Here is a 72,089-nt window from a genome sequence, read left to right on the forward strand (position 1 = left end):
TTAGTTCTGAAGAAGAGTCATACTGACTCGAAACTTTAACTCTGTCTTTCTCTCCACAGATGCTGAGTTTTTCCAGCAATTTTTGTTTTTGTTTCAGATTTCCAGCATCCGCAGTATTTTGCTTTCACCTTGGTTCTGATGTGTTCTCTGAACATGGAGTGCTCCTGTGGAACCAGAATCCAAAGGTACAACTGCAAGCCCAGGACAGGAGATGAGCCGACTGTTCGTTCAAAATTAAGCCACGAAAATAATGTTGTGTTGCATCCTGAGGCATCAGCTGCTCATATATTCACTCATGAAAAAGCCAATGCTCTAATATTCTACAAATGTGTATGAATGTTGTATCCAGTCAATTCATGTTGCCAAAACGATACTTTACACAGAGGTGTCACTTCCTCCTTGAGTGGCTCTAAGAGTGCTAATGTAATACTCGTTGCCACTCAGTGATACTGAGAAAAAATTAAAAGTGGGGCATGGACAGAAAAATATTAAAGTTATCTGCTACTCACAGTACTGCAGTTAACATCAGGTAGAAAACATTGAGAAGAAAGGAGAGAGGGATCGACTGACTTGTTTGACCCCAGTGAAGGCTGGCGTCAAACAAGTCTATGTTATTGAACCAACTCCTTTCTCCATTTTGGTCGTTGCAATACTGCACCTCACCTCCAACAAATGAACAACAGGTCTGGAGATAATCCACAGAAAGAATAGGAAACTTTGCAACCTACGTCACTTGCAAACCTGGAACAAAACCACCCCAGTTTAAGTATGCAGATGACTCTTGTGTCTGTACTGTTTCATAAACAGAGCGCCAGGTTATTGTGGGTTCCTGCTCTGGAGCATGGACCAAACGAGCCTCTCAAATAACACTCAGAAAACTAAGATCATCCCCCAACCAGCTTCCGCAGAAGAATGCCTGTTCCCATCTATTGAGATCAGCAGAGAATCCTGGAATAAATGGGCAATTTTCCGTATAATGGGCACCTCCCCCGGACGAAGGCAGAAATCAGCAAAAAAAATTATCATCGCCTCTGATGTGCCAGATCAGCTTTCGGCCAATGAAGTAAACAGTACCTGAGGACTGTTGGAGCTGCACGCATCCAGGCAAGTGGAGAATAATCCACCTTCTTCCTGGCGTGTGCCTTGTAGATGTTGGACAGAAGGTAAGATACTCACCACTGGATTCAAACTCTCTGGCATGCTCCTGCTGCCACAGGATCTTCATGGCTAGTCCAGTTCAGCCTCTGGTCAATGATAACGCTCCCCTTCCTCCCCAGATGTCAATAGTGAGGGACTCAGTGATGGCATTGGCATTGAATTCCAAGGGGCGATGTTTGCATCAGGTCCTGTTGGAGATGGTCATTGCCAGGCACTTGTGTGGCGCAAATTTTACTTGCCACTAGTCAGGCTAAGCCTGGATATTGTCCAGGTCTTGTTGCATTTGGGCATGGGCTGCTTCAGTATCTGATGAGTCGTGAATGGTGATAAACATTGCGAAATCATCAGCGAACATCCCCACTTCTGGGCTTACGATGGAAAGAAAGTCATTGATGAAGCAGCTGAAGATGGCTGGGCTGAGGAGACTACCTTGAGGAACTTCTACAGTGATGCCCTGGAGCTGAGATAATTGACCACCAATAACTACAACCATCTTCATTTGTGATAGGTATGACTCCAACTAACGGATACTTTCCCCCCTAATTCCCATTCACTCCAATTCTGCTAGGGTTCCTCGATGCCACGCTCAGTCAAATGCTGCCTTGATGTCAAGGGCAGTCACTCTCGCCCCACCTTTGGAGTCCAGTCTTTTTTCCATGTTTGAACCAAGGCTGTACTGATGTTAGGAGCTGAGTGGCCTTGGCAGAACCAAAAGTGAGCATCAGTGAGCAGGTTATTGATAAGGAAATGCCACTTGCTATGATCAGAAGGGGAGTATCGACAGGGTGGTTGTAGTTTCATGGGGAGAGATGAATTTCCAATTGGCAGATGAAGGGGTCCAGGATATTGGACGGAGGGTCAAGTGTTTGGATGGAAGCCGGGTAGTGATAATGGGAGGATTAAGGGTGATAAAGACATGTTTGAATGTGTGGAGACTTATGGGTTCTGACATGAACGTGGTGAAGACAGTGTTCTCAGTGTCTCGAAAAAGGTGTCCTGGGGCAGGATTGGAGATCAAAGTGGGAGGAACATTGTCTGCTAAGTGGAAATTGTGTTCTCGAGAATGCAATGAGTTGAAATTCTCACTGCTCATCAGTCCCATGGCTGAAAACCCTGGCCACAAATTCTGCCCTCTTGACACCATTAAATTGTTGAAATACGTATGGATTTCATGCACCCAAAGTTCTTGCAACCTCAGGAACAAGCGAGGATGCGTGGGATTTGGCCAGTCAACAGAGGCCACATCGCCTGTGGCAGGCAGCGCCAGAGGGGAAAGTGTTCAGCAAGCAGCGATCCAGTAAAAGTACCATAGAAGACGGGCACTGCCGTGTCACTGCACCCTCGGGACAAAAATTAACTACCTGCAGATGTCTGAGTGGCAATTCCTGCTAACACTGTCCAGGAGAATGTGCAATGTGGGATCGTTCATCAGACAAATGGACCTGATGGGTATCCCATGCAAGTAGGCCTCAAGGTGAAAGTAACTCTGACTTTCTTTATCAGCGGTGGATTATGAAGCTCAATGGGTGATCTATGTGGTAGGTCACGGGCTGCCAGACACAGGTGCATAAATGAGGAGACCATTCTTTTCTCCACAGTTGATGACTACGAGGCAGCAAAGTCAGTGGCTTTGGGAACATCGGTCGTTTTCCTTGAAAGGAAGTGCTCATCGACTGCACTCAGGGAAATTATATATGCATTTGTGAATCACAAAGGTTTGCATTTGTTTTGGATCTGGGGCTTATTTTCCATCCAAAATTGCCCTTCAGAAACAGAATGGCTTACCAGGCCATTTGGGAATCATTTCAGAGTCAATTACATATTACATTGCTGTGGGCCCGGAATCACATGTAGGTCAGACCAGGTGAGGACGATAGATTTCCTTCCCTAAGGGAAATTGGTGAACACCATTGCTTTTTCAGCAATCCTGTTATGGTCATCAATTTTAATTTTTTAAGTTTATTGGATTCAAATTCCACAATCTACCGTGGTAGGATTCGAACTTGGGTCCCTAGATCATTACACTGGGTCTCTAGATTATTAGTCCAGTGACAAAGCCACTAAACCATCACTTCCATTACCCTCATCAATGTTCAGAAGTGGATACCAATTTGAGAGCGAGATGTACTCATTTCTCAGGGAGCTGCCACAAGGCATATGTTTTGCACAGCTCCCAGCTTCCAAAGCTTTTTGAATGCCAAGCTCAAATTGATGGCTGAATCCTAGGTGACAAGGGCCAATGTGGTTGTTGACACCAGTGAGGCATCCAAAGAGACGAGCAGGAAAGTGACAAACTCAAACTTACGCATCCACCAGAGCAATCACTCACTGCACCATTGTCTTGCTGTAAAACATTGCTCTGCTCCCTTGACCATTCTGAAACGGCTGTGTAATACACGCCATATAGGGTATCATGAATATGCTGTGATATTATGTGCACTGCAAAACCTGACCATGCCGCAAGAGGATGAACTGGAGTAACATAACTCCTCCTCAGAAGTGGGTGAATTGCATGAGCCTGAGAGGGAGACCATCAATGTGACTGGCACTTTACTGGGTGTCAGTGCCATGGAGAGCAGTACTCGGATAACAGGGACCACTTAATCAGCCAAGAGTGAAGCACATACATCACTACTGTCCCATCTCACTAGAGCTCAGTTGTCTTCCAGTGATGTAAACCTGGTCCTGTCACGTTCTCTTCTGAAGCAACATTTAAACCGTGTCCTCCACCGCTCATAAAAGCACAGAGAGCTGAGCTTTGACATTCGATAGTGAACACTGATGTAGATGACAACTGCACACTGCTTGGACATATGCATCTCAGCCAACCCTGACCAATAAATTTGAATGCTTTGAGCACAATCACCCCAGAACAATTTTGCCTGTTGGGAGCAATCTTTGACAAACTACCCTACCGTGTATTAAAGAGAGGCAAGATGAGACTGCATGTTAAGGCACGCCCCATAGCCTGCCGAAAATAAACTGGAAAGGGACATGTACATTCTAAAAGTTTTGAACACAAACAGAAAACATCTCCCCCCACCCCGCCCCCAACCCCCCACCTCCCGACGCCCCCCCACATACCACGAACACCACCCCCCCCACCCACAGTAAAGGCACTGGCCTAAGTCCTCTGTAACCATCAATCTGTGCATTTACATCTCAGTATGAGCTCGCCCGCAAAAAAAAACCACTAGGCTCACATGAATCTGGCCAAAAGCAACGTATTTTGTACTTTCTTACATGTAACATCAGAGAGAGTTACAAACCATCCATGCCATTTTTGGCGCTCAATGCCATAATTTTCGTTTCCTACCACTTCGTCTAAATGCAACTCAGAGATTAGCAGCTGAGGCTGAGGAACCATGTTGCCTTGAAGCAGTGTGGCGTCCTCTTAAAGTACTGAGACTTCTTGGGGAAACCGGAATAGCTTCAGGCTGTCGCCTTTGGCCTCACCTGCTGGAGCAAATGGGGCCATTGTTGGAGGGGATGAGGAGACGCAGCTCAACCTTGAGGTGAACTCAGAGGAATGCCCGAGGTAGCAGGCATGCTATCTTTTCCCATATATGAGTGTGTACTGGCAGTTCCCTGTCTCTCTGTGGAGAAGGAACACGTGGAGGAAGGTATAAGTGCCTCGCCCCTCCCTAGATTAGTCACTGCTGCCTCTAGCCCATGGGCAGAGCAATGGAATGCAGCTGAGAGCAGATATCGATCGAATGCTTGACCTGGCTGAAAAGTGCGGTCACCATCTCGCCATGAAGGGAAGCCTTGTGCTCACATTCATCGGGCATGACTTGAATGGGTGCTCCCATCGCACTCACAAAGCTGCACATGGTCTCTAGCATCCCCAGAATATTTTCCATTAAGTTTTGCTACGTGCCCATCAGTCTTCTACAGGACATGACCAGAGGCTGGCCATCAGCCTGGGTTGAGCAGGGGCCCGATTCCCTTCGCGTGTCGGGGACCCGGCTGTCACATTGCCCCTCAGCTGCTGAAATGTCTGTGCAATGTGCTCACCAGAATGTGATCCCCCAATGCAAAATGCAACCATGCACTGATGGTGTGGGTAACAGCGCTGTCAGAGGTAGTTAAAAAGGCAGTGCAGTATATCCTCTATGGCATTGGTCCAATCGTCCTAAGAGGTGGAGTTTTCTGGCTCCTGCCTTGGCTTCTGCCTCGTCCTTGGATGGGCATGGCCTGGTGTGGAGACCAAAGAGAATCACATTTAAGCATCATCAGAGCATGAACACTTCTCATTTTCTCTCATGCATCCTTCGTTACCCATCTACCCCCAGCAGGATGATTGCTTTATCTTTATCATGCCTGGTCATTCCAAACTCGCCATCTGAGATGGCTCGGCCTCCACCCTATCCAGTGAACTGGATAGCCTTCTGCTCTTCTGTTTTGAGTATCTTCATACCGACCATTCCACAAACTTTCTTGTCTAGCCATTTGGCATTACGCATCTGTTTGTCCAGTGTGCAGAGTTAGTGACATCAAGTGACACAAAAACCCCTTGCCTGCATGCTTCCCCATGCATCCCCCATCACCCTATCATTTGCACATTACTTCCCCACACACACACACACACACACACACACAGACATGGTGCAGTCAACTGACATGTGGCACTTGAATAAGCACTCTGATAAACCAAGTTGAACTGAGCCTGAAGTTAATCGCTCCAGAATTTCTTGATATTGTCTTTCGTTGTGTGAGATATAGGGGGAGTAAGAAATGGAGAGGAGGAGATAGAAAGGTGTGCATGTGCACCAGAGAGTGAGAGAGAAAGAGGAGTGAGAGGGTGAGGTAAATAAACTGAAGGAATGAGACAGGAAATGTGGCCTAGAGACAGACAGACAATGAGAAACCGATAGAGTGAATGAAACAGGGGGAGCAGACGAAATAACCAGAGTAGGTGAAACAGAGTCACAGTCAGACACAATGGCATAGAGAGAGCCAGAGAAAGAATGAGACATGCAGGAGCAGAGACAGAAGGACACAAAGAGAAACAGAGTGAAAGTGAGGCAAGAGAGCCAGAAGGAGGCAGAGAGATAATGAGGCAAAGAGAGACAGGCAGAGAGAATGAGGTATAGGGAGACACAATGGGACATGAAGTTAAAAAGAAAGAACATTATTTATTATTGAATCTATAATCATAGGTGTCCATTATTTAATTATAACTGGGCAACCAGGCAGCTTCAATTAAAGCGTCTTAACAACGTTCAGCCTCAACTGTTCACAAAGGATGGCAATTCCTTTTTATTTACTGGGCAGGAGGGGACATGGCTTTTATTGCTCAGCAGCAGGTGTGACACGCCCTGCCAGACACCTTCACGTTAACTGTGTGACCCACTTCAGAATTAGTGCGAGGGAACTTTGAGCAGCATCTATGTTTTTCTTGCCCTGGAAGTCTTTGATTTGGCGAGTGTGGAGTGTGTGTGTATAACGGATGCTATAACACCACCCAGTGGTTACCTCAGAGATTGCCTCCCCTTTCCCATGCCATTGAACAATACAAACTCTCAGTCAATCTTTCGCCTTTGCCTGCTGTGCAGTGTACATTTACAGCAGCTGACACTCACGCACACATTGACCAGACAAACAGGAACTGCGACTCTGCAATCTGCGCATCTTGAAATGGAATTGTCACTTGAAATATCATTAGCCCTTGCAGTGCAATAGCCCCTTTCAATTCAATAGTCCCATGGTGTGCAATAGCTTAACACTGTTTAATTTACTTTTGCAGTTCGACTTCACTTTTCTGTGCTACTCTTGTCTGCAGTTCAGTTTCTAGGTTTTCCTAATGTCACTTAATGCTGTCTCTAGCTACAGCTCCAGTGTTGTTTTAAAAGGGCCCGTGAACTCCCCTCCAATACCATAGGATTTGCTTTCCACATGTCCTATGACACACACAGAAATAGATGCACATGGAACTGCTGCTGCTGTCGTGACCCTAGGAAGCTTCCTTTTCTGTCAGTCAGTCAGTTTGTCCAAGTGCCTGAATGTCTGTGTGCCGGTTTGTCAGTACGTGAATGAGTTTAAGTGTACGAGAGGCTGTGTTGCTGGGTTTGCGAGTTTTTGAGTGAGTGTGTGGCTATGTGCATTTTTACTGTGACGACATTAGGCTCGGAAGCAGCACAATAAGGAAATTTGCTATATATTTAAAATGTCTGTGGAAACTGTAATTCACTTTGATGATTTTAGAAGCAGACATTTGAAAGTCAATTTGCGTGAAATGTACAGGAATCAATTGTAATTTTCTTGAATAGGAAGGCATTAATAATCGAGACATTGAAAGAAGACATTAGATAAATCAGAGAGAATCTTAGCTTGGATAATCAAGGTCTAGAATCAATTTGGGTGGAGTTAAGAAACATCAATAGGCAGCAAATATTAGTGGGGCATAATAATTACCCACTAAACAGTAGTGGGAATGTATGGCACTGTGCAAATTAGGAAATTAGAGGTGCACATAACATGGGTCATATAGTAAAATATAGACCATAATATGATATAGTTCTACGTTATATTTGAACGTGAAACAGTCCATTCCGAATCTGGGGTCTTAAATCTAAACGAAGAAAGCTACTTAGGTCCGATGAGCAAGTTGGCTGTGGTAGATTGGGGAACTGCATTAAAGAATATGATGATAAACCGGCAATGGCTAACATATAAACAATTAATGCAAGGTTTAAAAACAAATATACATTCCTTTGAGACACAGAAACCCAAGGAAAAAATTGATTGAGCCGCGGCTAACAATAAAAGTTAAAGATGGTATAGCATCAAAGGGAAAGTCTTCTAATGTTACCCAAAAGAATAGTAATCCTGAGAAATTGAACATTTTTTAATAATTCAGCAAAGTATGAGCAAGAAGTTGATGAAGGAAAACAAAAATGAGAGTAAACTCAGGAGAAACATTTTAAAAATGCAGTGTAATAGTTTCTATAGGTATGAAAAAAGAAAGAAAAGGTAATCAAATATCATTGTTGACACGTCACGGGCAGAGACAGAATAATTTATAACGGAATTAAAGAGATAGCAGAGAAATTAAACAAATACTTTGTGCGTCTTCACAGAGGAAGATGCAAAAAACCTTGCAAAAATACTTGCAAAGCAAGGTGCTAGCGGGAAAGAGGAAATGAAAGAAATTAGTATCAAGGGGAAAAAAGGACTGCAGAAATTAATGGAGCTGAAAGTGGATAAAACCCTTGGACCAGAATTTTGAAAAAGGTGGCTGCAGAGATAATGGATGCATTGGTGTCCATCCTCCAAAATGTTATAGATAATGGAATGGTTATTGAGGATTGGAAGGTAGAATATGTAACCTCACTGTTTCTCACAAAGCTTGCCATGAATTCACATACAAGATGTTGGTAAACAACATTAGAATGCATGTGATTGGGACTAATATACTGCCATGCATTGAGAATTGGTTAACCAACAGAAAACAGGGAGGAGGAATAAACAGAACTTTCGCAGGTTTGCAGGCGGTGACTACTGTGATACCACAAGGATCAGTGCTTGCGCCCCAGATATTCACAATCTATATCAATGAATAGGATATTGGGGCCAAATGTAACATTTCCAAGTTTGCTGAAGACAGAAAACTAGGTCAGAATTTGAGCTCAGAGGAGGATTCAGAGGTTTCAAGGAGATTGAATGAGATTAAGTGAGTGGGCAAGAAGTTTGAAAATCGACCATAATTTGAAAATAATACAAAAGTATCCAATTTGGTAGAAAAAATGGAAATGTAGGTTTGTTCTAGAATGATGAGAAATTGGTAAGATTTAATGTGCCAACGGACCTGTCTGTCCTTGTTCATAAGTTACTGAAAGCTAGCATGCAGTTGCTGCAAGCAATTAGGAATGCAAATGGTAGGTTTGCTTGTATTGCAAGATGATTTTAGTGCAGAAATAAAGATGTCTTGTTGTAATTGTACAGAGCCTTGGTGGACAGCACCAGGAGTATTGTGTACAATTTTGGCCCCTTGCCCAAGGAACTTGTCATCGAGGGAGTCAACAATGCTCACTAGATTGTTCCCTGAGATGATGGGATTGTCCTATGAGGAGACAATGTATAGACAGGGTCTGTATTTGCTACAGTTTAGAATAATGAGAGGTTATGTTATTGAAGCATACAAATCCTTACAGACCTCAATATGTTAGATGCAAGGATTATGTTTCCCTGCCTAAGAGCTCCAGGGCAAGGGAGCAGTCTCAGAATTAACAGCTAGGCCATTCAGGGCAGAAGTGAGAAGAAATTTCAATTCTTCTTCAATTTAGCATTTCAAGACCAAAATTGATAGGTCTCTCGATAGCAAAGACATCAAGGGGTTTGGGGACGGTACTAGAAAATGGCATCGAGGTAGAAATCAGTCACAACCTAATTGAATGGTTGAGCCAGCTCCAGGGGCCGAATGGCCTATTCCTGAACCTATTTCCCATGTCCCTATGTCCCTACGTATTGTTCCTTGTAACCTGGCGACACTTGACCTGGAAGCAGTACCAACAGGAAGGACGTTAACATTTGAAAATCATGTGGTAGACACACAGGAAAGCTGAAAACGAAGAACAGCTGCAGCAGACGGTACAACAGAGAAAGCACAATTACAAGTTCAAAACAGGACATTGAGAGAGGACAGAAAGCTGAATGCATGGTTAGAACAGGGTTTGTGAATTGGAATAAGGCCGGGAGGTCATACAAAATCAATTTGCTACCTTCCTCCTAAGCCTCTCCACTTGTCCAGATTGTTTTCCCTTTCTTAAGGTGCTCCTTAAAGCCTAGTAATTTGAATTTATTTTCAATTAGCCCTTTTCGCTAATACTCGCTTCTGTGACTCGGTGTAAAGGTTCACTTCATAGCGTCCACGTAAAAAGAGTTGTCACGGTTTCTGATGCTGAAAACGATGTATACATACAAATTGTTGTTGCTGAGGTGGACCTAAATTGCTGTCGCTTCATCATCACTGTGAAAGAATCCTATAACTTCTTACCTTGAAGAAGTAGTTTCAGCATTACCCCTCAAGGGGCACCTGAGAACTGACGCCCGGTTGAGATGTGAAATTAAAACAAAACAGAGAATGCAGGAAATACTCAACAGGTCAGCTAGCAGTAGTGGAAAGAGAAACAGACTGAACGTTTTGGGTAGCTGAACTTAGATCAGCCACCAGAAATACACTTACCCGCAGCCACTGACTAATGGTAGCCGGATTTCCCCCAATTCTCTGCGCCGAGAAGTCGCTCTATACAACGCACCCGTGGCCCCATGCACTCACAGTGCGCATGCTCAACTGGTCTGGCCGCGGGACATTATGAGCGGCTACTTTGTCGCGATTCGGAGTTGGTGAAAACCGGAGTAGAAACCTGAAAGCGGTGGGTAGGATCGGGCAGTCGCTATGGCATTTAATCTCTCCCACAAGAGGGTCTCGGCGCAAGTCCTCCAGGGCCGGCGGCTCACTGAGACCTGCTGTGACTAAATGTGCGCTCACCTCCAGCTTCCTGGAGCCGCAACGCGCATGCTCCGCGCAGGCGGGGCTTCCCACGCCTGCGCATAACTGCAGCCTGAGGCTGATAGGTTATATGCACCCTCGCGGAGCGTTGTGGGTATTGTTATCCACCATTGCCCAGTAAAGATCGACGTTGAACACTGGCTACAAGGCGTTCCATATCTATATTATTCCCGCTGACATGCAGATTTTTAGAACATTTCAACTATTCATACGATTCAATTTTGATATTTGAAAGACTGTTTGGGGTCAGTCAATCTATAATTTACGAGTCGTGGGACTTTTCAAAACATTAAGGCACTATTTAAATGTCAGTTATTGATAGATGCCAACTAGATAAGATGCACATCAGCCGTGGTGTAACTAAGCAGAATCAAAGAATCAATTCAGTTTATGATTTCACTCAACCCATTGTTTTATTAGTGATTCTATTGACTTCAAACCGTCTAGGTTGAATGGATCAGTCTCGGATGCTGGGGGGGGCGGGGGGTTGACTGGGGTGGGTGGGTGTGGTGTTGCCTGAATAGCCTCATCCTGTTCTGATGTTCTCAGTTAAAGTGATGATTATTGTAATAAAAACAAAACATTGCGTATTCTGGGGATCTGAAGTAATAAAAAAAAACCGAGAAAATGCTGGACAAAAGACTGATAAGATGTGGAAGCATTCCTGGAGTGAGAAACATCCTTAACTTTTCGGGTCCTTTGGGACTTTCCTATTCCGAAGAAGAGACATATTGAACTCGAACTGTTAACAATGATTCTTATGAGCAGCTTTTACAGGGATTCAGAAGGACTGCATGTTATCGAAGGTGGTGTAGTGGTAGTAGCTCCCGGGCCAGCGAGCTAGACGGGTTCAAATCCCGCCACGGAAATTAATACTTAGATAATATAGTTATTTAGTGATATCATAATTAGTTAATTAAAATAATTTAATTATGGCTACCTAATTAGTCCATGTTTCTTCCCTCTGACATGCAGTTTTTAAAAACCTGTTATGGGAAGAGGTGAGTGCCATCCTTACATGGCCTGACCTGCATATCACTGACAGACCCAGCATTGCAATGTGGTTGACTATCAAAAGCCCTCTTAAATTGCCAAGTAAACCACTCAATCGTATTAAACGATGATGTAGCCTAGAATAAATGAGGCCAGGTGGAACACGCAGAAGCTCCCTCGGCAGTGGAATTAACAATGGTACACCCAGCGCTAACAACCCTGCAAAGGCATCCTTACTAACATCTGGGCGTTGATGACAAAATTATTGAGCTGCCCCACAGTGTATTCAAGCAAAAGCCTGGCATAGTCAAACTCACCGAATCATCAGGTGCTGGCAATTTTTGAAACACCAACAGCCACCAGATATGGCTCCACGGTAGTATTTACTCGGGAGTGTGTTGGCCTGAGAGTCCTCAACATGGAGGCTGGACCCCATGAAATCCCATGGTAGCAGGATAAAAATGGGCAAGGAAACCTCCTGCTGGGTAGCACCTGCCATTCCCCGTCAGCTGATGAATCAGTGCTCCTCCATGTTCAACACCAATTTCAAAGGGACAAGTTACCCTGAGCGGGGACTTCCATGATCATCAGGGGAGTGGCTCAGTAGCACCCTTGCTGGACCAGTCCCAAAGGACATCGTTGCTATCCTAGGTCAGCAGCAAGGTGTGAGGGAGCCAACACGTGAGAAAAACCTATTTGACATGTATCCATCAACCTACCTATTGAAGATGCATCGACTTATGTCATTATTGGTAGGAATGATCTCTGTACAGTCCTTGGGCAGACGATTTCAGTCTTCGCTTTGAGGATACACTCTATTGTGCTGTGTGGCACTGCCACCATGCGAAATGGGGATGGATTTAGAACAGATCTAGCAACCCAAAAGTGGGCACCCATGAGATGCAGTGAGACATCAGCAGCAGCAGAATTGCATACAACCACAATATGCCCCAGAATATCCCCCTTCCTAACAGTACCATTACACCTGGGGATTAATACTGGTTCACTGATGAGTGCAGGATGGAAAGAAAGGAGAAGCACAAGACATACCTAAAAATGAATTACCAACGTGGTGAAGCTGTAACACAGCACTTTATTGTTAATATTATTCATTCACGAGATGTGGGCACCACTGGCTGGGCCAGCATTTATTGCCAAACCTTAGTTACCTTGAGAAGGTGGTGGCGAGCTGCCTTCTTGAATCGCTGCAGTCCATGTGGTGTAGGAAAACGCACACTGCTGTTAGGTAAGAAGTTCCAGGATTTTCACCTAACGACGGTGAAGTAGCGGCGACATATTTCTAAGTCAGGATGGTGAGTGACTTAGAGGGAAATTTCAGGTGGTGGTGTTCCCATCTATCTGCTGCCCTTGTCCTCCTACATGGTCGTGGTCATGGGTTTGGAAGGTGCTGTCGAAGGAGCCTTTGTGAATTCCTGAAGTGCATCTTTTAGATGGTACACAGTGCTGCTACTGTGTGTTGGTGGGGGAGGGAGTGAACGTTTCTGAATGTGGCGTCAATAAAGAGGGCCGCTTTGTCCCTGATGGTGTCAGGCTTCTTGAGTGTTGTGGGACCAGTGTTCATCCGGGTAAGTGAGGAGTATTCTATCACACTCCTTATTTGTGCCTTGTAGATGCTGGACAGGCTTTGAGGCGTCAGGAGGTGAGTTACTCGTCGCAGGGTTCATAGCCTCTGACCTGCTGTTGTAGCCACAGTATTTATATGGCTAATCTAGTTCAGTTTCTGGTCAGTGTGGTTGATAGTGGGGGTTTCAGCGAAGGCAATGCCAATGAACGTCATCGGGCAATGGTTAGATCCTCTTTTGTTGGAGATGATCTTGGCCTGGCACTTGTGTGGCGTGAATGTTACTGGCCACTTGTTAACACAAGCTTGGATATTATGAGGCCTTGATGCATGTGGACGTGGACTGCTTCAGCATCTGTGGAGACATGGATGAGGCTAAATATTGTGCAATAATCCGCGAACATCCTCACCTCTGTCATTATGATGAATATCATCGATGAAGGAGCTGAAGATGGTTTTACCAAGGAGGTTATACTGAGGAGCTCCTGCAGTAATGTCCTAGAACTGAGATGACGGACCTCCAACAACCACAGCCATTTTCCATTCTGCCAGGTATGACTCCAACCAAGGTAGAGTTTTCCACTGATTCCCATTGCCTCCAGTTTTGCTATGGCTCGTTTATGGCAAAATCACAGAATCACACAGTGCAGAAGAGGCCCTTCGGCCAATCGAGTCTGCACGTGACACGTGAGAAACACCTGACCTTCCTACCTTTTCCCATTTACTAGCACTTGGCCCATCACCTTGAATGTTATGACGTGCCAAGTGCTCATCCAGGTGCTTTTTAAAGGATATGAGGCAACATGCCTCCACCACCCTTCCAGGCAGCGCATTCCAGACAGCCACCACCCTCTGGGTAAAAATTGTTTTCCTCACATCTCCCCTAAATCTCTTGACACTCACCTTGAACTTGTGTCCCCTCCTGATTGACTCTTCAACTAAGGTAAACAGCTGCTCCCTAACCACCCTGCCCATGCCTTCCATAACCTTGTACACCTCGATCAAGTCGCCCCTCAGTCTTCTCTGCTCCAACGAAAACAACCCAAGTCTATCTTCATAACTTAAATGTTTCATCCCAGGCAACATCCTGGTGAAACTCCTCTGCACCCCCTCCAGTGCAATCACATCCTTCCTATAATGTGGCAACCAGAGCTGTACATAGTACTCCACTGTGGCCTCACCAAGGTTCTATACAACTCTAACATTACCTCCCTATTTTTGTAATCTATGCCTCGAGTGATAAAGGCAAGTATCCCATATGCCTTTTTCACCACCTGCTGTGGTGTATTTGATGAACGGACCACAGGAGTCTCAGGTACAGGTTACGATTGTTTATTCGGGCAATTGTGAGGAGAGCACCTTCTCAATACTGCTTGAGACAGTACTCTGGTAAACTACAATTGCTCATCGTATTTATACATTATTGGTCATGTATAAGAGCTTTTTCCAGATTCCAATCTCGTAAACATATAGGTTTATATTAAACCGACAAATCTCTGGCAACAAAGGGTACAATGGTACATGCATCATCTGTCCCTACCTTCACCCCGGCAGAGACCTTCCCTCCTATCTCCACTAGGACCATCTGTTCTTCCCTTATCTACTACAAACAGACCCAGTCTTTGTTGTTTTTCTAACCTAAGGCTCCAGTCCGACTCGCAGAACACCCAATCTATCTTGCTGGTAATCACGAGGCATGGGAATGTGCAAGGTTCAGATTTCTCTATGTCCAGCCTGACCTTTAACCGTTAATTGTTTACGCAATTGCAGGCTTTGCATGCTTAAGTAATTTAAGTAATCCATTCCCTTCAATAGATTCTTACTGTACTCCTATACTTTTATTGTATCCTTATGTTTCCCCCCTAACACCACCCCACTAACATGCCCCTCTGCCTTCAGAGATCTAAGGACACATACGCCAAGGTCCCTTTGTTCCTCAGAACTTCCTAGTATCATGCCGTTCATTGAATACTTCCTTGTCAAATTACTCCTTCCAAACCTCACACTTTTCAGGGTTAAATTCCATCTGCCACTTATCTGCCCATTTGACCATCCCGTCTATATCCTCCTGTAGCCCAAAACACTCAACCTCAATGTTACCCACCCAGCCAATCTTTGTTTCATCCGCAAACTTACTAATCCTACCCCCCACATAGTCATCTATGTTGTTTATGTAAATGATGAATGATAGGGGACCCAGCACAGATCCCTGTGGTACACCACTGGACACTGGGTGCCAGTCACTAAAGCATCCTACTGCCATCACCCTCTGTCTCCTACAACTAAGCCAATTTTGAATCCACCTTATCAATTTACCCTGTATCCCATGTGCCTTTGCCTTCTTTATAAGTCTCCCATGTGGGACCTTGTCAAAGTCTTTGCTGAAATCCATATTAACTGCATCAACTGCACTTCCCTCATCTCCACACCTGGTCACCTCCTCAAAAAAGTCAAACAAATTCGTTAGGCATGACCTCCCTCTGACAAAGCCATGCTGACTATCCCTAATCAAACCTTGCCTCTCCAAGTGGAGATAGATTCTCTCCTTCAGAATTGTCCGGAGCTGGAACGGCGGCTGGGGGCATTGTGGAGCATCCGCGAGTCTGAGAGCATCGTGGATAGCACTTTAGAGAGATGGTCACACCGCAGATAAAGGGACTTGAGGAAACAAGGAAATGGGGCACCAGGCAGTCCAAGGGAAAAATGCAGGTGGTTCAGGAGCCCCCTGGGGCCCCGCTCGCAAATCGGTATTCCACTTTGCAGGCTGATTTGGGTGCTGGTTCCTCCAGAGAGTGCAGACAGAGCCAAGCTTCTGGAACCACAAGCAGCCTGTATGTACAGGAGGGGAGGAAGAGAGGATAAGCAATAGTAATAGGGGATTCTATAGCCAGGGGAACAGATGGGTGCTATGTGGCCGTCAACTTGACTCCATGGTGGTGTGTTGCCTCCCTGGTGCCAGGGTCTGGGATGTCACTGAATGGCTGCATGACATCCTGAAGGAGTAGGGTGATGAAGCAGAAGTCATGGTACATGTAGGTACCAATGACATAGGTAGAAAGAGGGATGAGGTCTTGCACAAAGAATTCAGGGAGTTAGGCAGTAGACTGAAAAGTAAGATCTCTCGGGTTGTAATCTCTGGATTACTTCCAGTGTCACGTGCTATCTAGCTTAGAAATAGTAGAATATCGCAGATGAATACGTGGCTTAAGAGTTGGTGCAGGAGGGAAGGTTTTAGATTCCTGGATCACTGGGACCGTTGCTGGGGAAGATGGGATCTGTACAAGCGGGGCAGTCTACATCTGAACCAGAGCGGGACTAACATCCTTGCGGGCGGGTTTGCTAGTGCTGATGGGAGGAGTTTAAACTAATTCGGCAGGTGGAAGGGACACAGAATGTTAGCAGAATAGGGACACATCATAATACAGTAAAACAATCAAGTCAGAGGGAGTACAGCCGCATTAAGTTTAAAGGGAGTAAGGCAAGGCTGGATGGCCTCTACTTTAATGCCAGGAGTATTACAGGTAAAACAGATGAATTAAAGGTGAGGATTGACACGTGGAATTGTGACATAGTAGCCATCACAGAGACGTGGTTGAGGGAGGGGCATCTCAACATTCCAGGATATACAATCTTCAGGCGAGACAGGGGAGGGGGTAAAAGAGGGGGAGGCATTGCATTATTAGTTAAGGAGTCATTTACTGCAGTAAGAAGAGATGATATCTTGGAGGAGGCATCGAATGAATCTTTGTGGGAAGAGCTTTGAAATAAAAAAAGGGGCAGCCACATTGCTTTGTGTTTATTATAGACCCCCAGATAGTCAGCGGGAAATTGAGAAGCAAATATGTGCACAATTCATGGAGGTGTGCAAAAACAATATCAATAGGGTAATTGATGCCACTCTCAGACAAAATCTGCATTGATATCAACAGCCTCACCGTTGCTCTCACCTCACTTTCTTGTGTGCCAATCAGTGGAAACAGAATGAGACAGATGGATCTAAGCAGTTCTACAACCAGCGGATCTGAGCTCTGCATTACTGCACATCCAGACGTGAATTCTGGTGAGCAATTAAACAACTGGTTTAGGAGTCTCCACAACTCACCATCCCCAATAATGGGACAATGCAGCACATCGGTATAAAAGACAAGTCTGAAGCATGTCCAGCCATCTTCAGCCAGAAGTGCCGATTGGATGATCCATCTCAGCCTCCCCCTGAGGCCCCCAACATTGCAGATTCTATCTTTAACCAATTCAATTCAATCCACAGGAAATCAAGCAGCGGTTGAAGGCAGCGGGTTCTGCATAGGCTCACAACGTGCCGATAATGCAACTGAAGACTTGTGCTCCAGAACTAACCGCCCCCCGAGCCAAACTGTCCCACTACAGCTACAACCCTGACATTTACCCGGCAATGTGGAAAAAATGCTCAGGTATGACCAGCCCAGATAAAGCAGGTCAAATCCAACCCGGCCCACTACCGTCCCATCAGTCTACTCTCAATCATCAGTAAAGTGATGCAAAGTGTCGACAATGCTAACAAACGGCACTTACTCAACAATAACCTGCTCAGTCACGCTCAGATTGAATTCCGCCAGGGCCACTCAGCTCCTGACTCATTCCAGCCTTATGCCAAACATGGACTAAAAAGCTGAACTGAAGAGATTAGCGGAGAGTGACTGCCCTTGACATCAAGGCAGCATTTGGCCGAGTGTGGCATCAATGAGAATCAAAGGGAAATGTCTCCACTCGTTGGAGTCATATCGAGCACAAAGGAAGACATTTATGGTTGTTGGAGGTTAATGGTCTCAGTCCCAGGGCATTACTGAACGTGATCCTCAGGGAAATTTCTAGGACAAAACATCTTCAGCTTAATCATCAATAGCATTCCATCTTTCGTAAGGTCAGAAGTGAGTATGTGCATGGATCATCGTATGATGTACAGCACCAGTCGCCTCTCCTGATGTACTGAAGTTGTCTGTGTCCATACCTAGACAATATTCAGCCTTGTGCTGAATTCCCGCAATACAAATGTCACGCAATGCCCATCTCCAACAAGAGAGAATCAAACCATCTCCTCTTGACATTCAATGACATTACCACCCCTGAGTCCTCCACTATCAACATCCTGGAGGTGGCATTGACCAGAAACTCAACTGGATTAGCCATATAAATGCTTTGGCTACAAGAGCAGGAGAGAGGCTAGTGATTCTGCTGAGAATGACTCACCTCCTGACTCCAAGAAGCCTGTCTACCATCTACACGGCTAAAGTTAGGACTCTGATGGATACCAACTCCCTGAATGAGTGCAGCTCCAAGAACAATCAAGAAGCTCAAAACCATCCAGGACAAATTGGCCCGCTTATTTGGCACCCCACCACCACAATAGGCATTCACTTCCTCCACCACTGACACACAGTGACAACAGTATGTGCCATCTACAAGGTGTTAGCTCAATTAACTGAATGACTGATTTGTGATACAAAGTGATACAAAGCGCGGGTTCAACTCCGGTTCTGCCTGAGTTCATTTATGAAGGCCCTGCCTTCTCAGCCTTTCCCCTTGCCTGAGGCGTGGTAATCGTCAGGCTAAATTGACCACCAGTAGTCTCTCTAATGAGAGGGTAACCTATGGTCCTCTGGGAAGATGGTGACTTCCACTTTTCAGCGTGGCAACTCATCCAGGCTCTTTCCACAGCACCTTCAATACCTGCCTATAAACCTCTATAACCTAGAAGGCCAAGGGGAGCAGATGCATGGGAACACCTCCACAAGCCACACCCCATTTTTACGTGGAATTATATCGCATTTTTTACTGTCGCTGGGTCAAAATCCTAGAACCCCCTCAATAATAGCACTATGGGTGTATGTACACCACAGGGACTGCAGCGGTTCAAGAAAGCGGCTCAGCACCACGCGCTCAAGGGCAATTAGGGATCGATAGTAAATACTGACCCAGCCAGGGACACCCACATCCCAATGAACGATTACTCAAAAAGTCGGAGAAAATCAAACTGTCCCTTCCCTTCCTTGACCTCTCAGTCTCAATTTCTGGTGATAGACTGTCCTCCAATGTTCATTACAAGCCTACAGACTCCCAGAGCTATCTTGACTACAGCTCCTCACACCCTGCTTCATGTAAGGACTCTATCCCATTTTGTCAGTTCCTTCGCCTCCGTCGCATCTGTTCTGATGATGCCACTTTCAAAAACAGTTCCTCTGACATGTCTTCCTTCTTCCTTAACCGAGGTTTTCCATGCACGTTGGTTGGCAGGGCCCTCAACTGTGTCTGGCCCATCTCCCGTGCATTCACCCTCACACCTTCCTCTCCCTCCCAGAACCATAATAGGGTCCCCCTTGTCCTCACTTATCACCCGACCAGCTTCCGCATTCAAAGGGTCATTCTCCGCTATTTCCACCAACTCCAGCACGATGCCACCACCAAACACATTTTCCCGTCACCCCCCCACCCCCCCGGCGGCTTTTCGCAGGGATCGTTCCCTCTGGGACACCCTGGTCCACTCATCTATCACCCCCTACACCTCAACCCCATCCCACAGCACCTTCCCATGCAACAGCAGAAAGTGCAACACCAGCCCCTTTACATCCCCCTACCCCCACCCCCACCCCCTCCTCACTGTGCAAGGTCCCAAACACTCCTTTCAAGTGAAGCAGCATTTCACTTGCACTTCCCTCAACCTAGTCTACTGCATTCGCTGCTCCCAATGCCGTTTCCTCTACATTGGAGAGACCAAACGCAGACTGGGTGACCGCTTTGCAGAACACCTTCGGTCTGTCCGAAAGCATTACCCAGATCTCCCTGTCGCTTACTATTTCAATGCATCACCCTGCTCTCATGCCCACATGTCCATCCTTGGCCTGCTGCATTGTTCCAGTGAAGCTCAACGCAAACTGGAGGAATAGCACATCATCTTCCGACCAGGCACTTTACAGTCTTCCAGACTGAATATTGAGTTCAACAACTTTAGATCACAAACTCTCTCCTCTATCCCCATCCCCTTTCGAATTTCCCCCTTTTCCAATAATTTTTATATATTTTTGTTTTCCCACCATTGTCCATTATTTTTAAAAGTACTTCCATCCATTGTTTTATCTCTACCTTTTAGACTATTTCGATCCCCCCCCACCAACCCCACCCCGACTAAGCCTATCTGTCCCTTGTTTGTCCTGCTTTCTACCCTTAATGTCCCCATTAGCACATTTCTTAGCTAATATCACCACCATCAACACCTCTTTGCCCTTTTGTCTATTACATCATTTGGCAATCTCCACCTATCACTGGCCCTCTATCCAGCTGTACCTGTCCCACCCCCACGCTTAAACCAAGTTATATTTCACCTATTTTCTGTTTTTCCTTAGTTCTGATGAAGAGTCATTCGGACTCGAAACGTTAACTGTATTCCTCTCCGCAGATGCTGTCAGACCTGTTTTACCAGGTATTTTTGTTTTTGTCCAGATCCTTTTCTCGGTGAGCCACTGGGTGGAGTGACCCTCCCAGAAAGTACTCGTGTGAGGGGTAGATGAGGACAGTGACAAGTCGACATTCATTGGCGAGGGTCACATAAGTCAATTTGCTCTATGAATGTCACATGGTGGGCAAACGTTGAAGTGTATAACCACACCAGAGAGAGACCAGCCAGAGGAGGAGATGAATGAGGGCAAGACTAACACGTTGAGGTTAGGAAGAAAATTCGACCAAAATATGGAAATTAGAAGGGAGGTTCTGAGATGTGTAAGGGATTGAGCAGAGGGAGGGGCAGAATGTCTGTGACACGGACAAGGGAGATTACAGAGAAACAAAATGCCCGATAGAAAAAACAATTAATTGTTTTAAATTCCAATCCTGTGCCTACGGTGTTGACGTTATAAACTTATGGTGCATCAGAACTGGAATATTTGTAGATGAGAATCTGAAACCAATCTTATTCAATATCTGATAACTCAAAGTGATTCATCAGAACTTGAACACCATCTGTCTTAAAGTGTGCAAGCAGAAACGTTTTACCTCACGCGGCTCCAGTAAAATTTCGCTCTATAGCCTTCCTGTGATATTCCTCGGGATATTACATTAATGGCACTATATAAATGCAATTTGTTGTTCTATGAAACCCTTGGAAGTGCTAATGAGACAGTAAAGGGGAAGCTTTGCTTTATTAATCTAACCCACCTTGTACCCCCTTATTGTTGGGGCAGTGTAAAGGGCGCTCTGCTCTATGTCTACCCGGTGCTTTGTCTGCACTTCGACTGTTTGAGGAGAACGTGCAGAGGGAACTTTTTTTTCCTGTTTGTACACTGCTCCCGTCCCACGGCTGTACTTGTCCTGGAAGTGTTTGCCTGGCCGTGCTGAAGGATCTCTGTGTCTAACCCGTGTTGTTGCTCTGCCGTTGGATCATAGTTGACTGTTCTTGACTGGATTTGGTTATCTGAATTTTCCTGCCTGTGTAGGGGTGTGGAGGAGGAGGGGCAGGCACAGGGCATGGGAGTTGCTGTGTGAGCTGCACTGTAGGCATTGCAGCAGAGAATTAAGCTGTGAGCAGAACTGCAGATTTGCAATGGCCAGCGATCCTCGGAAAATCCAGTTCACAGAGCCAGCGCTGGATTTAGGACTGGACCCAGGGATGGCGGAGCAGGTAACCGGATAATTTCTCGTACAAGGATAACGTGTAGAATGCGAGCTCACAGCCAGCAAGCAGATTTCAATAAGAATTAAAGCCTATGATACAATGGTATCATATGCAATTATTTGAAGTTACTTATACATTCCGTGTACCAACATCAGCTGTGTTAAGTTAAACTTTCTCTTGGCTCCCACTTTTGAAATAGATAGGAAGCAACCGTTTCCATTAGCAGGAGTGTCGGTAACGGAGGACATAGAATTAAGGTCATTGGAAAAAGAATTAGAGGTGACATGAGATTTATTTACTTTTTGTGTGCAGCGAGTTGTGATCTGGATTGTGTTCTTTGAAAGCACAGTGGGAGCAGATTCAACAGGAACTTCCAAACGGGGAATGAATATATTATGAAAGGGGGATGGGGGGGGGGGGGGGGGGCGCAAGGTGCAAGGCTGTGCTCAAAGAACAGCAAATGGAATTCATGTCAGTTACGATGGTGGAGGTAGAAACGATAATTCAGTTCAGAAGGGAACTAAACTCGCAGGGCGATAACAGTGAAAATGTTATGGACTGAATTGTTCCACAGAGAACCAGATTGGACTAAATGGGCCGATTGGATTCTTTCTGTCCTGTGATAACAAGCCTCTATGGCACCATGAGCTCGTTCACTGTGACTTCACGGGCACTAAAAGTTAAATAACACCCTGATGTTCTTTGATTCTACGAAATGTCATCAGTCTCGGTTACCATAAATGCTTGTTTCCCTTCGAGCAGAAAAAAGTAAGAGAAGGTTTGATGGATCTATTCAAAATCATTAATAGTTTTGAGCAAGTATGTAAGAGAAAATGATTACAGGGACAGAAAGGTCGGTAACCAAAGGACACGGATTTCAGGTAGAAGTACCAGAGGCAACATGGGCAGAATTCATTTCACTCTGATCTGGAATGTACTGCCTGATAAATCTGCAGAAGCAGATTCAATAGTAAATTTCAAAAGGATGTTGGACAAACAGTGGAAGGGAAAAATGAATGCGAGGCTACAGGGAATGAACGGGCGAGTGGGACAATTTGGATCGCTCTTTTAATGAGCAAGATGGGCCGATTGTTTTCCTATTACTGGGATTGTTTGCAGACAACAGGCCGTGGTTTTAGCTGATAACAGCTCACTGGGAAGGTACGTTTCCCAGCGTGAGTCACACAGATTCTGACAACCATTAACCAGCTGGATCCAACCACCAACTAATGAACATCAAACCACATCAAACTACTCCTGATCGGTGAGCTGCTAATTCCAGCATTTACCAAATGATGAAACACAGCAGAAGGTCATTTGGCCCATCGTACCCGAACTGGCTCTTCAGCAGTGTTGTTAATTGCATATCAAATGCCTGTTTAATTGTGTCAAATTGGGATTCTGCTCTGCTCATTGATAGGGACTTGCAGAAACTGTGACTGTTATATTGGACATGTCAATATGTAGTGCAAATAATTGTTTGCAAATGAATAAGAATAACATTTTCCAGATAATTCCTTCACAGTCTGGTTTAATTAAGTACCCCAGAACTATTGAATTAACCCCATTCTTGTTCCTTCCCCATAGTCTGGTAAACTTAAACCCTACAAATGGAATACAAAACATAATATAAATAGACAAACATGGAACAAGAACAGGTTCAGAGTGACATCATAGATGAACTGGGAAATGTTTTTTCTTTCAAAATATTGTGGTGAAGACTTATTGGAAACTCTTGTTTAAATGTAAGCCATGTTGGTTTTGCCACCAAATGTAAGTGACCCGTGGCAGGTATGACTGATGGCTGACTGCTTTTAATGAATGTGGGAGCCTGCATTCTGTGTCCTATATAATGACATTGTGACGCAAACGCATGATCCTGTAATATTTAATCGTTATTCTTATCTTTACTGCACATGTTACAAGGCGTTTTCTCTTTAACTTCCCTGCCCTCATGACTTTAAAGAGCTTCTAGTGTTCCAGGCAGCAGAACTCTCCTCAATTCTGACTGTGAGAGGTAAGATCCTGTTAACTGCCTCGTGCCTAAACACAGCAGACTTCATTAACCATTAAGGGAATAAAGCTGCTAGTTTCAGAGAATTTACCAGGTTAAAAGCATGTGGAGCGGCTGAAAGAGCATCCACACAAACAGTGTCTCATATATACACGCACATGCACGCCAGCACACACACACACACACACACACATTCTGATGCCACAGAATGTGGCATTTGGTGTGAGAATGGTTGGCGTGACCACACAATCACAAACACACATGCTGTGACATCGAGTATGTGAATGAATAATATGCACAAATATGGACACACACACAGACACACACACAATTAGTGTGAGAATGAGTAGTGCGAGCACACACACACAATTAGTGTCAGGGTAAGTAGTGGGAGCACACACACACAGTGTGAGAATGAGTAGTGCGAGCACACACACACAATTAGTATGAGAATGAGTAGTGCAAGCACACATACACACACACACAAAATTAGTATGAGAATGAGTAATGCGAGCATACACGTGCACACACACAATTAGTGTGAGCATAAGTAGTGCAAGCAACACAATTAGTGTGAGAATGAGTCATGCGAGCACACACACAAACAATTAGTGTGAGAATGAGTAGTGCGAGCAAACACACAAGCATTTAGTGTGAGAATAAGTAGTGTGAGCACACACACAATTAGTGTGAGAATGAGTAGTATGAGCAAACACACAATTAGTGTGAGAATGTGTAGTGCAATCACACACACAAATAATTAGTGTGAGAATGGAGTGTGAGCACACACAGGCACACAAACAGTTAGTGTGAGAATGAGTCATGCGAGCAAACACACAAGCATTTAGTGTGAGAATGAGTAGTGCGAGCACAAACACAAATGAGTGTGAGAATGATTAGTGCAAGCACACACACGATTAGTGTGAGAATGAGTAGTGTGTGCACACATACACACAAACAATTAGTGTGAGAATAAGTAGTGCGAGCACACACGCACACAAATAATTAGTGTGAGAATGGAGTGCGAGCATACACGGGCACACGAACAATTAGTGTGAGAATGAGTCATGCGAGCACACACACAAACAATTAGTGTGAGAATGAGTAGTGTGAGCAAACACACACAAGCATTTAGTGTGAGAATGAGTAGTGCGAGCACACGCACAATTAGTGTGAGAATGAGTAGTGCGAGCACAAACACAATTCGTGAGAATAAGTAGTGTGAGCACACATACACACACTATTAGTGTGAGAATGAGTAGTGCAAGCACACACACATGATTAGTGTGAGAATGAGTAGTGTGTGCACACATACATACACAAACAATTAGTGTGAGAATAAGTAGTGCGAGCACACACACATAAACACAGGCACACCCATACTCGCACCTTGCTCACACATAGTATGAGAATGGACATTGTAAGCACATAGACACATGCTCAAGCACATACATACATTCAGTCACAAACATACAGATTTACACACAGAAAACACGTGCACATACACGCTTGCACACACACAGGCACACAGACACAGACAAACACATTGACACACACGCACACACACCGACGCTCGCATGCACAGACGCTCGCACACACCGACGTGCGTGCACACACATACACACACACGCACGCACACACACACAATTACATCTTGAGTGTAAAGTATGAACACGCACACGCTGAGGCGCAGCCTCTTCATATTCACTGTAATATGTATTGCAAGAAATGAGCAGTCACTAGTCCCTGTTGATGCTCAATTAAGAAACACCTCTATTCCTACATGCTATTTTTTTTTGTTTTTGCAAATATATCCATGATGATCACTATCCCTATCTCTCTTCTGAACTCCAAGCTCAAAACCCTCCGAGATACCTGTGCTCCCCTAATTCTGATCTCTTCTAAATCCAGGGAAGTGAAAGAACTATGCAGAGGATTTGGAGAGGGGGATGGATGGGAAGGGGAGTGAGATGTCAAATGACAGAGGAGTGTGGAGAGGAGGGAAGGGGAATGAATGGAAGGTGTGTTGAGTGGACGGAGATGGCAAAGCGAGATGAATAATAGAGTAAGGGAGGAGGTAGCTTGAGGAAGTGAAGGGAAGTGGTAGACGTGGAAAGGAGATGGGGAGGAGAGGGTCAATGGGGGATGCAGCGGGAAGGAGAGAGAGAGTGAGGGGATGAGATGGGGGAGGAGATGGGGGACCAGCATGTGAGGAAGGAATGGAGGATGGGAAGAGGAAGAGGGGAGAAGGGGAGGAGATGGAGGGGGATGGACGGGAGAGGGTGAAGGGGGTAAAGAGGTGAAAGAGTGGACAGGAGGAGAGGGGAGGGCAGCTGAGAGATAATGAAAAGGTGGAGGCAACGGGAGAGGGCGTGGAAGGGTGAGATGGGCTGATGGGTTGAAGTGGGAAAAAGAGTAGGAGCGTTGAGTGTCGAAAGATTAAGAGGAGGCATGGGGTAGGGGAGGAGCAAAAAGGGGAGAGTGGAGGAGGAGGGAGATGGGGACAAGAAAATATGGCATAATTGGGAGGGAAGTTGAGTGGGGGAGGGGGGTGTGGAAGAGAAGAGCAGGAGAGGACCAAGGTGGACGGGCATAAGGGCAGGAAGAGAGGAGAGTGGGAGAGAGGGTGTCGTGGGGAGAAGGGATAAGAGCAGTGGATAGGGAGGGGGAGAAGGAAGATAGATAGAAGAGCAGGAGGAGCAAGGAGATGCAGTAGTAGCTGGAGCAGAAGCCTGGTTTCGTAGATATGACTTTTGCTGAAGAAAACCGTTCAATTAATGTTGGTGTTGCTGTGGGTTTTTAGCGGGTCTGAATCGTGGCGGATTGCAGGTGTCTCGCTCCATTATGTGATGCACCCGATCACCATGGTCTCATGTGGAGTTGTGTTTATTGCTGCTCCGTGACATATTAAAACCACTTAAACACCGTCTCCTGAAGAAAAAAATAATGACAATGAAAATGGAGATTGTCGTTATTGATATGGATAATGAGTGTTAAAGGGGTAATAATGTTCAGTCTGGTTTTGACATCAGGATTCTCGTATCATTCAGCACAGAAAGTGAACATTCGGACCATAGGCTCTGCATTGGTTTTTGGTAAGGGTATCCTGATAATTCCACTACCCATTGTATGAACCAATTTAGTAAAGGAAATCGGGTGGGTTGTAAATGAAACATAAATGTATTGAAATATCATCTGTGATTCAATGGGTAGAGCACTCATCTCTGAGTCATGAGGTTTAATATCCCTCCCATGAACACATTCTATATGATGACACTCCAACTGGTGCATTTTTGAAAGTATAGCACGAGGGAGGGCTGCAACTTCAGAGTGTCAATTCTGAAGGAGCACAGCTCTTTTCAAAGGTCAGTACTGAGGCAGTGCTTTAATGTTTGAGGGTCAGTACTGAGGGAGCCATGCACCTTCAGAGGTTCAGTACTGCTGTACTGCAGGAGGTGCAGTATGGGGAGAATATTGCACATTCAGATTATCAGTACTAATGCAGCACAGCACTTCTGAAGCAATGCCACAGAGCAAGGGCCATAATTTTAGAGCACCAGTAGTCAGGGAGTGCTGCAATGTCAGAGGGACACAACTGAGGGAATGCTGCACCTTCATATGGTCAGTACTGAAGAGAGGTTCACTATCGGAGAGGCAATACTGAGCAGGAAATGCATTGATACTGAGGGAATGGTGCACTGTCAAAAGGTCAATACTGTGGCAGCGCTGTGTTGTCGGGGAGACATAGCTGAGAGGGTATGCTAAGGTCGAAAGGCAGTAGTGAGGGAATGCTGCACGCTCGGAAGCTCAGTACTGTGGGAGTGCAGCACTGTTCGATGTGTGGTATAGAGGGAGTGCTGAGGGAGCCCAGCACTGTTGAAGGGTCAGTTCTGAATGGGTGCTGCACTGTCGGATGGGTCAGTCCTGAGGGAGTGCTGCATTATTGGAGGTGTGGCGTTGATGGAGTGCTGCAACGTTGGATGGTCAGTTCTAAGTGAGTGTCGCAGTGTTGGAGGGTCAGAACTGAGGGAGCGCTGCACTGATGGAGGGTCAGTGCTGCACCATTGGAGGGGCAGTGTTCTGGGAGCATGGCACTGTTGGAGAGTCAGTACTGAGCGAGTGCTGCACTGTCAGAGGGTGAGCACCGAGGGAGTGATGGACTGATGGAGAGTCAGTGCTGCACTGTTGGAGCGGCAGTAATCTGGGAGAGCTGCATTGCTGGAGGGTCAGTATTGCAGGATTGCTGAACTGTTGGAGGGGCAGTACTGAGTGAGTATTGCACTGATGGAGGTTCAGTACCGATTGAGTGCTGCACTGTCGGAGGGTCAGTACTGAGGGAGTGCTGCATTGTCGGAGGGTCAGTGCTGAGAGAGTGCTGCCCTGTTAAGGGCCAGTTCTGTCGGAGTGCAGCACTATCAGAAGCGTGTTATTGTTCAAATGCTCAATGTTCGTGCTGCCGACTTTCTGGTGAGCCATGAAGCTGAGGCTCCGTAAAACCTCTCGAGTTGGCTTACGAGACCCTATGACACTCTGTAATATACATGGTCCTGCCCAATACCTGTTCCTCCACTAAGTTCATGAAAATACTTTATAGTCGCATTAATGCTCGGTATTTATAAAGAAAATCAACATTAAATGCTGGTATGAAGTTCAACCATGGAATGGCAGGTGAGAGGATGGTGCGTGGGAGGGGGCCTAAGACCATAAGGGATAGGAACAGGATAAGACCATGTCTATCCTGCTGCTCTGCTGAATATGATCATTGCTGATTTTTGCCTTTAACTCCATTTTCCCGCCACTCCCATATTCCTTCATTCCCTGAGCCAAAGGCCCCTGCATATTAGCCTTAAAGACATTCGCTGCTGGCTCATCCATAAACCCCTCCATTGGGACCCAATCCATTGGGAGGAGGAAGCAGGAGATTATTCACTGGACTCACAACGCACTGACATGTGCTCCCCCTCCCCCACCTCATGAGCTAAAACAGCAAAGGCTGAGAATGTAGCTCCAGATCACGCAGGTCCAATATACCCTGAAAGTTGAAATCCTTCTGTGCATTGGCATGGGTTCTGTCCGGACAGTGATGAGCAGGAACTTATTTCCTTAAAAAAAACATGCTGGGAAATATCAAGCCCGCATTGTTCTCGTCACATACCGTTCCACCTCAACGAAAAGCTCAGGCAACAATCATTCTGATGTAAGGGGCTGATAACCATTTATTTCTTCACATGCAACGACAGTGGGTACACAGCAATTCAAAACATTTCATCAAAAGTCTTGCATTTTAGTTCAAGAGCAGACATATTTCAGATTTCCATCTATACTTAACTTCCAGCTGGCAATCTTTCAAACCTACCGATTAACTTAGTTAAATATAATTCACTCAAATCACTCGATTAGACTTCAGCATGTACTCATATATATATATAAATCACTCAACTCACTCAATTAGATTTCAGCATGTACTCATATATATATATATACATATATAAATCACTCAACTCACTCAATTAGATTTCAGCATGTATTTACATATATTTAAACCACTCAAATCACTCGATTAGATTCCACCGTGTAATTTTCACCCGGGAATCTGTTATGTATATGATCCATTCACTTCCCATCCCCTTTCATAAAACAACAGATACTTGGGAGTGAATTACAGACTGGGATCTATTCGAGCGGTTGGAGGGGTGAAGATGCGTCATGTAGAATAACAGATACCTTAAACCGCATTACAGACTGGACTACATTCAAGGCATTCAGAATGTTTATATGTTTATAAATAAGTATGAGATTGATGAGCCGAATGGCCTCAGCCTGTGCCATTAAAAAATACTATACAGATTTACTTGCCGTGAGTTATATTTAACCCCGGAATGTCTTGATTTGCTTCGGGCCTGTAATTCACTTCAGGGTATCTGTAATGCTTTACATCAACCCCTCCACGACATTCAAGAGTGTACATCACTCTCGGGTATATGTTATTACAAACATAAGCCCTAGGAACCCTCGATTAGATCCCAGGATGCAACTAACTTCTGGATACCTGGCATACGAAATGTAAACCATGAAAGCCCCTCGATTAAATTCCATTCTGTAATCACTCCCAGGCACCTGTTATTCGATTAATAAATCACCTGCACCTTGCTACTAGATTCCAGCATGTACTTAATTCCCTTTTATCTTTAATAGAAACTCGATCGGTTTCCAGCCTGCAGCTCATTCACGGTTGCCCATTCTTAAATACACCTTGCGAACTGTTTGATTACTTTTGGGTCGTGAACTCATTGGTGTCTCATATTCTAGAAATAACCAACACGAAGTCTCTCAATTAGAACCCAATCCTGAACTTGCTGCTGTACATCTGTTAACCAAAAAAGAAGAAAAAAACGCCTAAATATAATAAAGTCACCTGTACGTTGCAATGACTGTTCGCAAAGACCGGACTTCACTCTTTATCTAACCAGCACTATATCTTTCATGGGGGAAATTGGTTAGGAGCTGCAGGATAAGCTTTGCTTTGTATCAAACCAGTGTTGCCCCTGCCCAGGGAGCGTTAGATGGGACAGTGTAGAGGGAGAATTACTCTGCTTTTTTGGAAGCTGAAATTGACATTGAAATTGACTAAAAATACTTAATTTTTGTTTTACTTGCCTGGCAGGAATGTTCCTTTCTCAATAAAAACACATTCAAACCTCTTAATTTTTTAACTGCCTAGTTCTGGAGCCACAGCATCGATTTATATACACGATATATTTTATATGACATTCCAGTATTCCAGTACAGTTCAACTTCCCCTCACAAAATCACAGCACTCAGTCAGATGACTGTTTCATGTGCAAGAAAATGTTGCCAAATCAAGTGCTCTTTAAGCAACATTAATAATGAGAAATAATATTAGTTGCTGTTTGATTTTCCCAGACATCTCATGAGTTTCCCCATCAAATATTCAACAATAGACTGGAGATGTGGAGTGCAGGATAGACTGGAGACCCAGAGTGTGGAAGAGACTAAAGACCTGGAATGTAAAACGGCAAGACGCCTATATTGTATAATAGACTGAAAACCGAGACTGGAGACTGGGTGCAAGAGAAACTGGAGAAACCTAATGCAGGAGAGACTGGAGAATCAGTAATTAGTGTAATACGGGATAATGTCTGCGTGCTGTTAATAGTGAACCGCATATTTAAATACCGTGATAACACATTAATACCAAATATTCAATGACTGATAATTTGTTTGAACATTGGTTAGGTTTGTGCAGGATAATGCACTGGAATTGTTTCATTTGTTAAGATGTGAGTGTCTTTTTATTTTGTTTTATCTATCATTATGCCCTGCGGCCTTAATCGAGAGAATATGAGTTGTTACCTTCATGCTGCTTAAAGGTACTTCATAAAACTCAAAAATTTGACCAAACCTGAAGGTCCTTTCCTTGTTCTTTCAGATACGAAGGCGACGGCCGACTCCAGCAATCCTGATGATACCCCATCATCACTTCTCTGGCACATCAGGTAATCACACCAAACATTTACTGAGGGAGAACCTCAAATAAATGAATATAAGTCAACCATACCAACTAGCCTTGGGCACAGGTGCAAGATACTGATATTGTTCCAAATTATTTGTGGAAAGCAGCTACCACAACTGTTTAAGGCCAGTATTCAAGCGTCAGACAAATACCTCTGTGAAAAAAAAGTTTACTCATGTACCCTCAGGATTAAGTATCAATGGTTTACTTCTATGCAATCTGTCTGCTGACCCATTAACCTTCCTGTATACACTTGATAAAACCTGCTCATCATCCAGGTCACATGTTCTAATTCACATCTTAACCTTTTCTTCCAAGGAGAGCACTACCAACTTTTCCAATCTCTCCACATAACTGTCGTAAATTATCCATGGTAACATTCTGATGTTCTGACAAATGCAGCAGAAATCTGAAAGTAAAACAGAAAGTGTTGGAAAAGCTCTGGATTTGACGGCATCTGTGGAAAGAGAAACAGAACTGAACAGAAGTAGGAATCAGCATCAATCTCTTCAGCTGTGAAGAAGAGTCATGTGGACTCTTAATGTTAACCCTGTTTATCTCTTCACAGAGGCTGCCGGACCTGATCAGTTTTTTTTTTCCAGCAATTTCTGTTATAATTATTCATGGTGACATTCTGCTTAACATTCTTTGCACTCTTTCTAAGGCACATAAATGTTTTCTGAAGCTTGATATCCAAAATGATCAATGTAATAGTGTAGCTGAAGTCTGAAGCTGTGAATTATATATTCCTAGCATAATCTATTTGTTTTTCTATTCCTCTTAATTGTAAACACAAGCAACCCACATAGTTTTTAAAAGCACATTATGAACTTGCCTTGCCATTATATGGTGTGATTGAATGAAGACCAAAGTGTCTCTGCCCATTTACACCATTCAAAATGTAGTCATTTGTTGAATGCTGCCTTCTCATATTAGAACCCCCCAAGGTATATCCGTTCACAAGACTCCACGTGATATTTCCTCTTCCAGGACCGGCCAATTGCTTTTCATGACAGCTCTCGTTCCTAGATGATTCTCCATGGCAACTTTGAGAAGAATTCCATTTTCTTCCATACTACAACTCTTAAGTACCATGCCTTATAGTTCTCTGGACTTGCTCAATCTTATTGCTCAAAGTTAGGAATTAACTTGTAATCCAAAATCCAAACAAATGCCCTAAAGGCGTTAGGTAAATTCCTACCATGGCAATTGCGGAAATTAAATTTAATTAATAAACGTGGAATACAGAAAACAACGTCTTAGCCATAGATTACTATGACACAACGTGATTTCTGTCAAAAGAAAAGGGTTCATTAATGTCATTCTGGAAGTTAGTCTGCCATCCCAACTCGGTCTGGCCTACATGTGACTCCAGACCCACAACAGAGAAGTTGACTCGTAACTGCCTCTGAAATGGCCTACGAAGACAACCAGTTCAAGGACAATGAGCGATAGGTAACAAATGCTGACATTGCCAGTGACGTCCATACCCCATGACTGAATAAAGCATAAAATATCTGCTGCCCTTATTCTAGCCTGGACGCTACGTGGTGTTAGACCTCCAGCAGTGCTGTTGACTGTTAACTGCCCTCTGAAATATCTTAATAAGTCGCTCAGTTGTATGAAACCTCTACAGAAAGGTCGGATTAGAATTAAATCCAATTGACCACCCAGCACCAATCAAGGCAGCGGAGACGATAAAGGCCTGCAAAGACCAACGTGCAAAGTCCTCATTATTAACCCAACAAGGCAATTCAAAAGACAAGGCCGAAACATCTGCAACCATCTTCAGCCAGGCGTGGTGATTGGATGATATGTTTCGGCTTCCTCACGAAGTCCACAGCATCACAGATACAACTATTCACAAAATTCGATTCACTCTGAGTGATATCACGAGACGGCTTTGTGTACTTTTCTGAAACAGCGAAGGTGATGGGCCTTGTCAAAATCTGGCTTCAACAATGGAGACTTTCATTCCAAAACTAGCCGTTCTGCTAGCTAAGGGCTATAACACAGGTATCCATTCGACAATGTGGTAAATTGCCCTGATATGTGTAGTCCAGAAAAAGCAGAACAAATCCAATCCGGCCAATTGCTACTCTATCAGTCTACTTTCAATCTTCAGCAATGTAAGGGAAGTTGTTGTCGGCAGTGCTGTGAAACAGCACCTTGCCTGAAATACCCGGCTCAGTTTGGATCCGCAGGGCCTTTTGGCACCAGATTCCACGGCAACTTGGTTTCAAACATGGTGTTACCGTCCGTGTAAGGAGACCGTAATCTAAAATAAGTAAATTTACCAAATAACCCCAAGAGAAGAAATTGCCAACAAGGTTTCACTTTTTGTAAATTTTATGCAAATTAGAATCACCTTAAATTAAACATGAATGAACAGGCGAAACCCTTCAACGAAAGAAAATGGTAAATTGCACATTAAATAGTCGATAGAAATTAAGCCTTACAGTGCCGCAGCGAGCCAGATCACTCTGCACACAAAGGTGGCACTACAGCTGCACAGTTGCACAATGTGCTGTTCTTGTTCGTGTAGGGTAGGGCTAGACTCCTATCCCAGGACAGCTTCTATCTTTGTGTTACACAGATACGATTAATATCAGCAAGAAACACTTCCATGAATACTCTCTACTTCGCGTCCCAGCAGTAACTTTCGAAAGTTCACTTTTAACATGTCAAAAATAACAGACCGGTTCACAGTTGGCCACTTCTGAAAAAAAAGACACCCAGCTCTTAAGAGTCTCCTAAGTATTAAAACAGCTTTCCAAGTGTTAGATCGTCTTTTTTTGCCAGCTCCCGAATATCTTCAAGAGCCCTCCTTTCCTGCCAAACAGCAAATCTGATCTCTGAGAGAGATTTTATTCACTTCCCCTCCCACAGACTCACAATTAATATCTCAAACTTGGGAGAATATATGGATCCGACCATCTGTGGAATGACATAACACTCATCGAATCTCCCACCACCCTGTTGTTAAAGTTAACCAGAAATTTAACTGCACCAGCCATATTTTGAGTGACAGGAGGATTAACTAAATGACTCAAAATAAAGATAGGTGGCAAAGAAAGCAGAGGAAGTTAAGGCAATTTGAGGTTATTTTTATTTCTACTGAGTTATTTACTCTGTAATCAGAGGATTATATCGTTGACATGGCGCAATATTGACTATATTCTTCAAATCCTCTTTAGATGGAGGGGTGCCACCAGAAATAATTGCACATATGGCAATGTTCCTTTTCGCAAAAAAAAAGTGCAGGGATGTAACTGGCCAATACCGGCCAGTCGGTTTGACCTCGGTGTTGGAGAAGCTTTTAGAATCGGTAATCCGACTCAAAGTTAACAAAATGTGGATTAATTAAGGAAAGGCAGCACGGATTTTGAGGGCCAAGCATGTTTAACTTACGTGATTGAGTTTGACTGTTGGAGCAGAGAAAGCTGATGAGGATAATAAAGTGAATTTTGTAGATATGGACAAACAAAATGTTTGATGAAGTGGCTTAATGATCTTACAGAAAGATGGAGCCCATCGAATAAAAGGGATAATGGTGGCACGTATACAACATTGGCTAAGTGTCAGATAGTAGTAGTGAACTGTTAACTTTCCAACAATAGGAATCTATTCGCTGGTGTGCCCCAGAAACAGTGCTGAACCTTTTTTTCACTTGGGGTAAATTGATGACTTAGAGTTATGTGTATCGGGCATGATTGCAAAATCACCAATGACCCAAAACTTCAAGTATAAGTCAAAAATTGAGAGGAGGATTATGTTAGATTTACAACAGACATCGAGAGGCTGATAAAATGGGTGGGCAAATGACCGATGAAATTTAATGCAGAGGATCCCCAGCATTATGGTAGGAATCATGAGGACAGAGAATACAAATAAGGAAAATAGTCTAAAATAGATAAGAGAAAGCAGAGTTGTTTGAATTTATACGATCTCCAAATCGTGGAAGGTCACAAGGCAGGGTGAAAAAAACAGTTAAAAAGGTATACAGGATCCGGGGTTATTTAAGCAGATTACCAACAGCAGCACGCAGGTTATGATAAATCTCCTCAAAACATTGGTTGATCTCAATTTATGGGGATCTGCACATTAAGAAAAAAGTGAAGGCATTAGACATGGTGCAGAAAATATTATGAGCATTTTCTATGGTTCACTTACTTCAGTTACGTGGATACATTGGAGAAACTGAGACCTCTCTCCTTAGAGAAGGGAAGTTGAGAGAATATTTTATAGAAATGTTAAAAATCCTGGGGGGCTGAGGAAGAGGAGATCGGTCTCCCCTGGAAGAACGTTTGAGTATCAGGCGAAAGAGATTTGTGGTGATTAGCAGAATTACCACTGGTGACATGAGGAATAATGTACTTAAAATCGGGAACACATTGCCCAAAAATGGTGTTTGGAGCATCATTCATGGCTTTAAAAAATAAATTGATAAGCACCTGAATAAAGAAACAAACATTTACAAGCTGTCAGGGGTTCATGAATAGCTAAAATATTTTTTAAGAGACCTAGTATGGGCTCAAAGGGCAGAATGGCTGAAATCCTTTTATTATTCTGTGACTCTACCGTCCTAAATAGCAGAAGAAGCAGGATCCAAGGGAACCTTGAAAAGGGAATTGGTTGACTTCTTGAATGGGAAATATGTAAGTTAATGGGGAAATGCAGAGTTCAGATTTGAGCAGCAAATGAATTGTAGACATCTACAAAATGTAAGCTCGTGGTCCCGCATATCCCTCAATCTATCGTTACCATCAAACGGGGGGATCAACCCTTGTTAATGAAAAGTGCAGAAGGGCATGCCAGGAACAGCATCAGGCATACCAAAAACTGAGGTGTCAACCTGGTGAAGCTATAAAACAGGACTAGCTGCGTGCCAAACTGCATACCATGCTGTTTATGCAGTTTGGCACGCAGCTAGTCCTGTTTTATAGCTTCACCAGGTTGACACCTCAGTTTTTGGTATGCCTGATGCTGTTCCTGGCATGCCCTTCTGCACTCTTCATTAACAAGGGTTGATCCCCCCGTTTGATGGTAACGATAGATTGAGGGATATGCGGGACCACGAGCTTACATTTTGTGGATGTCTACAATTCATCTGCTGCTCTTCAATCCAACACAAGTCCTCTACCAGTAACATCTTTGACAGCACCTCTGAGCGGTTACATCATTGGTTAATTCACATATGTGCTATGGCGACAGTAGCGGTTTGAAAGCCGAGTATTCCCTGGCGGGTAATTGACATCCTGACTCTCCAAAATCTGTGCACCATCAAAAAGGCACAAGTCAGGACTGTGATTGGTTAGGCTTCCCTTTCATTGATAGTTGCAGCTACAAGAAACTCGTTGTCACAAAGTGCAGTGCAATGCACATGCTCCCCTCATTGGGACTCAACATTCAGCCCCTCTCCCACTGCCACACAACAGGAAACCTTCTGTAGGAAATAACCTTTCTCTAATAAGATTTCTCACTGAAAAGGGCAAGGGCAGCTAAGTTAGCTCCGAGTCATGCACACAATCCTGGCCTGAATGCATTGTTGAAGAGGTTGGACATTGTGTGAGCATTCTATGGGTGTGAAAAGTGCGTGGTGCTGGAAAGTCTTAAGGATCAGCGTTATGTGTATCAAGGATGATTGAAGGAAGTGGGAGATCAGTTTGGATCAAGACATTTATCGGGAATCATGAGCAGTCTTTTGAAGCACGAGTTAGCTCCCCATCTCAGAGCTGCTTGCCAATGAACAGAATAGGAATTATTACCCTGATTGCATACTAATCCTCTGGCTCACCGGTACTCTTCTGAGTCTACAGTAACCTCCAGACCCCACAGCGACATGTGTCCACAGTAACTGCACTAATCACACAGTAACCCAACTTATCCCATAGTAACACTAGCCTCACAGCAAGCATCTAACCCCACAGTAACCGCTGAACCCACTGTGAACCCCTTACCCAAAATCAGACCCCTTGAACGCAAAGTAAATTTCTGAATCAATAGTAAAACCTTGACCCTACAGTAAAACCTGACCCCACGTTATCCACTGATCTCACAGCATATCCCTCCTCTGTCTCTATTTCTCTCTCACACACACACACTCTTTATCTCTTTCTCCCTATTTGTCTCTGTCGATCTCTATCTCAACAGTTCTCCCTTTCTCTCTCTGTCAATCAATAGACATACAAACATGCACGCACTAAGAACTTTAGACACAGAAATATAAACACCGATGTAAGTAGATAGTGTAAATGGCAGAATGCAAACTTCAGGTTGTAATAAGCTAACTGTAAGAAGTAATGCAGTTATTAATTGATTTTGTTCTTCATTGGCAGATGAAAAGAAAATCACAGTTTGTCAGGTGCAGGTAAGACAATTCAGATCGACAATAACCAAAGGGATGATTCCCGTCTGTGATCAGTCTATGAGTGTGAAACAATCTCTGCAATCACTGGGATCACGAGTTCCTCACTGAGGGTAGAGTGAGGGCATGAAAGATCCAAAGTGTGATGAATCTGTGGATTCCTCACGGTAATCATCGTGTGTGAGTGTATCCCATTATGTTCAGTGTATGAGTGTGAGTTCCTGACCTCGACATGTAAGAATGTGAGTAGCTCACTCTGATGTGCGTGTGTGTGTGCGTGCCTGTATGTGAATACATCACTGTGATCAGTAGCAGAGTGTGATTGTCTCAATGTGATCATAGGAATATAAAGGCATTGACTTAGGATCAAGAGGAGGCCATTCGGCACTTTGAGCTTGTCCAACCATTGCGTAAGGTCATGGCTGACCTGACTGTAGTCTCAGATATATTTTGCACTGTTCCCCTATGACCCGTGAGTCCCTGGTCTATCAAAAATCGGCCTGACATAGCTTTGAACATATGCAATGACCCAGCCTTCTCTGCTTTCCAGGAAGAAGAAAAATTCCACAGACTAACATCCCTCTGAGCGAAAGAAAAAACTTCGCATCATCTCCGAGTTAAAAGGGCGGCCTCATATTTTAAACTCAGTCCCCTAGTTCTTGTCTCCCAACAAGGGGAAATATACTCCCCGTATCCACCCTCTAAAGTTCCGTTAGAATATTATATGTTTCAGGAAGATCTTCCCTCATCCCTCTAAATAGCACTAGGTAAATCCCCGCTCACGAACATACAAACATACGAATCAGGAGCAGGAATAGGCCATTCTGCCCTTTACCCCGCTCCACCATTTAATAAGATCGTGGCTGTTCTGATGTTGGCCTCAAGTCCACTTTCATTCCTATCGCCTTTACCCTTGCCCTGCCTTGTCAATCTGGAAGTTATCTACATTAATCTAAAGAATATTCAATGACCCTCCACCGCTCCCTGGGGAAGAAAATGCATTGAAATCACGACTTTCTAAAAAAAAACTTATCTCCCTGTTGATTTAGAGACCCCTTATTCTGGAAGAGGTTCCCCCAGTTCTTTTCTCTTCCACAAGGGGAAACATCCTTTCAGCATTCACCCTTTCAGGATTCCTCGGAAACTTCTCCATCTCAATAAAATCACCACTCATTCTTCAAAGCTCCAAAGGATACAGACCCAACCTGTCCAAGCATTCCTCACTCGCTTACCGCACCAATCAGTCGCGTGAACCTTCTCTGAACTGTTTCTAACGCATGTATATCCTTGCCTACCCGAAAACGATCATTTTATGCCTACTCTTTGTTTCCTGTTATCCGACTAATCCTCTATATATCTCAATAGGTTACCTAGTGCATCATTAATTTTTATTTTGTACGGTAACCATTTATGTTCCAGCATGTCAAATGTCTTTGCAAAATCTAAGTGCAGAACATCCAAAGATTCCCCTTTGTTCCACATTTCTTCATACGTTAAGCTATTCAGCAGGAGAACGAGTCGAATAAGCCTTCTTTGAACTTCTTCTAAAGCGTATTATATGTTTTCAAATGAGAGGAAAACTGTACACAGTGCTCCAAATGAGTTCTGAACAAGGTTCTGCAGATCTGCCGTAAAACTTGTGCATTTTATGTTCCATTCCCCTTGCATTAAACGCCAAAATACATTTTGTAGTGTGTGTCTGTTGTGTGTGCGGATGTATATGTATGTGTGTGTGTGCGTGTGTGGGTTTGTGTGTGTGCGTTTGTGTCAAGAGCATTCAGCGGTGATAGTGATTTTTTTCCATCTCCATCAGTTTCTAGACTGAACAGAATCACCTTCTTCTATTCAACATTCTAGCTGCCCGAACTTCTCACCTTCCATAGCTTTTCCTACTTCGCTTAGTTTTACATTATGCCAAATACTGCTTAACAGGTTACTGTATAATTCCAATACCCATGTAAGAATAAACATGCTCACGACTATTAGAACAATGTATAGAATTCTGACAATAAATCAAAAAGAAAAATGTAAAATACCCTGACAGCCATGCTCCAGTTGTGGGACATCAAGCGTGACCCCCTCCCATCACTGCATCTTCTTTTATAGGACCAAGCTGCAAATTTTAGCCAGTGATTTGGGCTAATCATAAGGGAAGAGAACATTTTAGGTCATGGCGTTATGTAGATCTGAGTGGATGTGAGCGAATCCCGGTGAATGCCAGAAGTCAACAAGGTCTCCTGATACCCAGTGTGATCTAGAAAACTGATTGGCTAACGCTTCAAATAGAGATCTGATCTGATCAATTCTGGCTGATTGTTCGGCCTGGGAGAGTATAATAATTGCAAGCACAATGTATATGTGCGAATTGGCTTTGCTGAAACTTGATGGTTTGCTGCCTTTCATCCAGGTCTCCAAGGTGGCTCCCCAAAAAGAAAAGCGAAGGAGCTTTCCTATGACTGCAACTGTGGCAGGTATGTAAACAAGTGAATTCAGTTTCGACAGAAAACAACGCTGCCGAAATAGTTACACTTCTAACAGGAGATTCGAATTTGCTTAACACATTATCGCCTCTTGCTCATGGACTGGAAGTAAGAAACAAGTTGCAAGTGATATAAACGGTGTTTCAGGGTGCAAACGGGCTTTGCGTGGAGTGGGGCTTTCGATGATGGGCCATAGTAACGTATGAATAGAATTTGGGGGTAACAGAGTATTTGCTAAGTTTGAGAAAACAAACGGGGTTGGAGGGGTGCATGTGGGTTTTTGATGTTGAGCAGTCCATTTCGTTCTGTTAAGGTGGGTTTTTTTTAGGGGGGGGGCAGGGGACGTTGAAGGGTTTTAGATATGCAAAGCACGTTTCTGTATCCGAAAGGAGCTTGTGGTGCTGCACATGGAGTTTGTGGATCTCTGAAGAGCGTTTGAGAGTTTGTGAAAATAGTTTGTGGCGGTGTGTGAATGTGGTTTTGTAGGAGTGTGGCAAGGGATTGTGCACCTCTGAAGTGCGTTTTTGGGTATGCGAAAGGGGCTTTAAGAGCAAGAAGAGTGTTTCTGTGGCTGTGAAGAGGCTTGTGTGGAGGCATGGCCGTATTTTGGCACATTGAAGCGGATCTGGCGTATCGATGTGTTTGTTGTCTTTAAAGGGCTTTTTGGGGTGTTTCAAAGTGTATTTGTATGTGTATGTGTGTGGATATATCTGTGTGCATGCATGTATGTGTGCGCATAAGTGTCTGTGTGTGCGCATGCACGTGCGTCTGTGTGTGTGTGTGTGAAGGACCTGTTTCTGCGGCCTGTCAATGTGCAGGTATTTATGGTGCTGTGTTGGCGTTTTGTGGTGTGTGAAGGGGTTGCTGAGTATGAAATAGCTTTGTGGGGACATGAATGGGTTTGGGTTTTTTCAAAAGGGATTGTGTGTGCGTGAATTTGATTTGTGAGGATAAAATCATCAGTGGGGTTGAGATGGTGGTGTTTTCAGATGCAGATGCACATTGCGGGTGGAAAGCGTATTTGTGATGCTTGAAGGAGTTTGTTGGGGCGAAGGTAGTTTGTGAAGGGGAAGGGGGTTTGTGAAGGTGAAGGGTGTTTGTGAAGGTGAAGGGCGTTTCTGTGGGTGAAGGGAATTTATGTAGATGAAAGGGGTGTGTGGGGGTGAAGGGGGTTTGTGGGGGTGAAGGATGTTGTGCGGGTGGAGGGGTTGGGGAGTTGAGGGAGGTTTGTGCGGGTGGATGAGTTTTGTGGTGGTGGAGGGGGTCTGTGTTGGTGAAGGATGTTTATGGGGGTGAAGGGGGCTTGGGGGGTGAGGGAGATATATGGTGGCGAAGGGGGCTTGTCGTGGCAAACGAGGTTTGTAGGGGTGAAGGATATTTCTGGGGGTGAAGTAGGTTTCTGGGGGTGAAAAATGTTTGTCGGGATGAAGGGGGGTTGTGATGGTGAAGGGGATTTGTGAGGTTGAGGGGGCTTTGTGAGGGGGAAGGGGATTTTGTGAGGGTGAAGTGGCTTTTATGAAAGTGAAGGCGGTTCCCGATGGTGATGGAGGTTTGGAGGGGTGTGAACTGTTTTTCTGGGTTTTGGAAAAATTTCCAAAGATGTTTGAAAGAGTGTAATATATGTTGGTGAAACTTGATGTTCATTTATCTGTGCTCAGTGTGAGAATACATTTGACAGTGTGAATGTTATGTTCGTAGCGGAACGTGGATGGAATTTGCAGACATGTGAACTGTGTTGGTAGGGTTTTGGTGACGTTGAGAGATTGGGTGTATGGGTTATAAATGGTTTGGAATATGAGCCCAATGGGTGGTGAGCACAGTGAATGAGGTTGTGGGAGCTGGAGGATGTTAGGGCAATTTGTACGAATGGGCTGCTCTAAACAAACGTGTGAGTTTTGAATGTTCAGGATGTTGCAATTTTTGAACAGAAAATAGAAGCTTTGGTTGATTTCGCGGGGTTCAGTGGGTTTACAGGAATATCATGTGTATTGGGGGATTTTGGTAGTTTGAAGAAGTTGGGTGGTATAAATGCATTGGGGATTTTTGAATGCTGTAGATTTTCCAGGGTGTGAATTATGTTCCCGGTATGAGAAATGTTTTGGGGGTCTGAGTATTTGAGGGCGATTGACGGAGTCATTCAGCGTGAATATGTTTGGGGAGTGAATATTTTGATTGTTGCTATGTGTGAGTGCCGGAGGTGTTTTGGTAGTGTTGCGGTATTTGAAGATTTGTTGAGTTGTTGGATGCAAATATCTTTGGAAACCATGATGTTTTGCGGTATTGGACAGTGTGAACGTGAGTTTGGGGATGGGTGGAGTGTGTTTCGGAGAAGTTGGGAGGTTTAGCAGGTTTGGGGGGATTGGGGCTGGGCATATGCCTGGGAGATTTGAATGTTCTGGGTATTGAGCAAAAATGATATGTATCTTGGGGATTGTGGGGCCAAAATGTATTTGGATATTTTGAATGTTATTGAGCATTGAGTATACAGTGAGGGAGCGCCTCTGTACTAAACTGACTGCAATGTTGCGGTAGCACCCGTTCTTCCCAACAATTTAGCACTGAAGGAAAGTACTACCTTCAGTATCAGGGCAATGATGCATTGTTCGCATAGAGCCACTCAGGACTGGCTTGTCAATTGTCAAACTAACCTTACAAGATCCTGAGAATGAGCGGAGAGTGATCATAGTAGTAGGGGCGAGATTTGAATTCAAGTCCTCGAGGTGAAAATAAAGTGCATAATACAGTTTACTGCACGGTTCACTCCCCTCGATCCGTTTGCTTCTAGTTTTTTTCTCTTTTATGCCTACATGAGCACTAATATTGTGATATGGTGCACTGTCGACATGCTTTCCATTGACAAGTTGACTGTGCATTCATGTCCACTCTGTCTTGTTGCAGAAATCCAGGAGTCAGATTCTGGAGATGATATTCCAGAGACTGCAAGCTGCAGTGGGCAGCAGGGAACAGAGTGTCCCCTCAGTGAACATTCTTCGAGCGTACAAAAGATCGAGACTCTGCATGAAGCAAGTAGGTGAGGAAAGCTAATATGAGTCAAGTATTGTCTCTATCTTACCTGCACAATTTTGCACGTAGTGCAGCACACAAAGGACATTCCACAGAGCTTTGCCAGTGCCTTTGTAGTGCACCTCCAGCTTTGTCCAGGTACTGGAAGCAAATCTCCATCATGACGATATGTTTTTTTGATAGCACATCCGTATTCACACGGCTGTGGTTGCACAGCCTTTAAGTTGAAGCAGCTCTTCTTCCAGGAGTCAGTCAGTTCCTAACTCGACACCTTGAGCCTGCTGAGGCACCAGTGTTCCCATGTGTCTTCATATGATGCCTAAAGTCCCGTGCCCAGCAGTGGATATAGTACTACCGTTGATACCATAGGAAAATAAGATCATAGGTAAAAGGCGGAGGAGTAAGAGATTCGGCCCTCGATCATTCTCCGTCAATAAATTAGATCATGCGTGATCTTCTACACCGAAGCATTTCCCTGCACTATCCCCATATCCTGTCTTCTGTGCTGGAACAATTCTACATTCTACTATTATATTGAAGTCCATCGATATTTATCTTGAACATACTCAATGACGGACCCTCCACAATCCCTTGGGCTAGAGAATTCCAAAGGTTTACCACCCTCTGAGTGAAGAAATTTCTGTTGATCTCAGTTCTAAATGTGTTGAGGTAGGAGTCACTGCTCTTGATATCAAGGCAGCATTGGACCGAGGAGCTCCAGCAAAACTAGAACCAATGGGAATCAGGGGGGAAACTCTCCGTTGGTTGGAGTCAAACCTAGCACAAAGGAAAATGGTTGCTGTTGTTGCAGGTCAATCATGTCAGCTCCAGGACATCACCGCAGTAATTCCTTAGGGTAGTATCCTAGACACAACTGTCTTCAGGTGCTCCTTCAATGGCCTTCCTTCTGTCACAAGATCGGAAGTGGGGATGTTCGCTGATTATTACACAATGTTCAGCACCATTTGCAGCGTCTCAGATACTGAAGCAGTCCATGTCCAAATTCAACAAACAAGACCTGAACAATATCCAGGTTTGGGCTGACAAGTGGCAAGTAAAAATCGCGCCACACAAGTGCCAGCCAATGGCCATTTCCAAAAAGAGAGAATTCAACCATATCCCCCTTACATCCAGTGGCATTAACATCACTTAATCCCCCACTATCAACATTTTGGGGGTTACCATTGACCAGAATCTGAGCAGCACTAGCCACATAAATACTGTGGCTACAAGAGGGGTCAGAGGCTAGGAATCCTGCGGCCAATAACTCAGCTCTTGACTCTCCAAAACCTGTCCACCATCAACAAGGCACAAGTCAGGGATGTGATGGAAACTGCCCACTTGCCTGGAGGAGTGCAGCTCCCACAACACTCAAGAAGCTCGACACCATCCAGGATTTGAAAGGCAGCCTTTCCACAAACATTCACTCCCTCCACCCCCTGCACAGTGGCAACAGTTTGTATAAGATGCACTGCAGGAAGTCACCAAGGCTCCCTCGACGGCAGCTTTCACCCTCACGACCGCTACAATGTGGAAGGGCAAGGTTAGTCGATGCATGGGAACACCACCAGCCTGCAAGTCACACATTCCCTGACTTACAAATATATCATAATACCTTCGCTGTCGCTGGATGAAAATCCTGGAACCGCCTCCTTAACAACACCGTGGGTTTACCTACACCACATGGACTACAGCTGTTGAAGAAGGCAGCTCACCTCCAACTTCTCAAGGGCAATTTGCGATGGGAAATAATAGTTGGCCTAGCCAGCGACGCCCACATCCAATGAAGAACACCAATGAAATAAGATGAATAAATCCCCCACTCCCTTATTCTGAGACTGTGTAGCCTGGTTCTAGAATCCTTCCTGCATCTACTCTGTCAAAACCTATAGAATTTCAATAGAAGATCAATACGGGAACTGTGATGCAATGCATTTTGGTAGGAAGAACATGGGCAGACAATATAAAATAAAGGGTGAACTTTTGAAGGGGGTGCAGGAGCAGAAAGACCTGGGTGTATATGTGAATAGATCATTGAAGGTGGCAGGGCAGGTGGAGGGAGCAGTTAATAAAGCATATAGTATCCTGGGCTTTATTAATAGTGGTAATAGTGGTATAGAGTACAAGAGCAAGAAGGTTATGCTGAGTTCATATAAGACACTCGTTGGACCTCAGCTGGAGTATTGTGTACAGTTCTGGGCGCCACACTGTAGGAAGGATGTGAGCACATTGGAGAGAGTGCACAAGAGGTTTACAAGAATGGTTCCAGGGATGGGGAACTTCAGCTATGGGGATAGATTGGAGAGGTTGGGACTGCTCTCCTTGAAGAGGAGAAGGCTGAGAGGAGATTTGATAGAGATGTTCAAAATCATGAGGGGGCGGTACAGGGTAGATAAGGAGAAACTGTTCCAAATCCTAAATGAATTGAGAACGAGAGGGCACAGATTTAAAGTGATTTGCAAAAGAAGCAAATGTGACGTGAGGAAAAAAAAATAACTTCTCCACAAAGTGAGTGGTTCGGGTCTAGAATGCATTGCCTAGATGTGTGGTGGAGACAGGTTCAATCGAGACATTCAGGATGATATTAGATGGTTATTTAAATGGAAATGATGTGCCGGGGTACGGAGAAAAAGCAGGGCACTGGCACTAGTCATGATGCTCATTTGGATAGCCTGTGCAGACACGATGGGCCGAAAGGCCTCCTACTGTGGAGTTAAAATTCTATGATTCTGTGATTTTTATGTGGTTCAATGTGATCACTTCACATAGTTCTGAACTCTAGAGAATACAAGGTAAATTTGCCTCAACCTCTCCTCGTAGGAATATTCCACCATCCCATGCCTCAGTCCCGTGAACGTTCGTGCCACTCTCTCTGTTCCAAGTAAATCATACCAACACTTAAGAAACGAGAACTGTAAGAAACACTGAAGACTCTGTCTTACCAAGGCTCTAAAAAAATTCACCAGAACATCTTTGCTCCTGTATTCAATCCTTGCAGCAAAGGCCAACATACCATTCATCTTCCTAAATCCTTACAGCACCTGTATGCTATTTTTCCGTGAATCGTGAACAAGTTCATCCTGTTCCATTTGGTTATCTACAGTTTTCAACCTCTTATTATTGATAAAAAGTATACTCCTCATTTCTGTTTTTTCTACCAAAGTGGATAACTCCACATTTTTCATAGTATAGTCCATGGGCCATATTTGACCTACTCACTTATTCTGTCCAAATCCCATTAAAAATCTTCACATTCTACTCACAACTCACATTCCCACTTAGGTTTGCATCATCAGCAAACTTGGAGATATCACATTTTGTGCCCAAATCCAAATCATTGGTATAAATTGGGAATAACTGGGGCCCAAGCACTGACCTTGCGTCAGCCAATGAGTCACAGTCTGATAACCTGAGAATTTTCCATTTATTTCCACTCTCTTTTTTCTCTTCGTTAATGAGTTCTCAATACATATTACCCCCCGATCCCGTGCCCACCAATTTTCTTCACCAAGCTGCTGTATGGGGCTTTACTGACTGCCTTCTGAAAATTCAAAAACATTACACCAACTGATTCTCCTTATATATTCTACTAGTTACCCTCAGGAAATTCCAACGGGTTTTTAAAACCTTGTCGATTCTCCCACACACTGCAATTATATTCTAACTGTTTATTTGTCACGGCCTTTGGAATCAATTGCACCATTTTTCCCTACTGCTGATCTCAGGATTACAGGTCTTAATTTGCCCATTTGTCTCTCCCTGCTTTATTAAACAGTGGGATTACCTTTGACACCTTTGAATCTTCAAAGAACCATTCCGGAATCTATGAAATCTAGCAAGATGAGTACCAATGCGTACAACATTGCTTCAGTCACCTCTTTCAAATATTTGAGATGTGGATCATCAGGCACAGGGGATGTTTCTTTCCCATTAACTTCTCCAGTGCTACGTCTTTACCAATATTAATTGATTTCAGTTCCTCATTTCCGCAAGTCACTTGGTTCTCCATTACATCTGGGAGTATTTTTTGCATTTCCCTCTGTGAAGATAGACACAAAGAATTTCTTTAGCATATTTCCAATTTCCTTATTCCCCATTAGAATTTATCCTGTCTCTGAATGTAATGCCCCGCATTTTCTTTGCTAACCTTTGCCTTTTTACATTCTAAGATTACAAGAGAAACTTTTATACTCCATTTATATGTTTCTTGCTAGTGTACTCTAATGTTCTATCTTCTGTTCCATTAATCATTCCTTGCTCTTCCTTTAATGAGTTATAAGAAGATCCCAAAGCTCAGGCCTTTTACTTTTTAGGCAACTGTACAAGCCTCTTCCTTCGATTTAAGACAATCTTTAACTTATCTTGTTAGCCACTGATGGATATTTTTTCTTGCTTTCTTTGTGTGTGTGTTTCCCAAAGGAATGTTTACTTGCCACAAACCATACATTAATTGCTTAGATGTTAGTTGTTGCCTGTCTACCCTCAAAAATGTGAATGCAGTTTCCTTTATTTAGATATAAAAACCCTAGTTTCGTATAGGACTAAATAACCTCCAAACTTCAGAGAATATTTTATCATTTCATAGTCACTCTTCCCTAAAGGCTCTTTTACAAGGAGATTGGTAATTAGCCCTTTTCTATTGCACAATACGAGATCTGAGGTAGCTAATTTCTCTGTTCGCCCCTCAACAGATTGCTCTAGAAACCAGTCCAATACATTCCAGAAATTCGCCCTCAACAACATTCGTCCTAAATATGTTTACCGAGTCTATATGTATATTGAAGTCCCCTGTGATTACTCGATTACACTGGTTACATTACCACTACTTTTTGGTGAGCTGTAAATGACTCCAACCAATGCTTGCTGCCACTTGTTGTTTCTTACCTCCACACAAACTGATTCAACATTTTGATCCCAAACTAAGATCCTCTGACACTAATGTACTCAACTCATCATTTATTAACAATGCCACACCACCTCTTCTTTCCATTTTGTCTCTTTTAATAAGTGTGAACCCTTGAACATTCAGTTCCCAGCCTTCAGCCATGTCTCCCTAAGAGCAATTAGATCATAACCGTGTACATATATTCGTGCCATCAGTTCATCTACCTTTCAGTAAATGCTATGCGCATTCAAATAGAATGCCGTTAGTTTTGCCTTTTTAAAAAATGTTTTGACTCTAGGAATTCAGAGAGGCGAGGGACAAAGCTGATATTAGTGGGGAGGAAAATATTAAGTGAAACTGGAAGACAGTGGAATCAAAGTTTGGCATCAAGTAGACCCCCTCTGGTTCTCACCGCCCTTTCGAAGCATTAGCAGTTGTCCCAGTGCGGATATTCGTCCCAGTCCCGCTAAGGCGTGTGAGGCTTCTAACAAGCACTACCCACCCCAGAACTGGACCAAAGCCTGGAAATCTAAAGCCCTCCAGACTGACCCCCTCGTACTTTTCATTTTGTCCGCCGCACTATGTGTACCTTTTCAATTCAAAGTTAAGGTAGCTACTTACTTGTACAGCATCTCCTTCCTCACTGCACCGAATTCTCTCACTCACCAAATTTCCAAGGTCAAACTCTGCGTCTAACTGCACTCAATTACAGGCGTTTTCTTCGTGATTTCTCACTTCATGCACTCAGCAAGGCCACTTATATTTACAGTAGCTCAGTAGCTGAAAATATACAGAAAGGAGTAAGCACTGGCGGGGGGAGGGTGGGGGTACTGCTAGGAAATAGAGTTCAAACTAGCTAATAAATGATTAACTGCAGCTGCCTCTCGTAGTTGGTTCTTGTTAATCGCTGACAAATACTGAAAGGAATGTTATTTAACAGTAAATTTTAGTTAAATTCTAAACCCCAAACTTGAATATATTTTAGATAGAGATTAACTCTTTAAATTAACACTTAAATTCAAGCACTCATCAAATTCCCAGCTCATTCTCTGAGTAGCTGCACTCAGTGAGAAGTTGTTCTGTTCATGCTTGCTTACATTTGCCAAAACAATGCTTTATAACTTCTTTGATTTTGAAACCTAAGTCCCTTTTTTGATAGCCTAGATAGTGTATATTTAATTAATGATTCTCTCAGCCTGCCCTGCAATTTAGAAAGCGTTGAGCTCAAGTGTACCCATGTCCCCCTGCTCCTCTACCCCCTTTAGAAATTCCAACTTTAATTCATATTGTTTCCCTGCGTTCTTGCAACCGAATTGAATCAGTTACCTCTGCTCTGCATTAAATTTCATCTGCACTTTTCTGCCTATTCCGCCAACTGTCTACACTATCCGCCACTTTCCTACTCCCCATATATTGATTCCCTCTCTAGTGATACCTCTTTGCTATTCACTGCTCTGCTGCTCTGCTTTCTACTGTTCCCTGCATGCCACACATCACCCTACTGCTCCATCACTGCTGCTGCCCCCTCTATTTCTGAGCAAATCTGTCCACCCTGTCTCTAAGGGGGGTGTTTGCAAACCATGACAACGTGCGTGTGTCCATAGAATCTGTGACTGTGCCAGTGGTCGTGGACTATGTCACTGCGTGGACGCCCATAGACCTGGACACTGCATGACTGTCTGTAGACTTATCAATATGTGTTTATCTAAAGAACCTGTCATTCAGCGTGTGTCTGTAGAACCTCTCATTCTGTGTGCGCCTGTAATACGAATTAGCGCGCCAGTCCACCTTGAATGTATGTTATGACTCTCATTCCCAAAGTTCTTCAAATCTCGGTATTCTTCATGAACTCCTCTTCTATTAGAACTTGGCCTCACCCCAGCAGTATACAACCAACCATGGGTACCGTCTTCACAAAAAATGGCGCACATCCGCAGAGAACCTCCTAAACTCTGCTTACTATGGTCTGGATGGCACAGATCCAACAGTTTTATCTTCAAGTAACAGAAGCAGCTGTAGCGCTGGTATATTTCCATGTTCTCATGTTATGAATCTTTCCTCCGTTTTCTTCATCCTACCTGCACATCACCACTGGGATCTTCAACAACATCTCCTGAGTTTGGAGGCTTGGATGTCTCTGTGCTATTTTTCATATGGTTCTGGTTTCCCCAGAAGTTTAGGTTTGCAAATGTTGTTTCAGTCTTCATTTCCTTCGAAACTTTGAAGGTCAGTTTCCTTTCTCAGTTTCCCTTTTTAGTTAACACTTTCAAACAAGGTTTGGCTAAAAAATATCGACCTTGAAACTAGCAATTCCATCACAAGAACCTGTCACTGCATGTCTGTCCCTAAACCCTGTCAATATGTGACTATGTGTGGACAATTACAGTGAGTGCCTGCAGACGCCTTCACTGTCAGAGTGGCTATAGAGCCTATCACTTTCTGAATGTCAGAAGAAACTGTCACTGTATCTGTCTATATCACTTACACTGTGTCAGTGCCTGTGAACGCTGTAACGTTGTCTCAGATTCCTGTCGAATTTTTCACCCAGTATGTATTTGGGCAGTCATTGCTCGAGGGGTTGCTAAACAGTATCATTCTGCAAGTGCCTGTAATCCATGTCACAGCTTTTATATCTGTATACCGTATCGTTGTGCGCCTCTGAAGGACCTGAAACTGTGAATATCTGTAGAATCTATCATTATGTGTGAATCTGTACGTCTCATCACTGTGTGAGTATCTGCAGACTCTATCACTGCCTCGGTTCTATTAAACCCTTCCAATTTGATTGAATCGGTAGATCCCATCAACGTGTGCTCGCCTGTAGATCCTGTAAAGGCCCAGGGGCACGTATACTCTGTAAGTGTATGAGTCTTAGACCATGTTACGGTGAGAGCGTCTGTAAACACGACATGTGTTATTCTGTAGAATGTGTCAATATAATAGTCTGCGTAGACCCCGTCACTGTGTGAGTTGTTCTAGACGATGCCTGAAGACCTAGTCAATTTCTGAGTATCTGTGTCCCTGTGAATGTATGAGTCTGCCTGGACCCTGTTACTGTGTGAGTGCCTGTTGCACGTCTGTGTGTGCCTGTAGACCCTATCACTGTTTGAGCCCCTGCAGACCCCATCACTTTGTGACTGTTTCGAGATTCTGTCACTGTGAGTGTCTGCCTGTGGGAGCCGTTAGAGCCTGTCACTGTGTGATGTATGTGGGCCATATTGCTGCATTTGTTTCGTTCATCCCTATGTGAGTCTGTGCAGAAACTGTCACTATGTGTATAAGTCTGTGGAACCTTTCATGATGTGCGTCCCTGCCAATGTGTGATGGCCTCAGTTCCAGTCACTCTGTATGCCTGCAAACCCAGTAACTATGTCTCTGCCTGAATGTATGTGGACTCTGTCACCTCATGAGTGCCTTTAAGTTTGTCATGGCGTGTAAGCCTTTTGACACTATCCCAGTGAGGTGTATTTAAAGCCTGTTACTTTCTCTGATTGATTAGGCTCTGTCACTATGTTAGTTTCTGCAGATGTTAACATTTTTGAAGGTCTCTATTCCCTATAACTGTTTCAATGTCTGTACATCCTGATACAGGGCATTTCTGTAGAACATGTCACTCTTTGACTCTGCACCCTGCCACTTGTGAATCTCTGGATGCACAGTAATTATGTTGGAGTCTCTGGACATTGCCAACGCCCGAATAGCTACAATTAATGCAAAATTCTGTGTGTGCCAGAGAACTCAAATAAAAACAAAAAGTGCTGAAAAAAAAACGCAACAGGCCTGAGAGCATCTGTGAAGATAGAAACATGAATAACGTTTCCAGCCTGATATGACTCTTCATCGGAAACCGAATATTTCAGCTCTAATTATATTTGTGTTGTGAGTGGAAGATAAATACGGACATTTTCAGTTACTGGAGTTACTGGAGCTGATCACCAGCTTTTTTGTGGTTTGCCAGAAAAAATATATTTGACATCAGGGTGAGAATTTACTCTCCATGTTGATTGATCAGACTCAATAGAGAATAATTGAACTGTTCATGCCCTAAAGACAACACTGCAACAGGGTAACAGTACACTCCCCACACTCATAACCCAGCGGGTAGACCATCTTCAGATATTTACTTTTACTACAAGATAAAGGGGCATCTGAGTAATCGGGAACCAGAGGATTTGGTTAACCTGAGAATGTTTGTCCTTATCGGGGATTAACAGTTTCTTCGCATTATACATGTTCCAATGAATTCCTTTCCTAGATTTACCACTGAGTTCCCTGTACACTAACAAACATTTCATTCCATTATTTTTTGAAGTATTTGAGGTATGAACATTTCATGCTTCCATTACGGATTCAAATCGCTATGCGACATTATTATTGGGACAGCCTTGAGGTAAACATTTTGCTTTCTGTTGCTTGCAGTTAACTTGATGACGATTGTGATCCGCCCCGAAGAAAGTGTGGTCTCTCCAAATGTATCACTGGCTATCTGGTAGCCACGGCAGCGGCGGATCTAATGGTGGTTATAAACTGTGATGTATTACAGAGGATTAAGAACATGTATTTTCCAATCAGTTTCCTGTTTCACACTTTTGTGGGCATTTAATATTTGTTTAATATGCAGTGGAATGCTCTGTCTGGTTACTGCCGCCTTCATTTTGATTGCATTATTGTGCCAGCTAGAAGCGACAGTCCAAGAGAGCTCCGAGAAAGCAGCGGCTATCATTGTCACTGCATGTTTGTGGGGAGCTTTCTCAGGAACATCGCTTTTACTGTTTAAATGAAGTAGTGTTACAGTTGACAACATGTCCTTGTATTGTCTTACCTCAGTAGTTTGACAGTGTTATAAACACTATATTAGCAATCCATTTAATTATATTTTTCAAAGTTCTGATAGTCAGGCATGTTATAGTGACATACAACGTCTTCAGGGGACTCTGGAGAAACATTTATTATCAAAATGATCCAAAAATGTATAATGAGACGAAATCCATGGTTTTTCTTTTCACTATCTCAGACAATTTCATCGTATTGTTGATGGCGTATGTTTCCATTCGGTAAATTGGCCAGCGAGAAGCTTTTATTACAATATTTTGTTGAGCAAGTTGGGTTCATGCTGCAGCTTCTCAGTTTCTGCTAAATACTTATATTATGGCCTGACGCATAAAAGAAAATCAAAGAGAACAGCTGAAGAAAAGAGCGAAACATGTGTTCATTCATAAAGGGAATTCATGCCAACAACATATAATGATCATTCATTTGGAGCAGGAAACATCTTTGGGCAAGTAAGGGAAATGGGCCGTCTGGCTATCTGTAACACATTTGTATAATGATCTATGATGACTATAACATAGCACATAAATTATTATGTAAATGGAATGGCATAACATGAAATATTCCGATGACAATTTCACTGTTGGATTTCTGGATTTGCGGCTACCAACCGGAATAAATCTAATTTCCGATGAACGAGTGATAACAACAAATCGCCTAGCCTGCATACTTAGAACACTGTCAGGAAAGATTACTTTAATAAGTACGTCAATTCAAGGTTGGATTAATACATAGCATAAGTTTTATTTTTCAAGCATAAACTCGTGATTAAAAGAGGTAAAATTGCAGGACCGAAGGGATTCTTCAAAAAAAGATGCTGATATGAATCTAATTAGATAATTATTTTGGCATCGCGAGAACTTTTAGTGGCTTCCCAGTCATAGATTTTCCTGGTATGGGCACACATTTGATTTCCCTTGTCTATGCGAAAGATACTGGACTACGTGAATAGAGCCTCAATTCCCCCTGTGTGACCTTTTCAACTGGATCATCCTGTAATACAAAGTTATTCCTCATATTAATTGATATTTGGCTTGCATCCCTCTTCTTAGATTCTGACCCCTCCTTTACAAACTCGTTATTGCGACACGGTCTGAAAGTTAAACGTTCAACCTCCCTGTTCTCAAAAATTAGAATTCCATCTCGAAACACCCCTTCCTCTCCATATCCGGTAGAGATGGCGCCTCCCAAATTAATGCCCATCTTTAATATAATAGAATGTACCAATCATTTCAGTCAGGTTTTTGTTTCCGCCGCCGCGTTGAAATGGCCTCATTTAAGTAAAACATCTCAGACTCTATGACTGCTGCTTCCGTGCAGAACTCCTCCACGAGGCCTGCTCAGACTCCGTGCATCCTTTAACATGGTTGACCACCTGATGCTCCTTCCCTGATCCATTCTGCTTCAGGTCATATTGGAGCAGGAAAAGACCACTTGTCACCTCAAGCCGGTTCTGTCTTTCATTAAGATCCTGGCCGGCCTGTTTGTCAGTTCAACTCCACTTTCCAGCCCATCCCTATAACCATTGATACCCTTGTAGATTAAAACATATTTCCAACGGAATCTTGGAAATATTCAAGGGTCCAGTTACCATTGCTGTCTGGGGAAGAGAATTTCAAACCTTAACAAACCTCATCACCGTCTTAAATTGGAGAGCCTCTATTTATAACCTTTGTCCCTTAGTTCCAGATCGCCTCACGAGTTGAAACGTCATCAAAAGATTGCACTTCATTATTTTAAACCCCTGTGAGAATAGGCCCAACCTGTTCAGCCCCTATTCATTAGTCAACCGCTTAATCCTAGGAATCAGCCCAATGAACTTTCTCTGAGTAGCTGGAAGAATATCCATCTTTTAATTATGGAGATAAATTCCAGTTTTTTACTACTTCCGCCGGCAGTGTTTATAGCGGCTAGCGACGGCTCGCAAAATACGAGGGTTGGAAAGCCCGCCCCTAACTGTCCTCCATTATACGCTAGGTGGGAGAGCGCCGACATCTGTAGCTCACCCGGCATTAGTAAATACAGGGTTAAGGATCAGTTCTGCATGTTACCAAACAAATTGATTCGAATTTTAAGATGTCCACGCCATACTACAGTTACCATGTGCAGGCGGGTGGGTGTGGACAGACTGATTTTTTTCTCTAAGCGAACTATTTAAAATGTATGATGGAATGGAAGTCAGGGGTGTCCTGTCTGCATGGGGGATCTGCTCCCAAAGTGATACCCCGCTGTGTTCATCCCTACCTGGTCTATAAAACCTGCTGCCACCTCCCTCACCCCTTCTGTAAGCAGCCCGATACATCCCCGTCCAAATGTCACGCTTACACCGGTGGCCATGTCCTCTTCATCCGAGCGCCTGCTTGCAATCCAGACAGCGCACACTTCTGAAGTTCGGCTCCGATGGGATACCTACGGGTGCGGAACAATCCGGCAGCTCCAGAGGGAACGACTTGCTTCCATGACAGGTGGAAGTCCTACTCTCACCTCGTTCATGACACCAGCAATGTTATGGCTGGGGCTTCCTTGTTAACATGGCTCATTGGCTTCCCACATTCCTTCCGGGAAGGTGCGATCCATACGCCCTTCCCACAACTCTTAAAATTCAGCCCTGAATAGGTACACAGTTCACTAGGTGCGGTCTCAGCAATGCCTATACAGTTGGAGCAAGGCATTCCCACTTTTATACTCCACTGCTGCCCCCGTCCCGCTTGCAATCACTGGCGCTGCCATTGAGCGATTCTAGGCTTTCTTCCTTTCAAATCGTAACCTCGATATTTTCCTTGGAGTGTCAATAGATCAGCCATTGTTCTCCACCAATTCACTCGCAGCTACACACTGACTTTTGAAGAAATTAGCAGAACACTTGGCATCACCTTCTGCTGTGGGAGGATGACACCGATCTCTGCCTTGGTAGGTTTATATCGTGAGCAGCACTCACTATTTATACAAATAACTATAAAGGAAACTGAACAACTGAAATCATAAGTAACGCTACCACCGGCGACGATGCATGCAAGTCGAACACCGCCCCCTTCCCCAAACCGAACGCCCCAACAGTGGATGGACTCAAGTGTACCAGCAGATACTCACTCACCAGGGGAAATTAGGCACATACATAGCCCCGGAAGAGGGATAGACAGTCGGGCCGAACTGCTCACTCCGTGGAGCTATTGATGGCTATCTTCAACAGGCCAGGAGCTGTGAGTCGAGGAGGTCCTTCCGTCAGGTCAGAGGCTGGGAATTCTTGGGCGAACTCCTTGCCTCATGCCTCCCCAAAGCCTCTCCACCATCTACAAGGCTCAAGCCAGGCGTGCTATGGAATACTTTGTACTTGCCAAGGTGAGTGCAGCTGCAAGAACATTCAAGAAGCTGGACGCCATCTGGATCAAAGAAGCTTGCTTAATTGGTACCCTTTCCACCACCTTTCAACTCCCTCCACCACCGATTTACAGTGGTATCAGTGCTTCCCATGTACAACAGACACTGCAACAACTCACCCAGGCTTCTACGAGCGCACCATACAATCCCATGGTCTCCAGCACTTCGAGGGACAACGGCAACAGATGCATGGAAACACCATAACCTGCAAGTTCCTGTCCTTGCCACACACGGCCCTGATTTGAAATTATATCGCCGTTCTTTCACGGTAATTGTAAAAGCCCTGGGCCTCCTTTCCGAATGGCACTCTGAGTGTACCTACAGCACATGGTCCACAACGGTTGAAAGAACAATGAAAAGTACAGCACAGGAACAGGCCCTTCGGCCCTTAAGCCTGCGCCGATCATATTGCCTGTCAACAAAAACATTTTGCACTTCCGGTTCCGTATCCCTCTATTCCCATCCTATTCATATATTTGTCAAGCTGCCCCTTAAACACCACTATCGTACCTGCTTCCACCACCTCCTCTCACAGTGAATTCCAGACACTCGCTACCCTCTGCGTAAAAAAACTTGCCCTGCACATCTCCTCTATAGTTTTCTCCTCTCACTTTAAATCTGTGTCCCCTAGTAATTGACTCTTCCACCCTGGGAAAAAGCTTCTGACTATCTACTCTGTCCATGCCACTCATAATTTTGTAAACGTCTATCAAGTCGCCCCTCAATCTCCGTCGCTCTAGTGAGAACAATCCGAGTTTTGCCAACCTCTCCTCTTAGCTAATAACCTCCAGATCAGGCAGCATCCTGGTAAACCTCCTCTGCACCCTCTCCAATGCCTCCATATCCTTCTGATAGTGTGGTGACCAGAATTGCACGCAATATTCCAAGTGTGGCCTAACCAAGGTTCTATACAGCTGCAGCATGACTTCCCAACTTTTATACTCACTACCCCTGCCGATGAAGGCAAGCATGCCATATGCCTTCCTGACTACCTTATCCACCTATGTTGCCACTTTCAGTGACCTGTGGACCTGTACACCCAGATCCCTCTGCCCATCAATGCAAATAAGCGTTCTGCCATTCACTGTATAATTCCTACCTATATTAGACCTTCCCAAGTGCATTACCTCCCAATTGTCCGGATTAAACTCCATGTGCCATTTCTCCACCCAAGTTTCCAACTGATCTATATCCCGTTGTATCCTTTGACAATCTTCTTCACTAGCTGCAACTCCTCCAACCTTAGTATCTTCTGCAAACTTACTAATTAGCCCAGTTACATTTTCCTCCAAATACTACAAACAGCAAAGGTCCCAGCACTGATCCCTGTGGAACTCCACTAGTCACAGCTCTCCATTCAGAAAAGCACCCTTCCCCTGCTACCCTCTGTCTTCTATGACCAAGCCAATTCTGTATCCATCTTGCCAGCTCACCTCTGATTCCGTGCGACTTTACCTTTTGTACCAGTCTGCCATGAGGGATCTTGTCAAAGGCTTTACTGAAATCCATGTATATAACATCCACTGCCCTTCCATCTTCGATCATCTTTGTCACTTGCTCGAAAATCTCGATCGAGTTAGTGAAACATGACCTCCCCTTCACAAAGCCATGCTGCCTCTCACTAATACGTTCATTTGCTTCCAAATGGTAGTAAATCCTGTCACGAAGAATATTCTCCAATAATTTCCCTACCACTGATGTAAGGCTCATCGGCCTGTAATTTCCTGGATTATCTCTGCTACCCTTGTTAAACTGTGGAACAACATTGGCCATTCTCCATTCCTCTGGGACATCACCCATAGCCAGTGAGGATACAAAGATTTCTGTCAAGGCCCCAGCAATCTTCTCCCTTGCCTCCCTCAGCACTCTGGGGTAGATCCCATCTGGCCCTGCGGACTTATCCACCTTAACATTCTTCAAGACGCCATACACCTCCTCTCTTTTGATCTCAACATGATCCAGACTATCTACACACTCTTCCCTGGACAAATCGACCGCTAAGTCCTTCTCCTTGGTGAATACTGATGAGAAGTATCTCTCCCATTTCTTCTGGCTCCACACACAGATTCCCACCTCTGTCCCTGAGTGGGCCTACCCTTTCCCTGGCTACCCTCTTGCTTTTTACATATGTATAAAAGGCCTTGGGATTTTCCTTAATCCTGGTTGCCAGTGACTTTTCATGACGCCTTTTAGCCCTCCTGATTCTTTGCTTAAGTTTCTTCCTACTTTATTTATATTCTCCACAGGCTTCATCTGTTCCCAGCCTTCTAGCCCTTATGAATGCTTCCCTTTTCTTTTTGACTAATCTCACAATATCCTTCGTTATCCAAGGTTCCTGAAACTTGCCATGCTTATCCTTTATCCTAGCGGGAACATGCCGGTCCTGAATTCTTATCAACTGATGTTTGAAAGCCTCCTACTTGTCAGTTGTTGATTTGCCCTCAATCATCCGCCTCCAACCTAGATTGCTCAGTTCCTGCCTAATATTGTTGTAATTAGCCTTCCCCCAATTAAGTACCTTAACCCGAGGACTCCTGTTATCCTTATCCAGTAACTTGAAACTTACTGAATTATGGTCACTTTTCCCGAAATGCTCCCCTACTGAAACTTCCACCACCTGGCCGGGTTCATTCCCTAATGCCAGGTCCAGTATTGCCTCTTCCCTAGTTGGACATTCTACATATTGTCTCCGGAAGCCCTCCTGGATGCACCTTACAAATTCTGCACCATCCAAACCCCTAGCACTAAGTCAATACAGGGAAAGTTAAAATCACCCACTACAACAACCCAATTGCTTTTACATCTTTCCAAAATCTGTCTACATAACTGTTCTTCAATCTCCCGCCGGCAATTGGGAGGCCTATTGCAAACCCCCAACATTGTGACTGCACCCTTCCTATTCCGGAGCTCTACCCATATTGCCTCGCTGCATGAGCCCACAGAGGTGTCCTCCTGTCATACAGTTGTGATATTTCCCTTAACCAGCAGTGCAACTCCCCCACCTCTTCTACATCCCTCTCTATCCTGCCTGAAACATCTAAATCCTGGAACGTTTATCTGCCAATCCTGTCCATCCTTCAACCAAGTCTCTGTAATAGCAATAACATCATAATCCCAAATACTAATCCAAGCTCTAAACTCATCTGCCTTGCCTGAAGAAAGAGGCTCACCACAACTTTGACAAGGATAATTGCCAATGGGCAAACCATGCTGGCCTAGTTAATGACGCCCACGCCCCATGAAAGGATAAATATTTTTAAAAAATAATTATCGACCAGCAATCCGCTAAACCGGATGCCTACTGCTCAGGGACCTGGAAATAAAGTACAACCAGATAATGATCAGCGTCTTCAAGTGGTATTTGTTTAATGCATACCACTTCCATACATTTAAGTACAATTAATACCGTTAGTACATTCACTTACACCTTTTTGAATATGTTATGTATGTCCAAGCAAATTCTAAAAACGAATTAAACTAGAGGCCTCCATATCCTGCAGAAAGGATTACATTGCATGAAGCCCACTCACACCGCCAACCTCGAGAACCTTAAAATGGGTTGTTTAACTTCAATTTATTTTTGCACAACAATATAACAGTTGACTTACACCTATCCATTTAACCTGAGAAATTTCTCATCTATTCATCATTTCCTCCACGTCAGCAGGGCTAATGCATACATTTTACTCACTTTCACTTTTTGTAGAGTTGTCATTATGCCGGAATGAACGACGATCTAATTAATATTCTATTGATACACTACCTTCAGTATGTCTGTTGTAGAGAATCGAACTTTGACATTTGACAAATGACACCTCATGTCTGCCGTCTCCGAAGTATCCGTTGTTTTTGCAGCTGAAATATTTGTAACAATAATTTCCCAAGCTAACGGGGGACCTTTAACTTTCTCAGTTGCGAATCAGATTAAATTAATAGTTTAAAGTACTTGGAACATAAGCGCCTTTCAAGTTAGCTAATGCTTTGTGTGTCCTTTAAACATTCCCTGCTTGAGGACGTTTTATCATTGTTCATAGAATTGAACACATCGGAGCTTGCATTTTTTATAGTCTGAGTGCTGACTTCAAATGAATAAACAATGCGCAATCATCTGAATATTTTCTCTACCTTTAATTAAAAATGGAGTTTGTACTTGCTATCAAAATTTCAAAACAAATTAAATGGAATGCTCCATAATCTGGAAAAAGAAAACATTCTATTGGGAGACGCCCCGCCACTCAGAACCTGAATATTGCTTTCACGCATTCATCTCGTTTTTGACAAAAAATAAAGAGCGGTCGATGTGAATCCACTCATTTAAATGTTAAACATTTCTTTGGCTACAGCATTTGTTTCAAGTCAGCATGTTAATCCAGAAATTTTGTGCAGCGTACATTATCCCACAATGTATGATTATCGATATACATTCGAAATTGCCTTGTCTCTGTTTTGGATGCAATATTATTTTCCTTGATAGTCCAGTGTGATTGACCTGAATGGGAGTGACGCTAAAAAGATTGGATTGTTGAACTAGTCATTCTCTACGCACTTTTATTACTGTCTATACCAATTATAAGTCCCACATTTTGCTCCCAGTTTAGATTCAACTTTAATCTTACATGGAACCCATTTCTCAAATGTGGCAGTACCACCCCATAATAAAATAGACAAGATGGATCATCAAGTTGCCCGAAGGTTTGCCGTCACGCTGCCAATGAATAATTGATAGATCTGTTTTTAGATGAACATGTTCTATATATCTGAAAATCAGATCACATTGAAAGCTTTCATACACTGGAACCATCATTCAGGCCATAGCCTTTTTATTAGCATCCAACGTTTTCTTACTGCATCTGTTGTTTATTTATGCATTTTTCAGCTACACATTCGACAGCACCTTCTAAACGTACGACCTCTAACACCGAGAAAGACAAGGTCACCAGATGGATAGGGACACCACCACCTGCAAGTTCCCCTCCAAGACATGCGCCATCCTGATTTGAAACTATATCGTCGTCCCATCACTGTCATTGGGTCAAACTCCTGGAACTCCCTCTCTGACAGCACTGCGCGTGTACCTACACTACATTGACTGCAACAACTAAAAGAGGCAATTTTCCAAATAATGGAATAACCCACTCCAATCTGTGTATCACAATGTCGGTCATCAACCCTCTAACCAATTAACCTCTCCTCAGCTTTGCACCTTCCGCCTGCAAGGGCTGTTTGCTTTCAATGCAATTGTATCCATGTGATGAGGCTGGTTGTTCCTTATCAGGTACCTCAGAATAAACTCCCAACTACCTTCAACTCCCTTCTTTATTTGGCCCTCCCTCTCTCATTAGTTTTCCCTATTTTTTGTTGTTTTATTTGGGTGGCCGAACAAGGTTCTGTGTGGTCAGAAATGTTGATTTTTCTTCTGTTGCAAGATTGTTTTGTGACCTGTATTTTGTTGTGAACACTATCCAATGTACCGCCTCAACTTTTTATTTGTCTCTTACTGCTTGGACTACTACTGCAGCATTTACACTACCTAACCCTCATTATGGGAAATCATTGTTTCTGAAGTCATTTTCGTTCATAAAACCATTAGTGTTCTGTTCTTGTTTTTGCATACACTCTTTCAACCCCATTCTGACAGAAAGGTTGGAATAACTCAGTAGGTCTAACAGAATCTATGGCGGAAAACAAAACAGAGTTAACGCTTCGAGCCCTTATGACTATTCTGCAGAGGCCTGAAGAAGAGTCATATAGACTTGAAACGTTAACTCTGTTTTATTCTCTCCACAGATGCTGTTAGACCTGCTGGGGTTTTCCAGCATTTTTTGATTTTGTTTCAGATTTCCAGCATCCACAGTACTTTGCTTTTATCTAGCAGATATGTTTTTTTTTATATTCGTTCATGGGATGTGAAAGACGTAGGCTGCACTTATTGTCCATCCCTCCTTGCCCTTGTGAAGGTGGTGGTTGAACTGGTGCAGTCCATTTGGCGTAGGTCACCAACAGTGCTGAAAGAGAGGGAGTTTCAGTATTCTGACCCAGCGACAGTGAAGAAATGACGTTGTATTTTCAAGTTGTTATGATGTATGTCTTGGAGTAGAACTTCCAGGTGCTGGTTTTGCCATGTGTCTGCTGCTCTTGACCTTCAAGTTGGTAGCGGTTGTATGTTTTGAAGGTGAATCACTGTAATGTAATCTGGCACACACTGCTGCCACTATCGATGGTGGAGGGACTGAACGTTTCTGGGGAGGGGGGTGGGGGTGGGGGGGTGCCAATCAAGCGGGCTGCTTTGATCAGTGAGAGATGCACGATCAGTGAGGAGAAACTTGTGCCTGAGTGAGACAGAGACCAGGTGAATATATTTAGGAATTTGGTTTCAAGTAGGAATTCAAACTGGTAAATCATTTTCAAGTTCAGCTTTGGAGTAAGAGTCAGATTCTGACCTAGAACTAACAACCCAGAATTAAAAGGTTTTAAGTGAGTTAAATAGCCTACTTAAACAGGCAGCTGTCTTAATGGCACAATGTCTATCAGCTGGAAGCATTTGCCTAAATAGGGCCTAACGTAGGTGTTGAAGGTTGTAGCAGGAAGCTAGGCCAGAGAGTGACTCATCACAGATCTATATGATAAAGACACATTTTAAGCACACGATCCATAAGAGGCACACACTAAGTGAATGGAGCCTTCAGACTGAGTGAGACAGACACTGGGTGAATATACTTGGGAATTTGGTTCAAAGTAGGATTTTGGTGCATAGGGGGAAAGAGGTGCAGTAGGCAAGGTTACTGCAAGAAGTGCGTATTAGAATAGCATGCTGGGAGTTGGGTAATTAAGGGAGTTAAGGAAGGAAGGGAAAGAGGTGCTCTTTTGCTTTCTACTTTTTAACTTTCTCAGTCTTCAGGAAGCGATCATGCTCTACTACAGGAACAGAAGCTACTTATCTGGTAAGTGATTAAGGTTTATTTTACTTCTAAGTCTCAAAATAGTCTAGCAAATGGTGGCAAGGTTAATAAAATATATAAAAACAAATGTAAAATATATAATTGAATAAAATAATTAAATAGTTAATTAGAACACACCAAGGATGTCAGCACAGGTGATGTGTCGCAGCTGCAGCATGTGGGATCTCCTTGATGCCAATTTGATCCAGGGCAAACACATCTGCAGTAAACGTTTGAAGTTTTATAGCTTCAGCTCAGACTTTATGAGCTATAGGCTGAACTATAGATACTGCCACGTCTCAGGGTGGGGGAGAGTTACCTGGATTCTTTGTACCAAGAGGTAGTCACACCTCTTAGGAGAGGGTTTCTGATTTGGTCAGTGGTCAGGCACAGGAGAGTGTGACTGCGAGTGGGGCAGGTAAGGGGACTCAGACAGCACGAGTGCAGAAGCCTTTACAATTGTCCAACAGGTTCGAGGTTTCTTCAGCTTGTTTGGTTGAGAGTGGGGGCTGCAGGGTGGTTGGGCTAAATGGCCAGTGAACTATGGTGCAGGATGCCAATCAAGTTTGGGGAGTGAAAAGGAATGTAGTGCTACTAAGGGATAGCATAGCCAGAGAGATTGGCACTGCTATCTGCAGCAATGAGCGTGAGTCCAGACGACTGTGTTGCCTGCCCATGACAGGGTGTGGGACATCTGCACAGGGTTGGAGGGGAACTTGGAGTGGGAAGGGGAGGACCCAGTTATAGGTACTAACAGCGTAGGCAGGGCAAAGAAGGAAGTTCTGCGTAGTGAGTATGAAGTCCTAGGCACCGAGTTAAGAAGCAGAACCTCAAATCCCTGAGCCACGTGCAAATTGGCATAGGACAAATCAGATTAGGGAGATGAATTTGTGGCTCAAAGGCTGGTGCACAAGAAGTTGGTTCAGGTTCGTGGGGTACTGGCACCAGTGCTGGGGAATGTGGGATCCATGCCATTGAGATGGTCTATACCTGAACCGTGCTGGGACCGATGTTCTTGCGAGCTGCATAACTAGTGAAGTAGAGAGGGCTTTAAAATAGAAAGTGGAGGCAAGGGATCAAATTTGGGAAGATGTGGTAAATCAAAGAGCAAAGACAAGACAAAAGAAAAAGTTTTTATTACGGGGAATAAAGAAACAGACTGTGGCAGCAAGGGATGGAGAACAAATCTATAGATGAAACTGAAGGTTATTAAAATGATAAAAGGATAAAAAAAAAACTAAGAGCTCTCTACCTGAATGCACATAGCATTAAAAACAAAATAGTTCAACTGAGAGCACACATATAAATAATTAAGAATGACTTGATAGCAATTACAGAGGCACGGCAGCAGGAGGACATGGATTGAATATTGAAGGGAACTGGATATTTAGGAAGGACAGGAAGCGAGGAAAATTTGGAGAGGTGGCTCTGTTAGTTAACGTCGGTATTAATACAATTGGGAGGGATAACCTAAGTTCAGGAAACTAGGATGTGGAAACGGTTTGGGTAGAGTTGAGAAATGGTAAAGGCAACAAGTCATTTGTACGAGTTGTGTACAGGCCCCCTAACAGAAACTACATGTTAGGATTGAGAAGAAAGAAAGACATAATTGGAGCTTTTCAGAAAGGCATGGTGCTAATCATGGGTAATTTTAATTTACATATAGACTGGAAAAGTGAGATGGGCAAAGATAGGCTAAATGAGGAATACATTGAATGTTTTAGAATAGTGTCTTAGAAAAGCATTTTCTGGAAGCAACCAGAGAGCAGACCATACTAGACCTGTTATTAAACAGTGAGATGGGGGTAATTAATGATTTCATAGTGAAGGCACCCCTGGATAGCAGCGAACATAACATGATTGAACTTTACATTCAGTTTGACGGAGAGAGGAGTGCAGCTGAAACTAAGTTTGTAAGCTTAAGTAAGGGCAGTTATGAGATCATGGAAGCTGAGCTGGCAAAGGTCAATTGGCAAATTAGGTTAAGGGGTAGCTCAAAAGAGGTGCAGTGGCTAATATTTACGGGGATACTACAGAATGCACAGAATTAGATACATTCCAATGATTAAGAAAAAGTCCAAGGTAAGGACACCGTCCGTGGTTAACTAGAAATAATGAAGTTAGTATCAAACTTCAATAAAAACGCATATAACTGTGCAAAGACAGGTGTCAGGTGTCATGAAGATATAATAATTTTCAGAATATTATTGTGATTTATTGTGAAAGTAGGTTTATAATGTGGTTTGATTCTTTTTCTGTGTGTATATATGTGTGAGAGGGATTTAACTGAATTGGAGACAGCTGCTCTGGAGGCTTTGAGTCATCAACAAGAAGCTATGTTTGAAATGCTAAATATGTAAACATGGCTGAAGTTTTAGAATGTGAGCTGTAAGAACAATTTGCATCTTTAGGTAAATTAGATTAGTTTGAATTTCAAAGAGATGATGAAATATCACAACTAGCCAGAAGAAGCTAAGCAAAACAGTGTGTTTATATTTGTTTACTGATAAAATCAGTACTATGAAAGATGTACATTATGCAAAATGTAAAGTTGCAAAAACATATGGGATCAATGGAATTTACATTAAAAAATGAGAAACATGTATAACGGAGAAGAGGCTGTGTCAGAGAGAAGTAATTCTAAGATCTAACAAGTATGAAAAGCCTTCAGCCTTTGTGCATCAAGCTGCTGTCTACAGGAATCGAAGCTGAGAAAACTCACTTTGAATTCTCTTATCCAGTGTATTATCTTACTTTGCCTGGGTCTGTTGAAATCTATTTGTTTTCTGCTGTTGCCTTAACGGAGGTGTAACTGGCAGCTAGATTAATTAGGTGTTTTAGGAATTATTATAGCAAAATTTGTAGACCAATGTACATGCTCGAAAACGTTTTCCTTTGATTATAAATGTTTCATTTAGTTTTATAAAATCCTCCAAAGTGGTAGTAGTCTTATTGCAGGACACACGTTTCAAAATAAAAGGCAAATTGCAAAACAGTTGTGTGCCCAAGTTATCCTTCTGGATTTGATCCACCCAGTACACATTATCTGCCACGTAATAATACAGGCCAGAAGGTTGGACAAAATATAAGGAACAGCAAAGGGTAACTAAAATAAAAGCAAAATACTGCGGATGCTGGAAATCTGAAACTAAAATAAAAATAGCTGGAAAAACTCAGCTGGTCTGACAGCAGACGTTAACTCTGTCTTCCTCTCCACAGGGTAACTAAAAGACAAATAAGGAGGGAAAAATTAGATTGTGAGAGAAAGCTCGCCAGAAATACAAAAACAGATAGTAAGAGGTTTTCTTTTAAATAAACATTCAAATAGGAATGCTATTAAAATTAGGAATAGAAAGTGAGACTGGAGAGTTGATGAAGGAAAAGTAAGAGATGGCAGATGAATTGAACAGATATTTTCCATCGGTTTTCACTATAAATAATACAAATAACATCCCAGTAGCAGCTATAAACCGGGAAGTGGAAGTGGGGGAAGGAAGGCAGGAAAATTACAATCACCAGCGAAGTCGGCAGTGGGTGGCATATTGATATTGTCACTGAACGAGCAATCTAGAGATCCAGGGATATGCTCTGGGGACGTGGGTTCGAATCCCATCATGGTGTAATTTGAATTCAATAAAAATCTGGAGTAAAAATGGCAATGGAACCATTGTTGTCAAGAAAGCAAAACAACACACCTGCTTCACTAATATCATTTAAGGAATGAAATCTACTGACCTTCCAGGTCTTTTGAAATGTGGCTTCTGGGAAATAAATGCTGGTCTAGCCAGTGATACCTATATCCCACAAACGAATAAGGAAATAAAAATGTAGGAGTTGCGGGTCCTGATAGACTTCATCCTAGGGTCTTAAAAGAAGTGGCTAGTGAGGTAGTTGGTGCTTTGGTTTTAATTTTACAAAACTCGCTAGACTCGGGGAGGGCCCCATGCAAATGTAAATGTTATTCAAAAATTCAGGGAGACAAAAGCGGGAAACTACAGACCAGTTAGCTTAACATCTGTCGTAGGCAAAATGTTAGAGGCAATTATTAAAGAAGCCCTAGCAGGACACATGGATAAGCATAAGGCCATTAGACAGAGTGAACTTGGTTTTATGAAAGTGAAATCATGTTTAATAAACTTATTGGAGTTGTCAGGAAGATATAATGATGTTGTTGGTATTTATTGTAAAATAGTGGTGTTAGGGGGGAAATAAAGGAATACAGTAATGGTCAAGGGATTAGATTTAAAATAATCCCAGCATGCAAAAACACAATTGCTAAGTAGTTAACAGTTAAAGGTCAGGCTGGGACCGAGAGAATGCTGAACCTTGCACATTCTCAGGGCTTGAGTATCAGCAAGGCCATGCTGGATGCAAGTATGATAGATTGAATGTTTTGGGAGTCAGTCTGGAGTCTTAGGTTGAAAAACAACCAAGATTGCGCCTGTTTATAGTAGGTAGGGGAAGAACAGATCTCCTAGTGGAGATAGGAGGGAAGGTCTCTGCCAGGGTGAAGGCAGGCACAGATGATGTAATCTTTGTGACCAGAGATATGTCTGCTTAACGTAAACCTATATGTTGACGAGATCGGAATCTGGACGATGTTCTTATACTTGACCAATAATGTATAAATATGTTGAACACTTGTAGCTTAGCAGAATCCTGTCTCAGGCTGTATTGAGACAGTGTTCTCCTTGCAATTGCTCGAATAAATGATCGTAACCTGTACCTGAGTCTCCTGTGGATTGTTTGTCAATGTTACCAAAACAATTTGGCGCTGCGAGCAGGGTACTTGGACCGGATCCTTGGGACAGTTCTGCAAACTGGGTGAGTATATTGATTTACCACCCACAGTTAGTGCAGTAAGCCTACCCGAGAACAGTCCGGGTCAAGTATGAAAAGAATCAGGAGGACTAAGGACAGGAGGCGCCCAAGGTTTAGAGGCGGAGCCGGGCTGGCGGGCGAGTGGTGCCAAAGCTGCGCAGGGAGGCCAGGCCCTTACCAGAGAGAGAGGGGGACCCCATTAAGAGGACGGAGCCGCGCTGGCGGGCTACGGTTTGACATAACCACAGTTGAAGCCGCGCAGGGAGGCCGGATCCTGTAAGAGATGGGCAGAGCAGCGCAGGCATGCTATGCTGTGAGAGATAACCATAGAGGAAGCCACGCCGGGCCAGACCCAGTGAAACCGCATTAAGTTGTTAGGACCGTGCGGACGCACTGCGCAGAAATAGGAAAATAGGAACAGAATGCCGTCAGGGAAACAAAATAGCGCTATGGAACTCGACTGGGGGACCACAGACTCCATTACGAGGTTCATAGCGGAACAGCAAAACTAATTATAAAATGCATCAGGAGGGGTGGGATCCACAGGGAATTCCTGAAGAACAAAAACAGTGGCAGATAGAACAGAAAAAGGATAGGGAAAAGAAAGGGACGTTGGTTATCATTACCTTGTACCTGCAGTTGCGCAGACGGGTTAATGCTAAATTCCAGTCGAGAAGTAGAGAGAGAGAGAGACAAAGTCAGATTCAAGACAGGTCAGAGCAGTGGCGGCAGCTTGTAGTGATACTGATCAAGAGGAGGAGAGCTCCGAAGGAGAAATCTGTGAGGGAGGTGAGACTACCCCGCAGTACCCACTGAACCCCATGGCCCCTATGGCAGTAACCATGAGGAAAAGTAAAGTCAGGAGAGGTGAATCAAAACCCGAAGAGAAAAGGGGGGCGAGGGATGGGAAAAGGAGGAGGAAATTGAGAAAATTATAGAGAAAGTTAAGCATGTACCATTCAGCCTGGGGAAGAAGCAGGTTTTGCTTAAAGAACTGCCGAGACTCAAACCTCGGCATAATAACCCAGAGTTTTGGATTAAACTGCGAGAAATGCAAGATTTCCATGCAATGCACCCCCTTGATACCCACATACTGGTGAAGGCGAAGTGCCCAGGGGATATTTGGGGAAGATTATCCCTGCAGTTTAGAAGTGGAGACTCGGCGAAACTTGGGGACTTCCCAGATCGAGAGAAGGCGACAGCCCCGCACAGGGACTTTGAGGAGGCAGTTAAGGAAGCCTTGGGGGAGGGAGAGACGAATTGGGGGTGTATAAAGTCCCGTGCGGGATGACGAGATTTTCCTGAAAATGTGGAAGGATGATTGGGACCCGAAAGGTCCGCTACGGAATTTTCTGTAACTTAAAAAATGAATTGATCCAAGTTATGAGAGCTGCTTGTGCTGAAGAGAGAGAGGGGGAAAAAGAGAAAAAGGGGGTTAATAAGCACTGACAGGCAGGAGCTGGCAGAAATGTGAACTTTCGTCAGTTTGATGGTCCTATAGGTGGAGCCTTCAAGATCCCTTTATTTTCCCCATTGCTATTTGAAGTTTCGGTTAGAATATGAGAGTTTTAAGTCGTTAAGTTAAGGATACAGGAATATAAATACATACCTGGAAACATATTTTTGTTTGCGTGCAAGGAAGCATTCGTATGTGAGCTTTAATATGCTTCTTCTGTAAATTGTTATTTGTGTGTGCAGTTCAGCATTTTAAGGTTGAAAGCCCCATGTTAGATTAAAGGAAAAGTATACTAAAACATTCCAAAGTTTTGAGTATAAGGTTTGAGTTGAGATTTCTGGCAAAAGAAAATCGCAATTTGAAGGTATCATAAACCTTTGTACCACCCCCTTGCAGACCAGTATCACCAGCTTCCAAGCTGATTGGGATTGATACATACGAGTTGCATTAACTCATACAAGTTAGTATTCTAAAATTCTGAGGGGAAACATTACCTGAAGTTCAAGAGAATCTTAGGAAGGCATAAACACACGGTCTAAGTGGTTGCAATGGATAAAAAGGGGTTTCTTTTGAAGAGATGAATTAAATATGAAAGGAAATCTGCATCCCAGCAGCACTGAATTTGGGACAATCTTGAGATGTAAAGTGCAGTGTAATTTAAAAGGTTACTTCGAATAACGAGGATGCTATCCAAAGATAAAGAATGTGTTGATAAATATATGGGAATTATAACTTGGATACAAAGCAATACACATAAGAAAGAGGTAGTTTTAATTTTGAGAACGTAAATTACATTTCTTACAAAGTTTAAAATTTTGAGGTTTGGTTCGTGATAAAGTTCTCAAAAGGGAAGTTTCATTTTTAGTAGGTTTGACAACAATTGGCACTAATTCAAATGGTGCAAGCTTTTGTGTTTGTAAGTCTGTTCTCAAAATAAGAAGCTAAGCTCAAGACCTTGACAAAGTTTGGCAGAAATCCAATTTTTGGCCGAGTTAATGAAGCTGGGATAATTCTAAAAGAAACGGGTCAGACACAATTTAGTGGGTTACTTTTGAGACAATAAAATGTTATTTCAGAAGAAGACAAGGAACATGTCAATGCCTGATTTCTGTTTTTAAAACTGTTATGAGAATATTTTATTTATTTAAAGTCTCTCCAAGCAACCTGAACAAGATAAGCTGGTAGCTGTTTTATGTGTAAAATGGTATGAGGCAAGTAGGAGAAAGAGTTAGGGAAAGATAATAAAATATGCAAACTGTTTTAAGGAAAGTGAATTTGATCATCTGGCCATCAACTGAGACAATAGAGAAACTGATATCAAGAGAAACCTAGGATGATCATGGTCAGGGAAAAAAAACTTAGAGGTAAAACTATGTGGAACCTATAGTTCAGGAATTGAAATGTAAGGAGAAATAATACTCAACAACAATTTATCACAAGATGTATATAGGTAAAGGGAAAGTTGGAAAAAGGCTAAATAAATGTATTACTGATTGTATTAATGTGCCTGCGAGCTACAAAAAGTAAGGCCACAGGATTAACACTATGATGACAGACAGTTAAGCAGCTCCCAGAGAGAACCATTACTGGAAGTGAAGATACTGAGCCATTGAAAGATAGGATAAGAAGGTAGATTGTAGAGTTGTGTTGACAGTTTAAGGAATTGAGGTCCAATGTGGGACAGCAGCAGGAGACAGTAGACTGGAAGGAGTAGAGGGCACCCAACCAGATGGATTCAGATCAGGCAACTCATTTCACAGGAAGAGTCATTAAAGACATTTAAATATAAATAGAAATTCCACATCCCCTACCAGCCACAGAGCTCGGGGATGGTGGAAAGGATGAACTGAACTTTAAAAAAAAAATTAATCACAAAAGCAATTCAAGAGACAGGGAACAGCCCAGTATTCTGATGCGCCTTGGGGCTACCCCAAGCAGGACTGCCATTTGAAATAATAACAAGGAGAGCAATGCTCAGTGATCATCAACGTTCAGTGCTCAGCAAAGGACTTAGTTTCATACCCTTACGCCCTCATCTCAATGAATTTCGGGCTCGGCACGATGCTGAACTCTTCTTCCGCCGTCTTCGTCTCCATGCTCACTTCTTTGGGCAGGAGTCCTCTCCCCGTTCAATGGATCCTTTTACCCACCTCCAATATTCTCCCTCCACCTGGACCCCTCCCTCTTGATTCTTACATTCTCTTGATCTTTCCATTGAGAACTGTCGGCGTGACATTAGTCGTCTCAATTTCTCTGCTCCTCTCACCCATTCTAATCTGTCTCTCTATGAACTTACTGCACTCCGTTCTCTCAGGTCCAACTCCAACATTGGCATCAAACCCACTGACAAGGGTGGTGCTGTTGTTGTCTGGCGCACTGACCTCTACCTCGTGGAGGCTGAGCGTCAACTCACAGACACTTCCTCCTACCTCTCCCTGGACCATGACCGCACCACTGAACATCAAGCCATTGTT

General features: G+C 43.6%; 1 protein-coding gene across 1 annotated transcript; it reads left to right on the forward strand.

Moving 5' to 3' along the window:
* Positions 1 to 21,774: 21,774 nt before the first annotated feature.
* Positions 21,775 to 53,666, forward strand: LOC144695384 (protein phosphatase 1 regulatory subunit 1C-like). The gene is made up of 6 exons (XM_078566278.1): positions 21,775 to 21,894; positions 31,353 to 31,419; positions 37,775 to 37,806; positions 40,211 to 40,274; positions 43,182 to 43,314; positions 52,612 to 53,666. Exons 1-6 carry the CDS (start codon positions 21,817 to 21,819, stop codon positions 52,613 to 52,615), a joined length of 378 nt encoding a protein of 125 aa, XP_078422404.1. The 5' UTR covers positions 21,775 to 21,816; the 3' UTR covers positions 52,616 to 53,666.
* The last annotated feature ends 18,423 nt before the right edge of the window (positions 53,667 to 72,089 follow it).

This window comes from Cetorhinus maximus, chromosome 21 (assembly GCF_964194155.1).
Source record: "Cetorhinus maximus chromosome 21, sCetMax3.hap1.1, whole genome shotgun sequence".
NCBI classification, from domain to species: Eukaryota; Metazoa; Chordata; class Chondrichthyes; order Lamniformes; family Cetorhinidae; genus Cetorhinus; species Cetorhinus maximus.

Excerpts from the sequence above, each read along its gene's own strand:
- LOC144695384 (XM_078566278.1), top strand. The coding sequence starts at position 21,817 with ATGGCCAGCGATCCTCGGAAAATCCAGTTCACAGAGCCAGCGCTGGAT. Across the intron at positions 37,807-40,210 it reads TCACAGTTTGTCAGGTGCAG|GTCTCCAAGGTGGCTCCCCA; the intron begins GTAAGACAATTC and ends CCTTTCATCCAG. Across the intron at positions 40,275-43,181 it reads TATGACTGCAACTGTGGCAG|AAATCCAGGAGTCAGATTCT; the intron begins GTATGTAAACAA and ends GTCTTGTTGCAG.